Source organism: Neomonachus schauinslandi, chromosome 13 (genome assembly GCF_002201575.2).
Source record: "Neomonachus schauinslandi chromosome 13, ASM220157v2, whole genome shotgun sequence".
Taxonomy (NCBI): Eukaryota; Metazoa; Chordata; class Mammalia; order Carnivora; family Phocidae; genus Neomonachus; species Neomonachus schauinslandi.
Genome location: NC_058415.1, coordinates 59,509,303 through 59,581,391, shown reverse-complemented (window position 1 = coordinate 59,581,391; position 72,089 = coordinate 59,509,303). Strand labels below are relative to the sequence as shown.

At 43.3% G+C, this 72,089-nt stretch overlaps 1 protein-coding gene across 1 annotated transcript; it reads left to right on the top strand.

Annotated features, from left to right (window-relative positions):
• The first annotated feature begins 41,003 nt into the window (after positions 1–41,003).
• Positions 41,004–47,854, top strand: TOMM5 (translocase of outer mitochondrial membrane 5). The gene is made up of 2 exons (XM_021691130.1): positions 41,004–41,228; positions 45,409–47,854. The coding sequence occupies exons 1-2, from the start codon at positions 41,033–41,035 to the stop codon at positions 45,441–45,443; spliced, it is 231 nt and encodes a 76-aa protein (XP_021546805.1). The 5' UTR covers positions 41,004–41,032; the 3' UTR covers positions 45,444–47,854.
• The last annotated feature ends 24,235 nt before the right edge of the window (positions 47,855–72,089 follow it).

Here is a 72,089-nt window from a genome sequence, read left to right as displayed (position 1 = left end):
CTGGGAAAGTATGGGTAAGACACTGTGCTATAATGGGAGTAGGGCCCTAGAAAGTTGAAGAGCTTTGGAGTCACTCAGCACACAGATATATGGACATCCTAGTCCTAATAAGTTCTCACCAAGTGCTAGTTATTATTAGTAAGAGATGCTATGACGAGCCCAGGTGAGTCACACATAGTCCTGACCCTCAAATGCTCTCAAGTTTTTGTTTTTAAGATTTTATTTATTTATTTGAGAGGAAGCAAGAGAGATCACAGAGGGAGAGGGAGAGGGAGAAGCAGACTCCCTGCCGAGTGCGGAGCCTGACGCGGGGCTCGATCCCAGGACCCTGAGACCACTACCTGAGTCACAAGCAGACGACCAACTGACTGAGTCCCGCCCAGGCACCCCTGAAGTTTAAATAAATTATATGATGATCTGAAAAAATAAAACAGTTGAATCCCTATCTTACTTCTTATATCTTACTCTTCATTTTAAAATAAAATCCAAATGAATCAAATATTTTCATGGTGAAACCATAAAAGTACTAGAAGGAAATACAGGCTAATTTAATCTTGGAGCAAGGAAGGTCAAAAACATTAAATAGAAGATGAATAGACATTATTACATAAAAATCAAAAATCCTGCATGGAAGAAACCCATATAAACATAGTCAAAAGATAAATGAAAAGTTAGGAAAAATATTTATGATACAGATGATGAATAAGGGATAATATCATTGTGTATATATATATAAAATATATATATTTATATTTATTTTATATATATATAAAGTTTTTTTTTTAAGATTTTTTATTTATTTATTTGACAGAGAGAGAGACAGCGAGAGAGGGAACACAAGCAGGGGGAGTTGGTAGAGGGAGAAGCAGACTCCCCACGGAGCAGGGAGCCCCACATGGGGCTCGATCCCAGGACCCTGGGATCATGACCTGAGCCGAAGGCAAACGCCCAATGACTGAGCCACCCAGGCGCCCCTATATATAAAGTTTCTAAAAACCAATAATTCACAGACCAACAACCCAGTAGTAAAATGGGCAAAAGATAGGAATAGCTAATTTATGGTAAAGCAATTATAAATGGTTCAGCTACAGAAGTGCTCAACCCCACTCATAAGAGATACGGAAATAAAGGCAACACTGAGATATCATGTGTTACCTATCATAATGGAAAGATCAGAAGTTTCATAATACATGTGTTGTTAAAGATGTTGGAAAACAAACTCATGTTTTGTTGACGGGAGTGTAAATTGGTACATTTTCTGCAAAGGGCAATTTGGCAATATCTATGAAAAACTTTTAAATGTGTACCAATAGCAAAACACTTTAAACAACTAAAATACCCATCATAATTATGGCACATGCATTTAATGAAATGCCATATAACTATAAAAAAAAAGAAAAAGAAAGCTTTTTGACTACTACCCATTAAGAACCATTTTCATGTTATGTTGTTAGATTTTTCAAAGCAAGGCACAAAATTATGAATACTATGTGCTACCATTTGTACTTTTAAAAAGGGAAGGAAATCGTTATTCAAGAATATACGTGAAACTCATAACACTGGTTGACTAGAGGGAAAAGAACTAGAAGGCTGAAGGACAGGAATGAAAGTAAGCCTTTCACATATACCCTTTGTATCTTCCGAATTTTGAACTGCATAATGGTTTTAAATGTTTTTAAATTTTAATATCAAAAAGATCTCTTAACCCAGCAATTTCAATTCTAGGAATTAATTCTACAAATGTATTTGCACATGTGTTCCATACATACAAAGATACTGCAGTGTTTTCTATAATGGCTAGTGACTGGAAGCATCCTAAATGCTCACTAAGAGGAGAGCTTAATAAATTATAATTTAGTCACACAAAGAGTTGCATACATTCATTAAAAAGAAGAAGTTGATAGTACTCTATGGAGTAATAGAGAATAATCTTAAACAGTTTGTTTTTTTTTTAAAGATTTTATTTATTTATTTGACAGAGAGAGTGAGAGAGCACAAGCAGGGGGAACAGTAGAGGGAGAGAGAGAAGCAGGCTTCCCGCCAAGCAGGGAGCCTGATGCGGGGCTCGATCCTGGGACCCTGGAATCAGGACCTGAGCCAAAGGCAGACGCTTAACCATCTGAGCCATCCAGGTGCCCCAACAGTTTTGAATTAAAAAAAGATATATATAGAATAGTCTGCATTGTGTGCTTATAGCATGCTTGTATATAGGCCACATAAGACCATAGACTATTTCTGGAAGAATATACAAGAAACTGCCAGTATTGTTGCCTTGTGGTGGGGAGGGTGGGTAGTTTGGGGGTGTTGGGACTGACATGTGGCTGAGGAACAGACATGGGAAGACAACTTCCTTTTCACTGTATATCCCTTTGTGGCTTTTGAACATTTTACCATGTGCAAGTATTACATAATCAACAAAAAAATTTTAAGCATATTATCTTCAAATATAAGTGTCTGTTTGTATTGAGTCAAAAGTTGTCTCCCTGTGTGATTCAGCTTCTATCCTTAGGGTCACATGTAAAGGAGGTTTCACCCCTCTTATTCTAGACGCTCTTGAGATATTTGAATACTCTGAGGCCTCACTTCTCCGGCCAAGCTCCCTCAGAGTCCCTAATTGTTCTAGGAAAGGTTCTTCCTCATCCTGGTCCCTGTCTTGGACCCTCCCTGATTCTCAGGATTTCTTGGAGAGAGCTCTACCAAAGCTGAGCACGCCTTCCATGCAGTGTGGTGGGCTCCTGTCACCTCTCCATTGCTGCTATGACCTGCTCCCTACTGGGGTTTCTGCGTTGGACTGGGAGATCAAGCCAGTGGGGAATGGCAGGAACACATTATCCCCGGAGGTGCCTGCCTCCAGACCACGGATGTGAGGCTAGCCTGAGCCTTTTCCTTTCTTCTGGGAGGAGGCTCTGGTCTTCCTGCACCTTGTTACCTCTTTCCTTCAGCAGAGTCTGGATTCAGAGGGGCTGAAGGAAGGGGCAGTTTAGAACACAGTGTTCCTGAAACATTCGTGAAACATTGAAGAATGAAAAACGCTAGGGTGGCTTGGTGGCGAGGGACTGCGTTCATGAAAGCAGCCCCAAGTGGTTTTGGGAAAGAGCGAGGTGAATCTGCAACTGGCTAAAGATGTGCTCCTGCCTACTGGACTTCCCGCGTCCACCCGGGCTCTGCATCAAAATAAGGAAGTCTCTGAGCTGCTCTGGGAAGGGCAAGCTGGACCTCTATGGCCTCTGCAAGCACTCCTACCCTAGATACCATCATGAATTTACCTTAGCCCTTGGCCTTTCTTTTCTTTTATATAATGCTTGTTTTTTCTGATTATAAAAATAATACACATCCATGGTATAGAATTTAGAAAATACAGACAATTTTAGAAAAGAACACCCATAATCTTAACCACATACCATCATCTTTTTCTATTTCTGTTTAGTTTGTTTCTTACAAAATTGACCACCTGGTGTACAATTTTGTATTCTACTCTTTTGACTGGATATATGGCCTAACATTTTCCATGTTAGCTAGATTCAAAACCATGATTGGTAATGCTTCAAAATGGTCTTTCATGAAGGCATACTGTAATTTATTTAATCATTCACCTATTTTTAGACATTTTGTTTCCAATTTTCCCCTAAAGAACGCTATGATTGACACCTTTGTACATAAATCAACATCTGCTTCCTTGATTTTGTTTTGGAGTGAATTTCTAAAAGTAGAATTCTTGGGGCGCCTCGTTGGCGCAGTCAGTTCAGCGACTGACTCTTGATTTCGGCTCAGGTCATGAACTCAGGGTCATGATATCGAACCCCACAACAAGCCCTGTGTCCGTCTCCCCGCTCCACAAGGAGTCTGCTTCTCTCCCTCTCTCTCTGTCCCTTTCCCTGCTCATGTGCGCACACTTTCTCTCTCAAATAAATACATCTTTAAAAAATATATAGACAGACAGACAGACAGATAGATAAATGTAGAATTCTTGAGTCAAAGGGCTCTTCGTACGTACTGTTCAGTTGCATTCCGGAAGGTATGTACGGATTCACTGTACACATACAGGCACCCATTTCGCCTCACTTTTGCCAAACTGATTATCATGAAAGAAAAAAAACTTTTTTACTAATTTTAAAGGTAACAAAATGGTAACTCATTACTTTAAAAATCTATTTGCAGGCGCCTGGGTGGCTCAGTCGTTAAGCGTCTGCCTTTGGCTCAGGTCATGATCCCAGGGTCCTGGGATCGAGTCCCACATTGGGCTCCCAGCTCAGCAGGAAGCCTGCTTCTCCCCTCTCCCACTCCCCCTGCTTGTATTCCTGCTCTCGCTGTCTCTCTCTGTCAAATAAATAAATAAAATAAAATAAAAATGTATTTGCATTTACTTGATTACAAGTGAAGCTAAAATATGCTTTCATGTGTTTATTGATATTTATTGATAATTGTATCGGTTTAAGTTTGTGATCTTGGGTCCTCTTTGAATGTTGCTCCAATTTCAGGGGTGTCATATATAAAGCACCTGCCCAATGGTATTGCCGTCAGTACTTAAGCTAAACAGGTAACATTTCATTATTAATATTTTTTATATAAGCACCTTTACACTTGCCTCTCCCATGGAGCAGCATTGAGAAACAAACAAAAGGTGTCTAAACAACGGCATGTATATTTAAAAATACAGATTGAACTGCCCTCCATTATCTTCCATGAGGCTAATTGAGCCTAAAAGGATCCTGATATGAAATATCAGCATTACAGAAAATGAATCCTCATGTTTAGTGGTAAGTGCTCTCTGTAGTAATCAGAATAATTGTATTACACAGTTCTGAAAAGACAAGGAAAGATTCTTTCATTGTGTGTGTGTGGGTGGGGGTGAGATGAGGCTAGGAGGCAAGGGGTATATGCTTGGCCCCGGGCTGGGATCTGGAACGCCTGGATCCTATCCCTAGCTCAAATCTCTGACTCTAGTCTCACTTGTCATGGAACTTGAAATAGGTCTTGGATATTTTGAGGACATCCCCCTCATTTTACAGATGAGGAAACAGAGTTCTGGGGGGCAGAAGTTTTTTAGCCAAGGTTGTGGGTTTCTTTTCCATGGAAACGACTGTCTTGAAAAGGGGAGAGAATGGACTATTCGTCTGTATGACCAGTTAGAGCAGATGGTGTACTGAACAGTGGATATAACTATGCATCATTTGCTCATCCATAGAGGGGCCCACCCAGCTAATCCCTCAGGTTTCTTCCTAGCTCTGCCACTCTGTGAGTCATTGATGGGAAGGTTGTCTTTGCATCCTGGACATAGACCGAGTCCTAGTCTGGATAAGACACTTCACAGGCTATAGTCTCTGGAGGAACTAGCCTCTGGATGGCTGGACACAGCTGCTCGCCATTACCAGAAAAACAAATCAAAGTTTCTACTTGTCTCATGGTGGGCCATCTTCATAGTATATGGTAAGCATTTTTAGTTTGCTCACAAACTGCCCTGCAACTTTAAAATCTGGATCCAAATCAGCACAGGCAGTCTGTCCAGCAAACCCAGAAAACTATGGGGCCTCTCCGTCCCTGGGCCTCCAGCCTCCGCGGGGCTGCAGCAACATCAGCACCCTCAAGTCACGGGGATGTGCCCCAGGACACACGCGAGGCGGCCGTCTCCGGGCCCATGCTCCCAGCAGGTGTGTAACAGGACAGCTTCATACCAGTGGACGCTGCAGATGCCCAGCCACTCTGAGGTGAACACCCGGAGGTGCGCTCTGTTACAGAAAGGTGTTATCGATAGCTACAAGTCCCCCATGGGGATTTGGAGTTCTTGGGGGGGGGGAAATCAGAAATATGAGGGAAGATGATGGCGGTTTTCAATTCTCTGGAGGCCTATGTGGTACAAGACAGATTAGGCGTATTCTATGGGCCTCACAGTGCAGAGCCATGACCAAGCAGCCTGCAGATGGCTGGGAAGAAGAGCTGGAGGCAACAGAGGAAGACTTCAGGAGTAAAGTCAGACGTCTGTGTTAGGGTTCCTCCCCTCCTACACTGGCAAGGGTGGGAATGCCTGACTTTACAACCAACGAGAGCAAAACTAGGCCCTATCAGATGTGGTGCTGGGGGACATGACTCAGTATTATACATAGAGGGGAGCAACTTGATCTGTAGCCAGCTCTAGTCAAACCTGACTCTCCAAAAATCCCTAACTCCTCTATTTCCTTCCCTTACAAGGAAAATTGGTGACATGTGAGGTTCCTTTGGGCCCTACCGTTCTCAGTTTATAATTCTGCATACTTGCATCTACACCATCCAACATCCCCATCTACACACAGACTGCTACTTTGCTCTCATCCAGCTGCATTTCTGAAACGCTTGAACAACACTACTCTGACAAGCTTTGTCCAAAGTATCCAAAGAGTCTCTCGCCTCAAAAATGTTTAATGATGAAATAGAGATCATTGTAAGAGGTGGGGAGAGAGGACATAGGACATTCTGTTTTCCTAAAGCCAGATGGAGAGCTTTGTTCAATTGTGCACTTCTCTATTAGATTTTGACACCGAATTTTCTTCACAACATAAAAATGTGTTTTAGAAAGGTCAGAAAGTTAACACAGAATTTTCATTAAGGAAAAAAGTTTGCTGATTTGTCATTAAATTACTAAGAAGGCAAAGGTATAAATGTTTTTTTTTTTTTTAAGATTTTATTTATTTATTTGACAGAGAGAGAGACAGCAAGAGAGGGAACACAAGTAGGGGGAGAGGGAGGGGAGAAGCAGGCTTCCCACTGAGCAGGGAGCCTGATGCGGGGCCCGATCCCAGGACCCTGGGATCATGACCCGAGCTGAAGGCAGACACCCAATGACTGAGCCACCCAGGTGTCCCTATAAACGTATTTTTGACTATGCTTAGAATTCTTAAATTGCCTTAGCTGTTTTCCAGTCTAACTGCCTACTTTTTCAGATGAAGTCCAAAGAAAAAAAAGGTAAGGTAGCAACAGCGCATTGCCTACCCAGTATCCATCCTGCACCTCCTTCTTAGTAACAGAGCCCTAGGCATTGTGCCCAACTGAAACTTCACATTTCATAGCCTGCACTTCAGATGAAGATGCCCATTAAGATTTAAGAAGTCATGGGAAGAGATTCCCAGGAAAGCTCTTTAATGAAGTGCCCTGCCCCCCTTTTGCCCTTTCCCATTTCTTCCTTCCAGCTGTCTGGGATGTGAATATGATAGCTGGAGCTGGAGCAGCCATTGGGACCATGAGGTGACCTTGAAGATGGAAACCTATGCTAAAGACTGGGGAACAAAAGGCTAAAAGGAGCCTCTGCTGTACTCTCTAGGGTAGCCACTAAAATAGTAATAAAAGAATGTATAATTAAGAAGTTCAGAGAGGGGAAAAGAAATAATAAAAAATAGTTGATCAATCCAAAATAAGGTGAGGAAAACTAGGGAAAAGAATAGAAAACAGGTGAGACAAATGGAAAACAAATAGTAAGATGGTGGCTATAAATTCAAACAAATCACAAGCCTAACTAGCTGCTGGAGCCCCAACTATCATATCCATACACTGGCCAAAGTGGGGACAATCTGAGCCTCAATAAAGATTTAAGAGCACTGGATTAAAACTCACCTAGTATATTTAAATCCATGAATTCCTAATGATATAAAAATCCTATTTGATCATCTTTGGGAAATGTCAGGGAACCAATTCATTATCTTGAAAGCTGGTAAATAAAGGGGAAGAATGGAGTGTTTAACCTGACTTTCCTATATAAACTGTACCCAGTTGTGTGTTGGTGAGTGTTTAACAACTGACTCTCCGGGCGGGTTGGCGGGGGGGGAGCCCTGATTTGCATCATTTGCCAACTTCCATGGTGTAAATTCTCCTACCATGGCCAGTTTCAAGCTACTAATGTGACATCAAGGAACACAGGGTTGGGGAGAGATGTGCACGATTGACTCTCAAGAGCTCCGGCACACTGTTGACAATATCTCTGAGTAAAAATAGTTGATGAAGGGAAACATGTCTTAATTAAAAGTATTCCAACTTATAAGTAAAAGAGAAATGATAGAACATCACCATTTCGCAACTGCAGTGAATTAATGGATCCTGGCCTTGAGCACCAGAGCTGCCAACATCACACCAGGAGATGCGACCGAACATCATGTGCCTCCTGATGAAGGAATGCCACACCACTTAGGGTCTTGCCAACGGGATCACAGCCCACTCGGTAGAGCCCATGGATCCAGCAGCTGGTTTTGCAGGAAATACAAAGAACAGGGGACTACGTCAAACTGTGCCATGATTGTGCACTAAGAATCCAGGCTGTGGGAGATTCCACAGGCCAAATGGTCCAGGTTCTTCAACAGATAAATTGTGAGAAAAAGAAAGGAACGGAAGGGAGGCTGGTAGATTAAAAGAGATTTAAGTGACATAATCAACTTTAATGGGCAAGATATTTTATGGGCAGGATTAAAATATAGTGTCTAGGGATGCAGAGTTAGGTGATGGAACTATAAACAAACTCAAGGAAATGATCATTCTAAAGTCAGGAGAATGATCACTTTTTACTGGAATGGAGTTGAGACTTGCAGCAGGCACCTGGAGGACCCCGGGTTGGCTGCAGGGTTCTATTTCCTGATCTAGGTTATAAGAACTCATTAAACTACATATTTGTAGTTTTCTGTATCTATGTATGAGCTTACTTATTTATTTTTTTAAAAGATTTATTTATTTATTTGAGAGAGAGAGAGCTCACAAGCAAGGGGAGGGGTAGAGGGAGAGGGAGAGAGAGAATCTCAAGCAAACTCTGTGCTGGGTGTGGAGCCTGATGCTGGGCTCCATCTCATGACCCATGAGATCATGACCCGAGCTGAAACCAAGAGTCGGATGCTTGACCAACTGAGTCACCCAGGCGCCCCCATGTATGATTTTACAATAAAAGAAGTTAAAACAGAAGTCAGACGAAAATAGTACATACTAATGATTTCATTTGACAAAGTTCAAAACCAGACGAAACTAATCTGTGTGTATTAGAGGTTAAGATAGTAGTTACCCTTGGGTAGGGCTAGGGTCTGGAAGGAAGCACAAGAGGGCGTCTGAGTAATGTTCTGTTCTTATCTGGTTGCTGGTCACATGGGTGGGCTCACTTTGTGAAAATACACGAGAGAAAATTAATCCTTGTTGTGCTAACGCCACTGTTAGTTTAGATTTCCTGTTACTTGCGGCTGACCTTCATCCAAAGTCTCATGATGAGTTAATTGCAGGGTGTCCTCTTTCCATGCTATCACTGTAATGCTGCCTACCCTGTGGGTCCTTTATGACTGAGCACAGCACCAGTTGCTGGGGTTTGGGTCAGTCTCCTCTCAGGAAGAAGAGGGTCCTGAGCACTGAGCCTCCCACCGCCTCTGAGAGTCACTCAGTCATTCCTCCAGACTTACTGAGCCCTGACTTCTAGAGTTACAGAGATGAGTCACATGGTTACCATCGCCATGGAGTCAAGAGTTAGTATAAAGAAATGTGGAATTATTATTTTAAACTGTGCTGTTCAAAGACCCCAATATGAAGGTGCACATTAGAAATTCCTTACAATTTAGCACTAGGAAAATAATTTATCTCTTTTGACAAACTGACTTGCTTCCTTTTATCACTTAATGAAAGCTATCTAACTCACCACACATTTCTTTCTTTTTTTTTTAAAAGATTTTATTTATTTATTTGAGACAGAGAGAATGAGAGACAGAGAGCATGAGAGGGAGGAGGGTCAGAGGGAGAAGCAGACTCCCCGCCGAGCAGGGAGCCCGATGCGGGACTCGATCCTGGGACTCCAGGATCATGACCTGAGCCGAAGGCAGTCGCTTAACCAACTGAGCCACCCAGGCGCCCCCACACATTTCTTTTTGTCTGGGCTGCCAAGGAAATCAGAGTTACATTTATTGCTAAATGACAAATTTTTCTGGCTGATAGTGACAAATCCCACAGCCTCACAGTCTATCCTGCTGATTTCCAAATCTCTGTTTTCTACTCAATACCCTCTCCTAAATTTCTTCAACTCCTCAGTATGACAGAAGAAACCGTGTGATCTGATGGCAACCAAACCCTCCTGCCTCATCCCTCACCACTCACAGCACCCTCTTTGCTCATCACTTCCCAAATAGACCTCGCACTTGAGGCTCGAAGCACTTTCCTTTAAAAAGGTATTAAAAACAACTTCATTGAGGTATAATTTACATACCCCCAAATTCACCCATTTTAAGTGTATCCTGAGTACATTTAGGAATGCTGTTCTTGACTTCCTTTTCCACTTAGCGATCTCTTATTCTTTTTTAAGAGCCAGGCGCTGTCGCCTCCTCTGTGAAGTCACACCCAACAAACCCACACCGACTCAATTTTTCCCTCCTGTAGAAGTTTCTATTTGCCTCTGTTATGGCATTTAGCATATTACATTATTCCTTGTTGATTTTTATGTTGTGCCCACTACAATGTGAGCTCCTTGATGACAGGTGTGCATCTAACACGTTTTCCACCACTACACTGTCCTCCAGAACATTAATCATTGCCCAAAAGGAGTCAAGCTGCCTAGGGGAAGCTGTTGATCCCCAGCAGTGAATAACCTAAAAGACATCACAATGGTGGGAGCTCTACAAATAACCAAGTAATTCTCTTCTGCTGGAGTTTCTCAAAATGCCTAAACCATGGTGCACCCTGGAACTTTCATTCCAGATACAAGGGTTATACAAGAGTTTTAGATTTCAGGAAAGGATATGGATGAGAGCCTGACGTAGAATGGCTTCTGAGGAACACCAACAATGCCAACAATATGCCATATTTCATTGGACCTAAGGCACCATCAAGTGTAAGATACATCCCAGTCTCAGAGGTAAAAAGAGGAGCTTCTTAGGGGTGTCTGGGTGGCTCAGTCAGTTGAACATCCAGCTCTTGGTTTTGGCTTGGGTTGTGATCTCAGGGTCATGAGATCAAGCCCCGCCACGAGCTCAGCTCAGAGTCTGTTTGGGATTCTCTTCCTCTCCCTCTGCCCCTCCCCCCTGCTCTCACACACTCTCTCTCTCTCTTTAAAATAAAAGAAATAAATAAAGTCTTTTTTTTTTTTTTTTTTAAGAGGAGCTTCTTAAGAGTCTATGAGGTATCGTGAATTACTTACTGCATGCCTTAGGGAAAAGCAAGGAGAAAGGCAGAGCCAGACGGAGAATGTTAATACCCTAACCTTGCAAAGGTTATATAATGCCCATCATGTCCCCATCCCTGCCCTGAGAATTTCAAAATACTTTTTTTTTTTTTTTTGACAGAGAGAGACACAGCAAGAGAGGGAATACAAGCAGGGGGAGTGGGAGAGGGAGAAGCAGGCTTCCCACCGAGCAGGGAGCCCAATGCGGGGCTCGATCCCAGGACCCTGGGATCATGACCTGAGCTGAAGGCAGATGCTTAACCAACTGAGCCACCCAGGCACCCCTCAAAATACTTTTTAAAAGCACTAAGCTATAAACTAAATATAAAAAGGTCTAACAACATTCTGATGTTTCCTATGAGGAATACTTGAATGTTTTTTGGAAAACGTCAAGTATCACATTTTTTCCAAACAAAAATACCATTGGTGGGTGGCCCTGCTTTGCTAGTGTCCTAGACATGCACTTAGTGTGCCTGCTATGGGCTATCTGGCACTGGAGCAAGGGAAGGATGGGAGCTGTGACTCAGCTTTCTCCATGCACAGCAGGTCCACTACTCTCCACAGCCAAGCAGCTGGGTATCAGTGGCCTAGAGCACAGACATCTGCCTCCGTTGCCTCTATCCACTCTGCATGGGCTTCCATGACTTCATTTAGAGAAACACAGAACGACTAGTCCAAAGAGTGTCAAACCTGAGCATGCACCAGAATCACCTGGAGGGATTTTCTGATGCCGTAGGAGTTTTGCATTTCTGGCAAGTTCCCACATGATGCTGATGTTGCTGGTTCAGGGACCGTGCATTTAGAACCACTGACCTAGTCTAAACTACTCATTTTATGGAGAAGAAATAGAGCCCTGAGAAGGGAAGGAGCTTGCCAAAGATTACACACTGAGATTATGGTGAAGCTGAACCAGGAGATCTAAGTCGTGTCTCCTCATGATGCTACACCATGTGGCCTCCTCTTGGCTAGCAACAAGAGTTGCCAACTCAGAGAGGAGTGATAAATGGTCCAATGAGCACTTTGTACATAAAAATTTAAGTTTTATATTTAAATTTTAAGGATAGCGGCTAATGATCAAATGAGACTCCTTGGGTCATTAGGTTTCTTGGTGCCACAGACCCACCCAATCCATATTTCTGTTTGCTTTTTAAGCTGGATTTCTCCTTCCTCACCCTTACTTTTTCTCTGTCCTTTTTTCTCTCAGTCTACATTCTTCAGAGCAATCTGCAGTAAGATTTCCCCAAAGACTAATATGTTTACAAGTTCTTTTTTGTCTTGAGTCCAAGTGTCTCTTCCACATTTTCCAGGAAGATCCATCCTGCCGCTGCCCCAACCATCATCACAGAAGTAGAAGAAAGACAAGTAGGACTGGATGTGTTGGTGCACAGAGCCCTACAACATAAAACACTACCAAAAAGAACTTTCTGCGGAAGCCCATATTCACAGCAATTAGGTGAAAAAAATATATGTAATCAAAGGCCTGTTAGTCTAGAAATTATTTTCTTCATTTAACAAAGATGTTCTTAAGTGTCAACTATGTGCAAAGAAGCACATCTCATTAGTAATTGGGGTCTGCCAGGATTGGGTTTTCTTTTTTGTCTGAGCCTCATCTTGCCATTCTACATCACGGTCCTATTCCTGAACACCTCATACACATCCTCCTCGGTGTGTAGCTGCTCAATAAATGTTAGCTGAACTGAGCTGAACTGAAACCTGGTTGGATCCTGCTGATAACGCTTAGAAGCCTCCCATTCTTCCCATTACCTTACAGCCAGAATAGGCTGTATATTTTCCCAGCCCAAATCTGGCAACTTCACCATAGTGCTTGAGTATGTACCCTCCTGTACCCAGCATCCCAAAACCAAAGAGATGAGTAACCCACTTTAGAGGAAGGCAGGATGAAAAAAAATTGAGTTGCTTAAAATGGAAACCCAACAATGACCAGAGAGGAAAGGGGAGGACGCACAGAGGACAGTGATGTGGGAAGATGCCTGAGATATAAAGAGGAAGAAATAAAATTTTGTCAGGAGAGTTGTTATTTCAGAAATTAAAGAAGGTAGAGAACAAAACAGAAAAACTTAAAAGAGGGGGAGAAAAAAAAAAAAAAGCAAAGAGGTCTCTTGGGATTTCACATGGTCCTTGATCCAAGAAAGAGAAAGACCAGGAAAGTTCTATAACTTGGGGAACTGAGGTAAAGGGATTGGTCTGGAATTCAGAGGAACAGGAAGACTGCTGTTTCAAGCTGGAATTGAAAGAATGAAGAGTGATTCTTTGGGACCATCGGAGCTGACATAAACTACTCTGGGCAAATGTCAGAAAAACTGGATTAGCAAAGGTGGCCTGGAAGACGGAGGAACTGACAGTTGTTCTAGAAGCCCATTCCATGTGAATCTCTGTTACACTAAGGGGAACGAAGACAAATTTACAGTCACCTCTCTGCATATGATTTTACTCTCAAGATCTGCACTCTCTACAGCAGGGCAATATCTGTACTGAAAACCAGTGCTTCTCAAATTTCAAATCCTCTAGGGGCCTTGCTGAAACCCAGCTTTCAGGACCCTGGCACCCAGAGGTTCTGATTCAGTAGGACCACAAGGAGGTGTATAATCTGCCTTTTAGCAGGCTCCCAGGTGTTGCTGACGCTGCTGATGGGCAGACCACACTCTGGGTAGCACCGCTCACACAGCCAACCTAGTAAGGGGGAGCACGCTGGGCACAGAGGGGCAAAGCCATGGACACAAGGAGTTGTCTTCTTTGGAGGAGACCGTCCCCTCCCTCCCCGAGATGGCTGCAGGGTGAAAACCACACCACGCTCCCCACCCTAGTTATCTCCTCTCCAAGCCTTACACCTGCCGTTCCTTCAGCCACTTACGTGTTATATCGACACAGGTCTGTGGCCAGTAGATCCCCTAAAACATTGAAGAACCAATCAAGGTTCAGGAGAGAGAGGCCTTGGTGAGCCTCATTTGTCCGTGCTGTCTGGGACCAAATGAGGAGCCCTCTTGACCATGCAGGAGTCTCCCTAGGCTTGCAGCAACAAGCAAGGCGCAGGACTCCCTCAAATGACTTCCCAGCATGGAGCTCTCTGCCTTCATTTCCTCCAGCATACTTCAGCAGAATCAGAGATCTGAATGCAAAATCATAAGTATTGGAGATGGAACCAGCCGAAGATCTCATTTAGGGCCGGTCCCTGAGGGCCAGACTAAGAAAAGCAATTACAGCACAAGAACCCAGTCTTCCCACCCATGGGATTTCGAGATTCCGTACAGCTTCGAAGGGCTTTTCATCTTTCAAACTGCCACCTCCTCCAAATCTGTGCATGTAGCAGTCTTAAGCTCTGGAAGGCAACTAGTAAATTCAGGGGACGAATCCCATGCTCAGACCTGGGGTACGTGGTCAAAACTAACGATGCCTCACTCTAAGAGCATGTGATGGAACTTCCCTTGATGAAGTGAAGTGTACTATTTCCCTGAAGGGTCTTGTTTTTTTCCCCCGACAAGTTACTGGGGCAGTGGGATACATTAAAGAGGTAAAAAAAAAAAAACCCATAGGAACAGGAAGCTGAATGAAAGAGGTCATGCGTGAATCATGGGAGAAAGGGTATGTGGACAGAACTGAAGTTAATTCGATGCCACAGACAGTGACTGAGCAACCCTCCGGGCCAGAAACTATGCTGGCGGGGGGCAGGGGCGGGCAGGGAGCGCCACAAATAGAAAGGAATGATCCCAGACGACAGTAACGATCCTACACACCTTCTGGTGATTTATGCCAAAAATTCATCTAAAAAACACTTTTATAACCCTTATCTCATTTCCTTCTCATAAGTACCTTACAGGGTGGGTACAGCAGGAATTAATAGCCTCGTTTTATAGACAAACTGAGATTCAGCAGGGAAATTATGTGCCCAAGCCTGGCCCTCACCTTTCATTATTTAGATTTTTATTACTCGTTTTTATTATCAAGTGTGTGATAACTATCAGGTAGAATCAGATCTCATAATGAAACCCCTTGGTTTGAAATCCCTAGGATTTAAGAAGCTCCAAGACATTAAAGATACCTAACATAATGGCACCACTTAGTGCTGTATGTTGGTTATTCTCCATCTGTTCCCCCTTGCCCTCTGCCCTGTATATATTTCTGCCCATGTTCCCCTCTGCTCCGCATCCTGAAAGGCCCACCCCTGTAACTTGTCACCTTTTCAGTAGAGTTTGGCCGATGAGAGGAACCAGCACCCCAAAGGGCTATGACAGAGAGAGGTAAGGGTATTTCTTTTTTTTTTTTTTTAATATTTTATTTATTTATTTGAGAGAGAGAATGAGATAGAGAGAGAGAGCATGAGAGGGGGGAGGGTCAGAGGGAGAAGCAGACTCCCTGCTGAGCAGGGAGCCCGATGCGGGACTCGATCCAGGGACTCCAGGATCATGACCTGAGCCAAAGGCAGTTGCTTAACCAACTGAGCCACCCAGGCACCCCGGTAAGGGTATTTCTTTCCTGCTCTCTTGACTGTCCTTTCTAGACCACGGCATCTCCATGACTCCAATTCTCATTGGAAACTGGTAATACCATTTTCTCCCCTTGCCCCTCAGAGGTGCTAAGTTTTTTCCCCTCTTGGTAATGTCTGGCTCCCTCACCTCCCTTGGTTGGTTTCCTTAATCCCACCCACACCCCTGCAAATTAAAAAAATCCCTTAAAATCTCTTGAACCACCTCAGGTAGATTCTATTTCCCTGCTAGGACCCTGAATCATGCACACCTCTCTCCCACATAGCTCTAACCTGTAAAAATAAATCTAATATCCAGAGGAACAAACACAGTGAGCCTAAAACATCCACAGTCACGAACTCACTGATTTTTCCCTTTTAATAATTAATGTATGTTTCTCCAGGGCTTATTTGCCACAATCTTACCTTGGGCCCTTGTTTATCCCTGGCCTGAACTTTTGTGATGGTCTCCTGAGTGGATTCCCATCTCTAATGCCTCCCCCCTCCAATCAATTCTATCAACGGCCTTCTACTGGATTAAATTTCCTGGTGCACAATTTTGATCCTGTCATTCCTGCTATGGCTCCCAAATGGCTACGGCATAAAGCTCATGCTCCTTAGCCAGCACACAGGGCTCTGACCTGCGTGTCCAGCCTTATCTACAACTCCCCTGTGTGCATCCGTGCTCTCTGTTCCCCAACCCCTCACCAAAATATATGATCATAATTTTATTTACACCGTTCCCTTAGCCTAGAAAGGCCTTAACTTTGAAACTGTACACAGGCTTCCAGGTCCAGTCCAAACGTTGCCTCCTGCCTGAAGATTTTCTGTTTCCTTACAGGGATAAAGAACCACTTTCTCCTAAATTCTCATGGGTCATTTTGCACCTCTTATGGCACTTAGCAAGTTCAACCTCTCAGCATACTTATCTGTGTCCATCCTATCCCACACCCCATTCTAAGCATCCTTCCCAACAGCAGCAGTTTGGTTCATGGTGGTACCCCAAATGACGAGCACAGGGCATAGCACAGAGTAGGTCTCAGCAAGTATCTTTTGGATGAATGGATTCAATATCCCCTCAGCACCTAACATAGTGTCTACTGCGGTTAGACCTTAAAATCATTTGAATAAGCTGAACAAGCTGGGTAATGTATGCTGAATGTCATATATGATATGCTGCATATAAACATATCTGCATATTTGCCTATTTTGTATGACTGTCTCTTTTTTTTTTTAAGATTTTATTTATTTATTTGACAGAGAGAGACACAGCTAGAGAGGGAACACAAGCAGGGAGAGCGGGAGAGGGAGAAGCAGGCTTCCGGCCGAGCGGGGAGCCCGATGCGGGGCTCCATCCCAGGACCCTGGGATCATGACCTGAGCTGAAGGCAGACGCTTAAAGACTGAGCCACCCAGGCACCCCTGTGTGACTGTCTCTTAATATGAATATATACTATTTCATTTTTTAAAGGATCTCTCTTTAAAAAAATCTCTCTTTGGGGCAAGTGGTACCACATACATAGCATCTTAAAAACAACAACAACAACAACCACGAAAAACAAACTAGAGATGCCAAAGCTGAACAAGGTCCTAGAAGAGGTTTCTGAAGGGCAATTGGATGAGTGCAGCTTTGAAATATTCTACTTCTTTCTCATTTCCTATCAGTCAGCCCCATCCTTTCCTTGCATCCAATTTTGTTTAATGAGGCTACTGCAATGTATTTATTTTGGGGTGATTGAATTTAGAAAGACATTCATCTAACACACAATTGCTACCACAAGCTGAATGGCTGAATCATAACAGGGATGATGGCATTAATCCGAGGACAGCTGTTTCCTATCATTTCGAACACACAGAAAAAGCTCAGGCCAGGCGAGAGTTTTTGCTTCAGTTGCAAGATGGGACTGATGGAATATGAAGCAGAAATGCTTCTGGGCAGGTGGAAGTAGACAAGGAGAAAGAAGAAATGCCCTGTGAGGGGCTGGACCTTTGATTTTTAGCACTTTGTCCGTCTGATGTGTGAGAGTTGCTTCTAGTCCTTTGGGATACTAAAAAATTCCAGGTATAAGGAGATACTTTGCTAAGGACCCAGAGGCCTCTGTGTGGGTAACTAACATTTTAAGAAGCACTTACAAGTCTGTCGTCAGGAGTTAGAGCTATTAAGAGTAACAATACTGGCTCATGTCTGCGTGGTACATTATAGTTTACAACAGGCTTTCACATTCACTCTCTCAGGCAAGGGAAGCTGGAGTATGGTATACACCTGGGTAGCTGCCCAGGTGCCCAGAGCTCAGGGGCACATCAAGTATGGTTCCCAAGGAGCTGGGATGCCCCTTCCCAAAGAAACCTCCGTGGACACTGGTCTGCTGCAGACGCCCAAAATCCACCGTAAAGGCATTCCTTCTTTGAGCTCAGGCACTTTTACTGTTAAAGCAAAACTGTCCCTGGAAATAAGCATGTAGCCAATTCTGTAACTCATTTACACCTCAGTCAGAATGCATTCTCAGTACCTTCTCAGCTGAACAGCTGGCCGAGGTATCGAGCAGGTCATGAAAGTACTAAAGGTAACAGGTTAGGGGCCTAACGAATAGACATTGCTGACACTCTGCTTGCTCCAGCTTTTGAGGTTAACAGGAGACAGGCGGAGAGGTATGCATTCCAACATAGGATCTTAATAGAGCTAAGAGCTACAGAATTACCTGCCACTCACAACTGCATACATTCCAAAGGTAATAAAATGTTACAAGAATTCAATTTTTTAAAGGCCTAAATTTGAAATCACAGTGCATCCCAATATGAACAACACTCATATATTCATTCTGCAGCCGGGAAGTTGAACAACCCCACTTATGGGATACAATGAAAACACTTATTTTTCATCGCCTACTGCCTTTTAAACTTACCAGGAGTGGAATGGAGAGAGAGATTCCTCTGCCATAGACAGGAACTCCAGCAGGCCCCTGAGCTTGGGCAGTCCCTCCCAACTAGCCAGAAGTCCTTCCTTCACTTGAAGTCACAATTATAAACACAGTTTCAATTCAGTAAATTAAAATAACCACTCCACATAGTAACAGAGACTTCTAATCTTGTTCAAGGGGCTTTAGGCAGGGGGAAAACTAGGGTCTGAATCTTCTCTTCCCTTCTTTACACTCCCATCTTGCTAACTGGGGTGTTGATGCCCCTCCCAGAGAAAGAGAGGAGGAGAGGGAAGGTGGCAGAAAGCGCTTGTCTGATTGGGACCCTGGTAACGTGGTGTCACCCTCTCCAGGGCTAGCAGTCGTCTAGAATGGACCTTCTCTTGTAGGATATTACTGGGAGTTCCTCCAAGCCCCGCTTCCCACCCCAGGTGATCTCTCACTTGAGGATTGTTTCATTAAGCAAACACAATCCATTCAGGCAAGAGCTCTTGCCCCAGGCCCTAGAAATCAGGCAGTCCTCATCTGGCTTCTCAGCTGGGCTTACCTATGGACTTGGTATTAAACGGATCTCAGGTGCTTCACACCCAGGCCCTCCCCTTCAGGGCCCATATCTGCTCCTGGGAGCATTCTTCCATCTAACAAATTCTGGGAGTGTCAGCCAATCAGGAAGCAGCAGCAACCTCCTTCGCTCTGCTGCCAAAGCAATAGCCAGGCCTGTTCTTTTTTTCTGTCCATTTCCAGGGTGGGATTAAGACCCAGTCCCCTGGGCTTCCGACTGCAGGACACAGCTCAAGCTCTGAGTGGTCCCGTGGAGGCCAGGTGACACCAGGTGGGCATCTACATCCCTTACTCCCTGGGACCAGGAGTGGCACTTAGCACACTCACTGCTCCCTCCAAACAAATGCCCCTCAAAAGCCTCAGCAATGGTATCTTTGACCCTTGATGTGAGTGAGAGCCCAAGAGGTATGTAACCATTTTTCTGCTAAATCCTTTGTGCAGGTTCTTCTGGGTGGTCTGTCCCACCATTTGGCCACCTGGTAGCTATCGTGTCTTGAGTCTCTGTGGGAACTTGTAGTCTAACCCTCTGGTACCACTGATTCCTGTATTTGGCCAACAGTTATTGAAGGTCTACGTTAGTATAGACTGTTCCTATTACCTACCTCTTTTCTCTTCCTCATTTTTCCTACTCTTTACCTTCCTGCTATCAAATGTTATGATGAAAAACCAACTGTTCTCTCTCTCCACAAATTTCCAGCTATCATTGTAGACACGTGTGGAAAAAAAGGTTTTTACTTACTTTTTTTAAAAGATTTTATTTATTTATTTGAGAGAGAGAGAGCTTGAGTTGGGGGGGGAGCAGGCAGAGGGAGAGGCAGACTCCCCACTGAGCAGGGAGCCCAATGCGGGTGGGCTCAATCCTGGGAGGATCATGACCCGAGCCGAAGGCAGACACTTAACCGACTGAGCCACCCAGGAGCCCCAGGTCTTCACTTTCTGTACCAAATAGAGAACAAGCAAACTGAGAAAATATAAAATAAAAAGCTACGGTAAATAATGAAAATATTGGATGTCAAATTATCTTACTAGCATAGTAACTTTTTAAACCCAAAGCATAAAATGTTGTTTATTTGGCTTTGGGTTCCTCAAAGTTCAAGTCGCAAAGTTCTTGCAAAGCTATTGCAGACACAAGTCTTTAAGACATTTTAATACAGGGGGTGCTTTAACATGTGTTCCCAGTACACAGGGTCAAGGGTAGTAGGAAACAAGCTGAGGATAAACAGGAGCGAGTAAGGAATTTAATTATTGTTAAAAGAACATACTTCCTATAGCATATAAACACAGGCACATAGACAGGATAAAATAAAAACAGGAGTTGAAAGGAATACCAAGTACTCTAAAACTGCTCTATCAGACAACTGGAACATCTAACAGGATTTCTGAAATATCATATAACAGCTGTCTACTTCAGTAAGCCCTTGAATCCTTACCCTACATAGTTTTTTTAAATAATCATCATGGGGATCGATAGCTACCATTTACTTAGGGCTTTTTCTACGCTGGGCGCTGGACTAAGTTATTTATGGCATGTGATATTCCCACAACAGTCCTGTGAAAAAGATGCTATTTATTCCCATTTCATAGATGAGGAAAATGAGCCTCAGTGATTAAGGCACTTATCTTGAGTTGTGCGCCTTAAGTGGTGAAAATGTTAGTTATGCTTGGCTCTCAGTCATGCCAGAAGCTCTGCTCCTTCCCCTATGCTTGATGCTCTGACCCGGAGGCAGAGAAAAGTGGGTGTTCTACTCCTAATCTTGCCTATCTGTGTAGAAGCAAGGGAAAAGGAATTTCATCTTCATCTAGAAGCCTTTGATTTTTTTTTTTTTAAAGAGCTACCTTAAGTGGCCATTTGATGGGTCTCTGAGCTTGTGAAATCTCCAGCAATCACAGTGGCCCTCTGTTAACAGAATAGGGATAGAGTGCCACCACCAACTGCCTCCTAATTGTCTTCTATTGAGGGAGGTATCAGCACCAGCTCCAGGACGGGGGTTGGGGGTGAGGGGGGAAGGATCTGGGAATGCAAGGGTTTTTTCTCATTGCTCAGTGTCAGCACCTATGGAAAAGCAGCATGTAACAAGTGAGCACCTTCACTGTATCAAGCTAATCTACCAAGACAACATGGCAGGATCCCCACATAGGACTGTACCTCTGGCTTCAGTTCTCTGTAGCCTTCATCCTGTCCCATCTCTACATGAATAAACCTTCCCTTCCCTCCCTTCCACCCTCTTTTTCCTCCCCTGACAAATATTTGTTGAGCACCTACTAAGTGCCAAGCACTGGATTTGATACAAGGCTATAACAAAGATTAAGGTTTGGTGTCTGCCCGCAGGGATCTCATAGTCTAGGAAATAAATCAGACAAATTAGCATACAATTACAGTACTGGGTTGTGAATACCACAGGGGGTGGGGGGCAAGAACAGGAGGGATGGCAGGCCACAGAGGAAGAGAAATCAGGGAAGGTTTACATGAAAAAACAAAACCTTTTCCAGTCTTTCCTGTTTGGATATATTTCATCCCCGTTCCAACCCGAATTCTGTCCCACCTTAGAGCTCTGTCAGAGAACCCTGTGGCATTTTGGCTCCCAGCAGTCACGTTGGGCTGGGTTTATTTCCTCCATTCCATTCAGTATAATTCACCCCACATGAGTACTGTCCTAGCTACACCGTGGGGGAGGAAAATGACAAAGCCAATCCCAAACCCACTTCCTTGGGGAACACGCAGGAGGAAAACTTTGTGACAGGAGAGAAGGTTAAACCAAGAACAATGTGGGGGTGCCATGGGGATCGATGACATCCCATTAGAGAAGGCCAACATTATGGAATGCTTCAGGAAAGACGTGGCATTGAGGTGAGCTTTGAAAAGTGAGCAAGATCTGTCTAGTCAGAGACGAAAAGGAAGGCACGTTCTGCTTTGGAACAGATTCAGGGCCAGCAGGAAGATGGAGAAAGAATGAAGACAGTGTGCTTGAGGGAATTGTAGCAGACCAGTAAGGCTGTAGGGATCCATGGTGGAGGGAGAACTGCATAAGTAGAGGAAAACCTCGGAAGACTAAATTGGACCAATCTGTGGGGGCTTTAAGTACTGGTGAGGTATTTGCACTTAATGTGTAGGCAGTGGGAAGCCACTCTGAGTGGAGAGTAGGTGACCAAAGTTGTTTTGTAAGATTGTGGTTGAGGAAAGATAAGAGATGGGGGGACCAGTGAGGGGGTGACTGCAATAGTCCAGGTGGGGGTGGTGGTGGTGTAGGTGCTGGTGAGATCTGGCAGTGAAGATGGAGAACTGATACCCTCAAGTCAGGGACCGAGTGTCAGCCATTTGTGTCCCTGTAATGTCCAGCACTCTTCTCTGCCCTAATCAGGTTTTGTAAATATTTCTGAAATTGAACTGCATTAAATATTCCATTTGGATATATGAATTTATGTCTTGCAGGGGGTTTGTTCTTTTTGTTTTAATCTTGTCACCTAAGTCGCCCAGTTCCAAGTCATAGAAGGCTCCTGCCCAAGGCTCTGCTTATCTGGCATTTTGGGGTACCTCAGAGCAGTGATGCCTGGTTCACGGTCCTTAATTAGCTCATGCACCATTTTAATTGGTCTGCAGTTGTCCGGGTGGACAGACCTGGTTTCTTCTCTGGAGTCAGCTGGGGCTGCCCCACCCTTTCCTGCCAGCTCTGGCATCTGGAACATCACTGGCTAAGAAGACTCAGCAAGCCTGCTGAGCTCCAAAGCATGCAAAGAATGGGTTCTCATGGGGAATGCTAAAGACCAGAGGGCTGCTTGGACCCACACTAGGGTAACTCTCCGGTAAACCCACAGTCACATTAGGCAGGCATTTCTAGGAAAGGGAGGAAAGGGTACAGCAGTGGCAAACTGTAGGGACCACCCATGGTGTGACCTTGAATTCTAGATGAGGTCTGATATTTACATCAGTAGGGATCTATTACAATGGCTAGGAGGACCCACCTAGAAAGTAACACACCTCAAGAGATGGCTTAGAATTATGGAATTAATGAGACTGCAGGATCTCCCAAATCCAATGAAGGGGTCAGATTGGACTGAGATCAAGACCTCAATTTAATCAAAAGACAATGGCTAATTTTATTGAGCATTTACTATGTGCTAAATGCTTTTCTAAGCACTATTGTTTTAATGCTCACAATGACTCTATAAAGTGAGTACTATTATTATCCTCATTTTACAAGTGAGGAAACAGACACGGAGAGGGTAAGACTTGCCCCAAGTCGCACAGCCGGCAGGTGGTAGAGTCTGAATTTGAACCCAGGCAGCCCGGCTCTAGCACATACTGAATGCAACACTTTCTGCTTTTCTCTTGTCTCTTGTTCTCATTACTCTGACCAGCAGGAATGGAGGACGTAAGAGGCCTGAACTGTGACATCTCCTTCTGAGACATGAGTGTACTGAGGGTCAGCGTGACACAATGAGAAAAGCTTGAGTTTTGCACCCAAACAGACCTACCTTAGAACCCCACTTCCATCATATGTTAGTGAATGACCCAGGGCAATTTACTTAACCTCTAAGGCTTACAGTTGCTTGGGTGTAGGATAGAGGCAATAGAATCTTCAAGCTTGTTATGAGCAAACTAATGTACCTAGTGTCCAGCCTGGCACAGTGTGGGTGCTCGTTAATAGTCATTAGAGAGGTGGGCTCTGTGAAATCCGGGAAAGCAAAGAGTAAGAATGTATCCTTGTGGAAATATGGAAAGAATGTTTTGATTCTAGAAAGGCTGAGAGAGGCCATTTACCCTATCTTCCCTGCAGCTTGGTGGCAATATCCCTCAGGGATACCGGCCCTCTCTTTTCCAGCTCTGGACTCACTGATGGCCATTCCAGTGTGTGATTTGGTCTTTGCTCCTACAACTCCAACCAGCGCTGCCCGCAGGGGTCTATCTAACCCCATTGTTCTACTTCCTTGAGGTAGGGATGGAATTGGGCATGTCTACTGCTAATCAAGTCCTATTTCTTTTTTATTTATTTATTTATTTATTTATTTATTTATTTATTTATTTGACAGAGAGAGACACAGCGAGAGAGGGAACACAAGCAGGGGGAGTGGGAGAGGGAGAAGCAGGCTTCCCGCGGAGCAGGGAGCCCGATGCGGGGCTCGATCCCAGGACCCTGGGATCATGACCCGAACCGAAGGCAGACGCTTAACGACTGAGCCACCCAGGCGCCCCTCAAGTCCTATTTCTGATACTAAAATCCTCAATTATGGTTTTCATGCTAAGCCTCAACACCTGACTTCTGTGCCTGACCAAGTGAAAAAAACTAAACAAGAGTGTTACTTGATTGTTCTTTTCAATGTAGGTGGAATTTAAAAGAAAACTCTCTTCTCTTTCTTGGTGAAGCAGCAGGATATACGCAAAAGTAATCTGGGGTCTGAGTTCTGTCTCTGCCTCTTACTAACTAGGTGACCATGAGCAACTCCAACCCCTGCCCTAGTTACCTCAAGAGTTCTTAGAATGATTGAATAAAATAACAGATGTGAACATGTGTTTTGATTGCAAAGAAACACATGAATGGAATGGCAGGGGCTATTATCACTGAGGTTATATCTAGTTGGTGAAATTCTGACAATGTTAAATAAGATTTTCTAAGCCATCTGGGGCTTGGGGTGCCCTAGAATCTCAACGCTGGCAAGTGTTGTTAGTATTAAGGGCAACCCTAAGTGATCCTGAAAGAATTAGAAATGAGATTGTCCTCTGAGAGTTTAATGAGGACACCAACACATAATTGATTACAGCAGAGATTTGCCTAGTCACCTTAAAGAAACAGAATGGTTCTCAGACCAGGACAATTCAGTCTCTGGCCAACTATCCTATCTTCAGATAATGCTAGGAACAAATTCACAGACGTTTTTCCTCAGATCCCCCTGTCTTCTAGAAGACAGAAATCAAGGGCTTACTATGTGCCAAGCTCTGCATTAGCCTCTGGGTACTGAAATATGTCAAAAATGTGTCCTAATACAGCCCCTTACTCACAACTAGCCCAAAGTTATGCATCAGGTTTGATACTATTTGAAATAAGAGCACTGTTAGCTGGAGGCTCAAACATCTTTTCTGTTACACATAGATTTTATCATAGTGGGATTTACTCCAAATCCTCTTAGAACTGATACACTTGAGTCACAAAGAGCCCACTAAAATAAGTGTATATATTTAATTTTGTCAATTTCATTGTATTGCAAACACAGAAGACATTTTCAGTGACTCCTTTCATCAAACAAAGAATCTCTTCCAAATCATTTTATAATTTGAATAAATCCCTTCTTTAAATTGGATTTTCAAGAGTGAGGCTTCTTCCAAGCAGTGATTCTTAAGCTTTGGGGAGATTTTGAATCCTTCAGGAATCTGGTAACAAGCCACATGGGTATCCCCCAGAAGAACACACCGATTCACAGATGAACAAAAGATTTCATAAAATTCAGAGTCTGTAAACTAGAGGTAAAGATCAGAAAAGAAGTTTGCCCCTGATGAGACTTGCAAGGTCTTTGATTTCCACTCTGAGTCAGATGGGAAGCTGCTGGAGGGTTTTGAACTTTCATTTTAACAGGAACTCTCTGGCTGCAGTGAGGAGAATAGACTCGAAGTGGGCAAGGGCAGAAGGAGGTCACTGCAGTCATCCAGGTGCCAGGGGGTGGTAGTTTGAACCCAGGAAGTTGCAGTGGAGGCGTAAAAGTGGCCAGATTCTGATATAGTGTGAAGCTGACCAGATTGGATGTGATGTGTGAGCAGAAGAGGTGAGTCAAAGCTGACTCCAAGGGTTTTGGCCTGTGCAACCTGAAGTTGGGAGTTGCCATTATCTGGAATGAGGAAGACTGAAAGGGTAGGAGGTTGTTGGAAGCAGGGCAATAGAGGTGGAATATTAGGAGCCAAGTTTCAGATATTTTAAACTTGAGATGCCTATTAAACATTCAAAGAGAGATGCTGAGTAGACAGTTGGATATCTGGTCCGGAATTCTGGAGGTTGGGCTGTAAAATATTCACATGTGAAACTGGAATAATACTACAATAATGCCTACATAATGGTACTTACTATAGGGAGGATGAAACAAGACAATGCATGTAAAGTTCTCAATATGTCCTAGATACATTTTAGCCATTCTTTTCATGGAAACTTAAACTCTCTCAGTCAGTATTTCTATCATTACTACAAAGTTACAAGTGTGGTTGTTTTTAAGATTGATCACTGTCCCTGGTGTCATTTCTTGGGTCATTTACAGAAGAGTCTTGAGCAATGGCAGTGCCATTGGAATTGGTCTCTAGCTCCCAGAGTTTAACATTTGGAAGGCTTTTGCATGCACTCAACAGTCTTCCTAGTTAGCTTAATGTCACATTCCTTAAAAAAATCCTGTTACTCAATTGACCCAGAATTTATTTCAGGTTTCAGAGAGGGTCTGATGTGGAGAATGAAGCAGTTTATCAGGAGAAACTGAATACCAGCCAGGACCCTGCAGGGAAGACATTCCCAACCCATTCACGTGGCCCCTGTGACACAGGAGGTTTAAGTGGAAGGACACATAAGAACTGACCACCTATCGGGTCTTGACTTCAGCAGCTACAGGTGGAATCATTGGCCACAAGTTCATCTGGCTCCTTTTAAAATTGATTCACAAAGGCCACGACTCATGTCTTCCCGAAATAGCAAGCTTCTTAGAGGAAACTTCCTGGAGAAGCACACCCTTGCTATCTTGTGTTAATTTATTCAGTGATCTTTAGCTGTTTTATGTTGAGAAAGTGGAAACAGAGCTGGTGTGGTTTCATTACACACTTCCAGATCTTTGAAGCAATGAGCTCCTGGCATCAAAACCTAAGCAGTGTCTGAGGTTTCTCATTCCTTTTATATCTCTTCAAATTTTAACTATAAAACCCTTGAACCTGTAATTCTCTTCTACACTGATGACAGAGCTAGTGCTCCGTAATTGTCTGTTAATAATCCACCTAATCTCCATCTGTATCCAAAGGAAAGAGGTGATGAAGCGGTTCAAACAGTCCCAAAATGAGTCCGTAACAAATCGATGGCTAAGGTCACGTACAATCACAGATCTTGTTTGATGGATTTAGCAGCAGCAGTATACCACCACAAATGGGCAGATGCGCTGTTGCAGGGGTGGGGTGGGGGGAAGGACACAAAAGAAAGGCTCTTTCCCTGAGTCCTTGTTTTCTTCCATCTGTAAACGAGGCCACATAAACTGAGTTGATTGCTGCTAATGAGCAGGGTAATGCTCAATTAAACTCCATGAAACACCAATTTCATCCCTTCTGATTCTTTTGCAAGTTTTAATATTTGCTACATTCATTGTGACCAGGCTTCAAGTGGATCTCCGGGGGTGGCTCCACGTGAGAAAATAACTCTTCTCTCTCCTTTCCCCGGGAGTCAGGAGAGGACACCTCGGGGACTAATACCTCGGGGTCCCATAGCCCAGCAGGACACGGGCATTCCCTACAGGCACCCGGCCCCAGCCTCTCTCTGGCTGTGTGCCCCAGAACTCTAGGTGCAGGCAAGCTAAAAGACCCAAGAACTGGTGACTCTAACCTGAGCCAGTCAAGTCGATCTGTGGTAAGAACTTAACGAATTTGTACCCTGTGTCTGTTTTTCTATTTTAAAGGAAATATTGTTTGTTTCCTATTAATTTTTTAAATAAATTTGGGTTTTATATTTTTCCAGCCAAGCTGAGGAGGAAAAGGAGAGTTTGGTCCATTTTCAGGCATGGTGGTGACAGAGGAAAAAGCTTTCTAGGAAGAGGTGTTTATGACCCAGCATCTACTGGGCTTAAAATTCAGAACTCAGCCTCACTAGAACAATACAGGAAAAACAACCTTAGCCCCTATGTCCTTGATCCAGAAAGTTCATCCAGGAGACTGAAAATTATATAACCTGTCTCCTGAATTCAATTCATGGACACTGGGCTGAATATATAAAATCCTACAAAAAGAGACAATAGGATTTAGAATTAATTTTGTCTGGCCCTACAAAACAAGACAGGGATCCGAAGGCAATTTGGGGGTCCTATCAGACAGAGGCAGCCCTTCTCAGTGTCAACGTGGGGCTCCTCCAGAGCACAGAATGTGCACAACCCAACTCTATATCCATAGTGGCCATTGCCCAGCACAGAGGCTTGTGTAGAGCGAGTTCTCAGACATGCTATGGAATGACCCAGCTGCTTCCTCACACCCCTTAGCCCCAGGCTGCTGAGTGCCCATGGTTTTCTTCTCCCTTCCTGTGCAGTAAGGGGGAGTCCTGCCCATAATCCCACAGCAGCTGGCTGGACCAGGCTTCTGCTGCCAGTCCCCAGGTACTGGCTAGCATTCTGCTTTTCTCAGTACTGTGTTGAGCCAAACAGGGCCTCCCCCAGACTCCAGGTGCCAGGTTTGGGCTCAGGCTAGGGCTCTTTGGTTCCGTTCAGTTCGGGAACACTCAACAAAGCCCATTACCTTCTCAGCCTCAGGATGGATGCTGGAGACACAGAATGCGAGTCAAACACAACGTTGACAGGTTATATATGCACCAGGACATGAGTGATTAAAGGCAATGACTGCAGGGAAGCTGTCTGGGTTGTGTTCTGGCTCTATGACTCACCACCTGATTATCCTTGGGTGAATACTTACTCTCTGTACCTGAGGTTTTCATTTAGAAAATGGAAATACAAGCCTGACTCAAAGGGTTGGCATGAGAATTATGACTATAATTCTGATTATGATCATTATGATTTAGAATCATGCTTGGTACAGAGCAAATACTCAATAAATTTAACTCTTACTATTTGTGACTTTTGGCTCCTCTTCCCTGGGAGCCTAAGGCTTGGCCTATTTCCCATTCATCAAATGGGCTTCCTCATCTCTCAGGAGGGGCTTTTCTTTGCTCCTGGCCCATCCCAATGCTGAGGGCCAAGAATGACACATCTCCACCCTGACCTTTGGCTGGTGCCTTATCCACTAGGATTCAAATCCAAAGCCTTTTTTTTAAATTTTATTTTATTATGTTATGTTAATCACCATACACCATTAATTTTTGATGTAGTGTTCCATGATTCATTGTTTACGTATAACACCCAGTGCTCCATTCAATACGTGCCCTCTTTAATACTCATCACCAGGCTAACCCATCCCCCCACTCCCCTCCCCTCTAGAACTCTGTTTGTTTCTCAGAGTCCATAGTCTCTCATGGTTCGTCTCCCCCTCTGATTTGCCCCCCTTTATTTTCCCCTTCCTACTATCTTCTTTTTTGGTTAAGTGATCATCTACCTTCTCTGAACCCAACCGAATCATTATGTAAGTATTTCTCTAAGAAGGAAAGGAAACTCTTGGTCAACACAGAGGAAGGACCAGATTTGAAAGGAGTCACCCGAGCCAGGAGCCTGAGCATACCTTGTGCCCACGTATTTCCAGTTCTCTCAGAGCCAAAGGCTGGAGTTTCCACATGCCTCTCAGAAATTCGGATACCAGTGAATGGTTAGCAAAAAAGAATCTTCCCAGGAATTTTTCTGAATCATAATGTTATTTTCTTCTCTACTCATCCTAAGTTCTCCACTGAATACTAGATCTTCTTAACTAGTAACAGTTGGTTATGATGTATTTGTTCAATTAGGCAAATACATATTATACTTTTCATTGTACTTCCCAAGGAATCTTTAATTATCAAAGCCACTACCATCCATTGAAGACAAATAAACTTCAAAATAAACCGGATTTTATTTTATTTTTTTACTTGGCTAAGGCAATTCTGAATTTCCATGACTTGATCGCCTCACACTCCAAATAATTTCAATTCACCCACTTAACAGTTCTACTCGAAAAGACGCGTTGCTGTCATGCCTGCCCCAGCCATGTTCCTGGTGGTACTCCTTGCATCACCTCTAAACACTTACATTTTAGATATATATATTTTTAATGATTTTATTTATTTATTTGATGCAGAGAGAGGGAGAGAGCACAAGCAGGGGAAGCAGTAGAGGGAGAGGGAGAAGCAGACTCCCTGCTGAACAGGGAGCCCGATGCGGGACTTGATCCCAGGACCCTGGCATCATGACCTGAGCCAAAGGCAGATGCTTAACTGACCACCCAGGCACCCCAACATTTTGGATAATTTCAGCGCAAAGGAAATAATCAAAACTATTGGCCAATAAACATAAAAACTTTCCCCAAATGTGGTCATTTTATTATTAAGCGAAAATCACCACTGCTCCGCCACCCACCTTCACCCACTCTAATCTTTGGAATTGCTTCCTTCTGACAGACTTGAGTTAGATCCTCAAGACACAATGGTGCGCTGTCGTGCCCCAGGGGTCTCTACTTCCAGGATGATTTAGACAAATCTCTGTCCTAGCTTGGTTTCCTTTTGCTGAAGACTGCTGCTGACCTGGAAACAAAGGTTCAGTTGCCCTTAATCTCCTAGTACACACTTACCTGCTTCCTTCCACCCGTGTCCACACCACACACTGATCACAGAATCCCAGAGCACCAGTCCTGGAAGGGACTTTGGAGACCAGTTAATCCAAGCCTTCATTTTACAAACACAGACACTGGAGCCTACAAAGAGGAAGACACTTGGCCAAGGTCACACAGCTCATTAATGAAAGAGCTGGGACTCGAATTGCCAGACTGGAGATTCATCTCCCTGTGGTGTCATTCTTCTTCCAACTGGTTCTTGTGCTCTCTGCCCTAGTTGGCTTTCATGCATTCGCCACACAGTCCGTACCCTCCTGGGATGTGGCAGCAGCCTGGGAGGCTCACCCAGAGTGAACTAACCCAGCTCCTCTGGCCCCGGACTCTTTACCTACAGAGGAATGAATGTTACGTGACTCTCTTGGAAACATCACGCAGTGTGTAGGGACACATGTGATGTTCCAGTGTATCCAGCATGGCATGCCTGCCAAGTTTGTCATGCTGAGAAACAAGCAGAGGCTATGAGTCATTTATAATGTCTGATGCTTTTAAGTCCTTTTTTCTAGGCCTATAATTTCAGATTACCCTACAACAAAAGCTTGGTATTGTCCCTCCCAAAAACAATTTAACAACAAAAATTTACTCAGGAGGTACTTTGTGAACATTTCCCATTTGCTAGGCATTATGCTATCAGGAATAAACAAACAGGAAAGCATGATTCCCATCCGTTTTCAGTGGAGGAGACAGGCACATGGACAGTGGCCAGATATTGTGCTAAGTGCCTTGACTTGAGGGTCGCAGACACAAGTCTTAGAGAAGGCAGAAGCAGCAGCTAAGCAAGCACAGGGGGGTTAGTGGAGACTTTTTTAAATTTTATTTATTTTTTTAGTGGAGACTTTTTACAATGGCATTTTTATTTTAGAATAGTTTTAAGATGTACAGAAAGGTTGCAAAGATAATACAGAGGGTTCCCATGTATCCTTCGCCCCAGCTTCTCATCATGTAAACATCTTCTGTTACTATGAAACATTTCTTACAACTGAGGAGCCAACATTGTGCATGACTTTTAACTAAACTAGTAGAAACTTTTTTTTTTTTTAAAGATTTTATTTATTTGACAGAGAGAGACACAGTGAGAGAGGGAACAGAAGCAGGGGGAGTGGGAGAGGGAGAAGCAGGCTTCCCGCCGAGCAGGGAGGCCGATGCAGGGCTCGATCCCAGGACCCTGGGATCATGACCTGAGCTGAAGGCAGACGCTTAACAACTGAGCCACCCAGGTGCCCCTAGTAGAGACTTTTTGAAGGAGGTGACATCTAAGGTGATTTCTGAATGACGCTAGTAGTTAGCCAGATGAAGAGGTGGGAAAGATCATTTTCATCAGAAAGAAAAGCATGTGCAAAGACCCAGAAGTAAGAGTTTGGTGAGTTCAGGGAACAGCCAGTTGCAGTATGTGGAGGTGGAGGTTGAAAATTGGCGGGGGAAAGAGAAGGCTAGAGGAAGAGTGAAGAAGAGGCACCAGGTACTGGAAGAGGAGTGGAAAGTGTTGAGGTTAGTGAAGAAGATGGGAACAAGATCAATCAAAGGCCTTCTACACAGGGCCAAAGCATTTGTACTTTTTCCTGAGTGCCATGAGGAATAATTAAGGTATTTTATCGAGGAGACTAACAGAATAAACATTATATTTGAAAAGGTTAGTTAGACTGCAGGGCAGAAAACACAGTTGCAGGGAGAAGACAGAAGAAAGGAGACCAGTTGGTCAGTGGCCTGAGCAAAAGGAGTGGTTGGAAGGGATAAAAAGAATATAATGAATTTTAGGGATAATAAGGAGACAGAATTGATAGAACTTGATGGTTAATTAGATATAGAGCCAAGGGGAGAAGGAAGACTCAAGACTGACTCCGAGATTTCTGGCTTTGGCAACTGGAGGGACTGAATGGTGGTATCAGTCATTAGGCAACAGAGCACAGGAGTTAAAGTTGATTAGGAGAAGATGACTGGTTGCACTCTCAACAGTGATGTATGAAGTACCCATGGGACATCCGAGGAAACGGTGAAGTCAATAGGTTGGTTGGATATACGGGTGTGTGTTTCTGGAGAGCATTATGAGTTAGAGACATGTGGTGAATCATTAGCTTAAGGATGGCAATTGAAGCCAGACTAGACTGCCCATGAGAATAGATGAGAAGAGGGTCCAGGAAAGAACCTTAAAGAAAGTGGCCGGGGCGCCTGGGTGGCTCAGTCGTTAAGCATCTGCCTTCAACTCAGGTCATGATCCCAGGGTCCTGGGATCGAGCCCCACGTCATTGGGCTCCCTGCTTAGCAGGAAACCTGCTTCTCCCTCTCCACCCTGCTTGTGCTCTCTCTCACTATCTCTGTTGCTATCTCTGTCTCTCTCAAATAAGTAAATAAAAATCTTTTTAAAAAAAGAAAGAAAGAAAGGGGCCGTTTAGGAGTTGACCTTAGGAAGAACTGTGGAAGGAGGATGTGGAGCATCTAGAGGAAAACCAGAAGAATGTGGTATCCGTGAAGCTAGGAGGGGAGAGCTTTCCTGAAAGGGTCATGTGGCCAATAGTGTCAAATTCTGCAGGCGGGTAGAGGCCACAAGGGTCCCCTGGATTTGGCAATAAGGACTTCCCTTAAAGGAAGCAGTTTCAGAGAATCAGTGGGGCCAGAAGCCCAATCCGTCCTCGGGCTGCAAAATGAGTAGGAGGTAAGGACAAGAGAACTAGGAGTATGGGTCATAATTTTACAAAGATTTACTGTGAATCGGAGGCCGGAGAGAACTGAAATGAAGCTGACAAATGATAGTAGGTACTGTGGCAGTAAAAAATTACTTGTTCCATTTAGAGTGCTGCCGAAGCCATAATTTTTGTCTAGAACTTACGATTAGTAGTGGCTACCATTTAAAGAATGCCCACCATGGACGAGGCACTTTAAGGACATTATCTTATTTAGCTTTTTAAAACAACACTTTGAAGTAGATATTAGATATCTCTGTCACAGATGAAGAAACAAAAGGGCCGAAGGGTTCATGGCACAAAGTCTCAAAACAATTTCATGGAGAAGAGCTGGAAGTTAACCTTTGCTCCAAAGTCCGTATTTTTCCTACTGTAACCCCAATACCTCTCCTGAGCACTCTGTACAGCTGGCCTTCATTTTATAATGCAAATGCCAGGAGCTAAAATGCATGGCCCAGGAATTCCATCCACTGCTGTGAGGGCCCTGAGGGAAGAGACAGATGACCCAGACACACACTCCTTGTCCAAGGATAATCTCTGAGTAAGGAATAAAGAGTCTCTGGTTTTGAATCCCGTAAGTCCTTGCCAGGCATTCAATATGTCCCCTTGGTTGGGGAAAGGGGCAGGGAAGCAGTTCGTGGGGAGGGTGTGAGGCCAGATAGCTCAGAGTAAATCAGTCTGTCATGGCTAACTAGAAAAGTTAAGGTTGTCGATAAGGGAAAACTGGAAAATTCTAAGAGAATTCTGCAAAAATTATTTTTAGCCTGGAGAAAACAAGCATGAAGGAAGACCCAGGCTGCCTTGACAGAACCATAAGGAAGAATGATCAGACTTGCTGCGGACACTCTGGAAGACATGACTAAAACCAGGAGGACTATGGTAGAGAGAGGCAGATTTTGGCTCTAAGGAAAAGAGCTGCCTATCCGCAGGTGGATGGAACCACCCAGTAAAGTGTGAGCTCCCTGCCACTGCTGATGCTCAAGTAGAAGCAGGGATGTTGGAGGTAGGGCCACGCATCAGAGAAGGACTTTGAGAGACCCTCTGGAGAAGATGGGTAGGGTAAGTTTTCACATAATAAGGTCTGGCCTTTATTCTCCCAAACTGAAGTCTAAACATTACGTGATGGGAAGATTAGCATGTTCCTTCATTCACAATTTGTACACTGCATAGCAATTCCACTTTAATATGCAAGAACAAAATGTAATCCTACCTTTAGCAAGCTCTGTGCTTCTTTCTAAGATGAGAAAATACACTTGTGGGTATCCACTCATTGGCTTTGATCAGGCAGGTCTGTCATCCAGACAATGTCAGGGACAGGGTGTGGAGAATGGATACTGATAGGCTTACCTTGGTTTCCTGTGGAGGCTGGATACAAAGAGCTCACTTCTTGCTTTCTCAAAGGGCTCCTGACATGGGGTGAGAACTCACCTATCAGTGTAGGACTGGACCTGTAATCATTGAATCAATAAAAAATTATTTCTTTCCCTTTCTTTCACTTTATAAATATTAATAGAGCACCTATTATTAAGAAACAAGCACTTTTTATTGAAAGTCAAGAAACTATACCCAGGGGCGCCTGGGTGGCTCAGTCGTTAAGCCTCTGCCTTCGGCTCAGGTCATGGTCCCAGGATCCTGGGATTGAGCCCCGCATCGGGCTCCCTGCTCAGCGGGAAGCCTGCTTCTCCCTCTCCCACTCCCCCCTGCTTGTGTTCCCTCTCTCGCTGTCAATCTCTGTCAAATAAATAAATAAAATCTTAAAAAAAAAAAGACACTATACCCAGCTGTATGAACACATTTCCATAGCATATATATGTGTTTTGTGTAATAGGGGTGGAAGGGAGTAGTGACAAAATCAGCTCTCTAATCTCCACAGGGAGGTGTCTGGTAATTATTATGTGTTCTAAATAATGTCAATGCAGGGGCGCCTGGGTGGCTCAGTCGTTAAGCGTCTGCCTTCGGCTCAGGTCATGATACCAGGGTCTTGGGATCAAGCCCCGCATCTGGCTACCTGCTCAGCAGGAAGTCTGCTTCTCCTTCTCCCACTCCCCCCTGCTTGTGTTCCCTCTCTCTCTGTGTCTGTCTCTGTGAAATAAATAAATAAAATCTTTAAAAAAAATTTTTTTTATGTGTGCACAAAGGTAGCGTTACAATCATATTCCCTTGAATTTATTTATAGAAAAAATAATGAAAGCACATTAAATGCCCAAAGTTAGAAGATTAGTTAAATAAATTTTGGTACATCCATATAGTGGAATACCATACAGCCACCATTAATGATGCTTAGAAGACTATTTAAAGATATAGGAAGATAGTCAATGTAACTTAAATGAAAAATGCAAGTTAAAATAGCATATACTATATGCCCATTTTTGTAAAAAATACATATATACGTGGTGTGTAGATATATATATATACACACACACGCCCAAAGAAAGAGAGAGAGAGAGCGCTACATGAGTATACTATAGAAGAAGAAGCGTTGATAGAATGATCACCAATATGTCCATAGTGGTTGTGGGATTATGGGGGACTGTTCTTTTCTTCTTTTTCCCTTAGTTATGTATTTTCTAAGGGTGCCTGCGTGGCGCAGTCGGTTGGACATCTGACTCTTGATTTCAGCTCAGGTCATGATCTCAGGGTCGTGAGATTGAGTCCCACCTTGGGCTCCGCACTGAGCGGGGAGTCTGCTTGAGATTCTTTCTCCCTCTCCCTCTACCCCTCCCACTTGTGCTCTCTCTCTCTCTCAAATAAATAATAAAAATAAATCTTTAAAAAAAGTATTTATTTTTGGGGCGCCTGGGTGGCTTAGTTAGTTAAGTGTCTGCCTTCGGCTCAGGTCATGATCCCAGGATCCTGGGATCAAGCCCTGCATCGGGCTCCCTGCTCAACAGGAAGCCTGCTTCTCCCTCTCCCACTCCCCCTGCTTGTGTTTCCTCTCTCGCTGTCTCTCTCTCTCTGTCAAATAAATAAATGAAATCTTTAAAAAATAAATAAATGATTTATTTTCTAAATTATATACAAATAAACATGTACTTTTGTGACAAAAGTTATTAAAAGTATAATATGGTTATAATAGATATTATAATTTGTATTATGTTATATGTGTGGTTTCATGTAATTACATTGCTATAAATAAAGCAAGTAAATTTTAAAGTTCTTTAATTTTGCCTATGATATGTAAAAATTATTTAACATTTTAAAATCATTATTTAATGATTTTTATTTAGGCAAACAAAGACAAGTTGTACAAAAACAGGGAAAAATAAATCACTACATAAAAATATTATGTAGGATTTGGGGCAAATTTCTTTGGAGGACAATTTCCTTTCAACGTGATATGAAAAGCTACCAATTCTTTAATTCTAAAGGTTAGCAGATATGAAGTTCATCCGTTCATCCACTCAGGGGGTACTTTCTGAGTTTTTACAGTGTATAAATACCTATCCCGTTGTTTGGAGGATTAAAGTGTGTGTTTCCTTTTTTTTTTTTTTTTTTTAATGTGGGAAGTGTTGAGGATGACAGCGAGAGAGGGAACACAAGCAGGGGGAGTGGGAGAGGGAGAAGCAGGCTTCCCGTGGAGCAGGGAGCCCGATGCGGGGCTCGATCCCAGGAAAAGTGTGTGTTTCTTGTACTTGAGGTGCTTCCAGTCTACTATGAAAGATCAAACACTCATGAATCATCCAGACAACAAAGCCCTAAAAATTAGAACAGGGAATAGGGTATTATAGAAAGCAAATGCCAGTGAAGTGAAGGTTATCAAAATTCTACTCACCTTTTAAAGTCCAAAAGGACTTACTCTTGGTGGGCAGTAATTTCTAGAAGGAAGCTATCCCATCTGATCGGTGAGGACTCTGGTTAACATCTATCACAGAGCAGTCCTTCCCTTATCCCTAACCTTTGTTTCACTCATGGTGGGTCCTGAAGGGACTTCAAAACGAAGCTGATTTTGGGAACACCAGACCATGTTCATCTCCTGAAGAAATGAGGAAGAAGACACGTGGAGTTGTCTAATAACACCGTCCAGATTAATTACTGCTGATGGGGGTGGAAACATGGAAAGAAGGACTGCCATCAGCCTCTTGATGAGTAGCAGCCACCCTCTATCCTGTCCCTCCCAAGCTGAGGTTAAACAACACCCCATTCTTCCAATCCTACCTCTGAGGGGAGGATCATCAATGAGAATAATCACAAAGTATTGAAATCTGCAAGATCATGGTGGGAAAGTGCTGGACTGGGAGCCCAGAGACCTACCTTAGTCCCAACTAGCTATACCTCTAGATTCCCTCTGTTCTTCATCTGTCAAGTGAAGGGGTTGAACTGTTCAATACCCAAAGCCTAAGCTCCCAATACATTAAAAACCACAAGGTTCCTGTGATTATATGTCAGAATTATTCCCCAATCATGAATCATCTGTCAATCTCTGACCCTGTAAATACAAATTCCTCCTCAATGATGGGATTAAAACAATTAATTCTCTTATGGGTAAATTGTGCTCACTGAACGTTTGTGTGCAATACTGTCCGGGAAATCGAGGCAAAGGAAATAGCTCCTAAATCCCTCCTGGGATCAAAATGGAAAACAAGACAGGCTATGACATCAGCTACCATTTCCTCTATGATCAGACTACAAATATCAATATTAAATTATGTGTGCATACTTTTCATTTTTGTCTTTCATGGCACAACCATAGGGAATCCTTTGCGTTTAGCCTTTTAGCAAAGTGATGAAGGAAGAACAGGAAAGATGAACACATATTTTCAACATTTTTGAGCTGCAAGTCATTTTAAAGATTAGACCCAACCCCTTCATCATTCCAATGAGGAAAAAAATAGAGTCCACGCTGCGGCACAGCTCACTCCAGTGCTAATTTCCGGAAGCGTGTGAGCTCCCTTTGCCGCGCCTAAACGGAGGGTCACTGGGCAATACCACCACCTACAGGCCATAAAAGGAGGGGCACCCAAAAAGGACAAAGGAGCCTAAGCTCTTTTAATGAGTTTCCTCCATTACAGGTGGAGGAGCCAGGCAAGGGGAGGATAGAGTTGATCAGAATGAACATTTCTGAAACAGAAACAGTTCACCCTCCCAGATTGTATCCAGAACCAGTTCCTCACTACCTTCCTGTCTCTCTACAGGTAGGCTGGCAAGCACCACACCTTTCTAAGATAACTGTTATGAGAATCATGTTGCCCTTTAACAGGTCAGTTATCTGCCACCACATCACCTGTCCAATCAACAGGTGCTGCTTTATACAGCACTGGATGAATAAAATTCAAATGCTAAAAATTGGATCTTTTTACCAAGATACATGATTTTTTCCCTAATCTCTCCCCTCTTTGGTTCCCTGTGAATCCAGGCAAGTTACTCAAAAGCATCTCAGTAAAGAAAATGTGGTAGTTTTATATGAGAACTGTTTATCTAAACTTAGCCTCAGGGATCTTAGTTACTGAAATCACATAAGAACTCATTCCTTGCCAGCTCATTTTGCCTCACTATTCAGATGGATGAGATGTGCCTTATTGTTACATTCTTCCTACTGCTGGCTACACACTGTTTGTTTTGATGTCTGACCACATTTGATCATATTTTGACATCCATACACTCCAGACCAGAATGCCCTAGATGACACGATTAGAATTCAAAATGCTTAGACTGTTAGAATTGAACAGGACTCTCAGGAGCATTTAATCATATCTTCTCCCTTTACAACTAAAGAAATGGAGTTGCATGAAACAGAGATGTGTCCCTGGTCACATGGCTCGACAGTGGCAGTGCTAAATCTGGAGGCCATGTCTCCAGGCTTCCCGTCCAGATTCTTTCCACAGCCCCTGCTGCTTTCCAGCATCAGTGCAAGCTTTCTAAACACTCTCAAAGTGTTGGATGGAGGATGCTCCTTGGGAGCAGCCCCTTTCATTCCAGAGCTGCCTCTACTATTCCACTGCATGAATTGTAGATAGAAGAGGTTATCAAAGCCTGAATACGCAGATGAGTTCTCTTTCTTGCCCCAATGTCCTACATTCTGTCAATCAAGAAGGTGGGCAGCAATGCTTTAGTTATCAGTTATTGCAGTAAATTACTGCTCTAACTTATCCAAAATCCACTGTTGCTAAGCAATGTGCAGTCAAGAAGGCACATTCTGGGTTTTGCTTCTTATTTTTTAGAGAGGGGGAGAGAGGGGGAGGGGTAGAGGAGAAGGGAGAGAGAGAGAATCCCAACCAGGCTCCATGCCCAGCGCGGAGCTCAAGGCAGAGCTCCATCTAACAACCTTGAAATCATGATCTGAGCCAAAATCAACAGTTGGACATTTAACTGACTGAGCCACCCAGACACCCAGGCACATTCTGGTTTTGAATTATGTGAGCAATTCAGTCATCTGGTTTGTGTCTAAAAATTAAATATGGCTAGTTGGCATGCAAAATTTGGGGCTGCACTGTTTTGATGATTTTGTGACAGGAAATCTGATTGCACTAAACCTCTATCTCCTGCCTCCAGTGATGCCCACCCAGGCAGGCACTAATAGTTAAAGACTAACAGAGGAGCAGTGGGGTGCAGGGAAAAGAGAGTGCAACTTGGCATTATAATCTGCATTAGAACCCTGCCTCTGCCCATCACTAGCAGAATGACTGTAAGCAGTGCACTTTGTTTCTCAGCCCCCCTCCTCACCTGTAAAATGTTGAAAGGAGCTGAATTTGTTTTTGTTTGTTTGTTTGTTTGTTTTTAAAGATTTTATTTATTTATTTGAGAGAGAGAGAATGAGAGAGAGCACATGAGAGGGGGGAGGGTCAGAGGGAGAAGCAGACTCCCTGCCGAGCAGGGAGCCCGATGCGGGACTCGATCCAGGGACTCCAGGATCATGACCTGAGCCGAAGGCAGTTGCTTAACCAACTGAGCCACCCAGGCGCCCCTGAATTTGTTTTTATATGCTGTATTACTGGGCCAATCTGTATGGATCAGTTAATGCCAGAAATGAGAATACAGTAATAATATGGAGTTAAAAACTTTTGGCTGGGTCCCACAAATCTAAATACAAAACCCTACTGCAGAGGTGCCTGCCTGGCTCAGTACAGCATGTGACTCTTGATCTCAGGGTCCTGAGTTCAAGCCCCAGGTAGGGCATAGAGCTTATTTAAATATATGTATATAATATACAAATATATTTTATATATAATAAAAAATATTTTTATATATAATAAAATATATTTGTATATTTAAAATAAAATGGGGATGACAATAACATTTTTAAAAAAAACCTACTGCATTTACTAGTTGTGTAAACACAAGCAAGTTTCATCATCTTCATCTTTTTGTTTTAACTTATGAAAATATTCAAACATGCTCAAAATAGAAAGACTAGAATAATTAAAATGATATATTAATCACCAGTTTAAGCAATTTTCAACATTTTGCTAATACCGTTTCATCTCCCTTCCTCAACACTTTTTCCCCCTAAGGTACTTTAAAGTATATTTGGGCAAGTTGTTTTAAAGCTCTCTGTGCTTCAGTTTTCTCACCTAGGAAATGAAGGTTTTAATATCTAATTCATGGCGTAGAACTGTAGCTGTTGTTATTTATGGTGGTATCTACGTGCATTGTCCCCTCTGAGGCATAAAAGCATTTTGCAGCGCAGCGCGCCCGGCTCAAGACAGAGCTTCCTGAACAGCCGGGGGGGAACCGGAGTCCTGCGTGGCTGAGACTACGACGCCCTCTTCAGGCAGCCCCCTGCAGAACCCCTCGGGCCGGATGAGGATTGTCCCTTGCAGCCCCCGTCGCCGCGCGCGAGAACGAGGGGCGGGAACAGGAAATGGGATGGGGCCGAGTTCCGGGCGCCGGGCGGCTTCTGAAGAGCAGAGCGTGGCAGCTGGAAGCCGGGGAGGCAAAGCCATGTTCCGGATCGAGGGCCTTGCGCCGAAGCTGGACCCGGAGGAGATGAAACGGAAGATGCGCGAGGATGTGATCTCGTCCATACGGAACTTCCTCATCTACGTGGCCCTGCTGCGAGTCAGTGAGTGTCCTTCCAGGCTGCGGCCATGAGACCCGCGGGGAGCTCGCGGACACCACCCACCCAACTCTGGTTCTCTGGGGGCCTGCGAGCTGAGCTAGCTGAGTGGTCGCGGGGAGGGTGGGACATGTGGGTCGAGATCAGCGGGCGCAGGCGCGGCTTAGGGTCTGCGGGTCGGGGTCAGAAGTACACGCGGTGGCCCGGAGTGCGAGGGTGATCATCCCGCGTCGCCCTGCCTTAAGAGCGTTTTAATTGAAAGAGCCTCGAGGGTTTATTCCCCCTCCCCTCCGCTCCCCTACCGAGCAGCTCCCTTGTTTTGCCGACAGAAACTTAGAGAGTAGAGAAATGGCTGGCTCAAGGTCACTCAGCGATTCAGTGCATGATCTTGATCTAGAATCCAGAGCTCTTAATATCAAGTTTCCTTCCTTCGGTGCTGATCTCTAAAATACAAAAAGGTTTGCTTCTTTTGCTTATTTGTACAGAAGGTGAAGTAAAGAATTGGTGTTTTTTTTTTGAAGGAAGGAGAAGAAAAGAGTAGGAGTCTATAGGATTAATAATAACACCTGAAGGTTTATTTGAATTTACGTTTGGCAGAAGCTTATTTGCGTTAGCTGTCTTGACAGTAGCGCTTTGAGGGAGGCCGGGCTTAACATTCTGTATATCCCTTTTGCAAATGAGAACTCACCTTTCAAAGGGGGTCTTAACACAAAATATCAGAGTTAAAGACACACTGAATGTTAGAGATGGGTGCAGCTTTGTAGATCACTTCTCTAGTTTTACTGATGTGAATCTCAGAAGTGATTTGTCCCCACCCTCCAATTCTCAGTTCAGTACTCTTTTCATTGCACCTTGCTGTGTATTGCTGACAGGTCTGGGTGGAGAGGCAGGAATGATTAAAATAAATGAAGGCCATACCAAGGTTATCCTGTAGAAGGCTCAGATTGGGCCTAGGCCAGAGCTCACTGAAGCCTGGTACCCCATCACTGACTATGGTATTACCCTGCTTCCCCAGGAGAGGGAGCCCTACTGAACAGAAACACAAATCCTGCTCCTTCAACAGCTTTTTGCAACTCCCAGCTTATTTTATCCTCTTACCTTTTTTGTTGACTTAGCTGCCAGTAAAATATTTGCTTCTTTTCAGTGACCTTTGTATCTGATATGAATTGGTTTCCTTAAAAAAACACAGAATACTGTTCCACATTACCACTTTTAAAATGGAGATACAATTCGCATAGTATACAGTTCACCCATTTAAAGTATATGGTTCAACCTAAGTGTCTATTGATAAATGGACAAAGAAGATGTGTGTATATACAATGGAATATTACTTAGACGTAAAAATCTTGGCCATTTGCAACAACATGGATGGACCTATAGGCTATTAGGCTAAGTGAAATAAGTCAGAGAGAGATGAATACCATATGATTCCACTTATATGTTGAATCTTTAAAAACAAAACAGAAACGGACTGATAAATACAGACAACAGACTGTTGATTGCCAGTGGGGAGTAGAGTAGGGGTAGATGAAATAGGGGAAGGGGCTTAAAAGGTACAGACTTCCAGTTACAAAAGAAATAAGTCATAAGGGTGCAGTGTACAGCATAGAGAATATAGACAATACTGTAGTAACTTTATATGGTAGCTAGACTTATTGTGGGGATCATTTCATGATATATAAAAATACTGAATCACTATGACCATACACCTGAAACTAGTGGGATACTGTATGTCAATTATACTTTATTTAAGAAAAACTTGGGGCGCCTGGGTGTCTCAGTCATTAAGCGTCTGTCTTTGGCTCAGGTCATGATCCCAGGGTCCTGGGATCGAGCCCCACATCGGGCTCCCTGCTCAGCGGGAAGCCTGCTTCTCCCTCTCCCACTCCCCCTGCTTGTGTTCCCTCTCTCGCTGTGTCTCTCTCTGTCAAATAAATAAATAAAATCTGTAAAAAATAAAGTTAAAAAAAACTTTAAAAAATGAAGGTTATGTAATTTAGTGGTTCTTAACATAGAGTTATGCATTTTAGAACATTTTCTTTACCTCTAAAGTGGACACCATGCCCATTAGCTGTCATTCCCCATTTTACCCCTTCATGTTCCCTTGGCAACCACTAATCTACTTTTTCTTTATGGATTTGCCTATTCTGGACATTTCATATAAATGGAATTATAGAATATATGACCTTTTGTGTCTAGCTTATTTCACTTTCCATAGTGTTTTCAAGGTTCGTATTATAGCATGTGTTAGTATTTCCTTTTTATTTTTTTTTTTAAGATTTTATTTATTTATTTGACAGAGAGAGACAGTGAGAGCAGGAACACAAGCAGGGGGAGTGGGAGAGGGAGAAGCAGGCTTCCCGCTGAGCAGGGAGCCTGATGCGGGGCTCAATCCCAGGATCCTGGGATCATGACCTGAGCCGAAGGCAGACGCTTAACCGACTGAGCCACCCAGGCGCCCCTTTCCTTCCTTTTTATTGCCAGGTAACATTCCATTGTGTGGATATGCCACATTTTGTTTATCCATTCATTCGATGGATGTTACTTACCTTTTTTAATCTGATAAGAATTAGAAATATCTGGACATACTGCCGACTTCATCAGCTTTCAACAGATCTCAGTATCTTCAGCTTAATGTTAACAATATGTTCTGTTACTTTAGTATGGGTATTGAGAAAGAAGATCCTTCTGGCAGCTTTTTTGCTCACAGCCCCTTTTATTTTCTAATTTTTTAAATTGTGGTAAAATACATACAACAATTTATCTTAACTATTTTTAAGTGTACAGTTTAGCGGTATTAAATACACTCATAATGTTGTACAACCATCACCACCATCCATCTCCAGAACTCTTTATCTTGTAAAACTGAAACTTTCTCTATGATTTTGACATCTCTTAAGGCTCTCATATAATTGGAACCATACAGTATTTGTCTTTTTGTAACTGGCTTATTTCAGTTTGCATAGGGTCCTAAGGTTCATCCATGGCATAGCATATGTCAGAATCTCCTTCCCTTTTAAGGCCGAATAATATTCCATCGTATACCACATTTTGCTTATCCATTCATCCATCTTTGGTTCTGGATTGCTTCTACATTTTAGCTACTGTGAATAATGCTGCTATAACATGGATATGCAGGTATCTCTATTTTGTATATTTTGAGGACCCACCATACTGTGATCCATAGCAGGTGTACCATTTTACATTCCCACCCACAGTACACAAGGGTTCCAATTTTTCCACATCCTTCCCAACAGTTTGATAGTAGCTATCCTAATGGGTGTTAGGTGGTATCTCATTATAGTTTTAATTTGCATTGTCCTAGTGATTAGTAATGTTAAACATCTTTTCATGTGCTTATTTTGACCACAGCGCTTTTACACAGGACAGTAGTAACACTTTGTTTAATCCCTGTGACAATATTTTTGTTTTCTAGCTATTTCTATTCGTACCCTCCTACCAGACCCTCATAAGAACTGAAATAGGACTACATTATATGTGATTTGGATTACATAAGTGATATATAGCTAATCAGTGGGAGAACCAAAATCTGCGTCTAGCTCTTCTGCTTCCCCAGTGCAGTGTTGTTTTCTCCCACCCTCTGCCTTTTTTCAAATGTTTTATTTTTTTATTATTTATTTGAGAGACAGTGGGGGGAGGGGGCAGAAGGAGAGGGAGAGAGAGAATCCCAAGCAGACTCTGCTGAGCAGGGAGCATGATGCAGGGCTTGATCTTATGACCCTGAGATCATGACCTGAGCTCAAGAGTTGGATGCTCTACCAACTGAGCCACCCAGGTGCCCCTCAAATATGTTTTAAAGGGTGAAAAATGCTAATTTGTTTCTCCTAGCATTTTGTTCCTTTGACAATTAAAACACCCAAGGTAAAAAGATGGTCTTTTGAAGGAGGATTGAATTTACTCTTTATGGTCCTAAGAGAACTACCTGGAGAAAAGATTTTATATGGTGTAAGAATGAACCTTAGAATAGTCAGAGCTTCATGACACTGGAAAGACAGTGAGTCTCTTTTGCTAGGTTATGCAGGCAGGGGCTTGGCCATTATTTGGAGTCATTTAAAAAATGTAGTGAACTAAATCTGTAAGATTTTTCCCCCAGTCTTATAAATTCCGTAATGTAACTTGTGGGCTAATAGATCTGAAATTCTGGGTTTGTTTATTTTTCTTTCAGCACCTTTTATCCTAAAGAAATTGGACAGCATATGAAGATGGGCATCACATGTGAATGCATGATATGAGGAACCCAGTTACAATTTCTACTCCTATCTGCAAATGAACAGGCCCAGAAAGATGTAAGAGACTCTTTGATTGAATGGACATAAAAATTCTACTTGTTAAGAACAAGTTTGGCTCTGGTAACTGACCTTAATAGCTAAAATTTAAAACTACTTGGGAAGTAAAGACATCTTGGGTGATAATACACCCATATGCCTGTAATGTTCAGCCTCTGTGAATGTTGATATAATTGTAAGTAATGTCAAACTCCCATTTTCTGGCAGGTATTAATTATAAGGGAATTATGTCTACAATAGCACTGTCTTGTTAGTCATTTCTGTTTACCTTTCACTTTGGTCCGGAGTATATATGTTGAAGAGTTCCTTGTGATTAGTTAGTTTTACAGAAGCCAGCACACAGCCACGACAACACTTAAGCACAGGACGTTCAGTCTGTATTTTTAAAGTAGCAACTAAGAAAAAAATCGGGATTTTATTTCTCTTAACCTACTTTTTGCTGCAGACCTCTGTAATATTGTAATTATTATAAACTACATTAAATTGAGTTCCTCTTGTTTTGGACTGAAGGATTTGCTGATGCTGATAAAGTGACATCATTTTATTAAGTAGTCTTTGTGAAAGGCAACATTACTGTTTGATGCTGGGAATCTATAAATGCTATTTGTTTTCTTTTCCTAGGCTTCGTTTTCTGTAAACTTACCACGAAATCAACTAGACTCTTGGCCATATATCTAAATTGATCACAATGTTCAGTTTCACTAGGCATGCTGTTTCATCTTCCAAATAAGTCTTTCCTGGAGCTTTCGGACCTGTCCCAGTCTGGACTGTGGTCTGCTGTGCCTGATACAGGGCTGTATTCTGGGATCTCCCTTCACTGCAATCCTGGGAATTCCTTTTCCTCTTCTCTCATGTTGGATATCTTTTTTTTTTCCCCCCTGTATCTTGTTTTCTTTATCTCATGACCAGTATGCATTTGAGTCTCTGTATTGAGTACAGTCCCTCTGCCCATAACTGCCTAGCATCCCACAATCCAGAGAACCCTCTATTTTACCCTTTTTAGAAAATAAACTTATAATTTGGGGAAGGAGCTGGGCAATAGAGGCTGCTTAGCTACGTAGGGTTGCAGAGAGCATTCTGAATACTTAAACCTTCAACCAGTCCTTATTTTAGTGTCTACCCCTTCACTCCTACTTCCAAAGGTAGAGGAAAGCACCAGCTCCTGAACCTTTTAGGGATTCTCTGATGTAAGTTGGGTTGTTTGTTTTGCTTTTCTACTGCTGACTCAGGATTCAATTTTCTCCGGGGCTACCATGTTATTTACTACTTGTCCATCGGCTTTCCAACTTCTAGCTTTTTGCTGCTATTGTCTCCTCTCTTCCCATTCTTTTAGATTTATGCCTTAAAATGAAAATCTTTGCTGTCGTTCAGTGGAATTTCAGGAGGCAGTGGAAGTAGCTGCATGTGCTCCATGTACCATCTTTACCCAAAGAGCATGTATTTTTACCCTGTGATGCTGTGTTTCATGTTGGTAATTTATATGCATTCCTGACCTACGGAGGTGTGGTATACAGCACCACAGTCACGATCACTGGCTCTGAAGACAAGCAGACTTGATTTTGTATCCTGATTCCAACACGTAGAAGATGGATGACTTTTAGCAACTGAACCTCTGTATCTCATTTTTTCACCTGTAAAATTAGCATAGTGGGAGCATCTGTCTGCTTCAAAGTGTGTAAGGATAAAGTAAGAGAATGCAAGTGGAGCCACGAGCACAGTGTCTGACATTTGGTAAATGCTATTTATTGTTAATGGTTGGTGTTTGGTATAAGGTGATTAGAAGTGATTTGTACTAGCAGCCCCTGCATTAGTAGGTTTCATTCTTATTTTCAGATATTGTGAGATAGCATGTTTATATTCTAATTGTATACAAACTTCAACATTAGCAAACATTTAAATTCACTGTCTAATAACTGTTAATTTTACAGATGAGTTTGAGACTCTGGAAGATCCGGTAGCTAATAAATAGTAGCTGTCCAAGGTTTAGGGGCTTTTAACGTTTATTTATTGTATCCTATCCTTAAGTGCTTTCCTTGGAATGTATGGTTGTCACCCTGGATTCCAGCATATGTTCGGGCTAGAATAAGGGAAAATGTGATGGTGCGGTTTTTATTGCTGACTTTTTAAATTTCAGGCCATAAACTCCGGTGGGGGGGGTGGTGTCTAATACTTGTAATAAACAGTTTGGACACAGTACATCAGAAAACATTTGGCCACGTGTATATATTTGGTTTGAATGTGTAATGTGAAATAGTAAAGAACCATAGCACACTTGAGTTTTATAAACTTAAAATGGAGGGGTGCCTGGGTGGCTCAGTCGTTAAGTGTCTGCCTTCGGCTCAGGTCGTGATCCCAGGGTCCTGGGATTGGGCCCCGCATTGGGCTCCCTGCTCAGTGGGAAGCCTGCTTCTCCCTCTCCCTCTCCCACTCCCCCTGCTTGTGTTCCCTCTCTTTCTGTGTCTCTCTGTGTCAAATAAATAAATAAAATGTTTAAAAAAAAAACTTAAAATGGATCATAGAAAGAAATGTGGATAATTGAGAAAATGTTGATCCACACACAGGTTTTGTAGAGGGATACGATCTTAGAATTTTGCTCCTCAATTAGGGTAGTGTTCTTCCTGCTACTGCTGAGTTTCATTTTTAAACTGCTTAATCATTGCTCTTTGAAGTTCTTCTGAGGAATAAGTTAGCATTTCAGTTACAGTGTGTTCAGTAGTTTACAGGTGGGTAAACTTGGGCCTAGATTTGGAAGGAAGAACGAGTGTAGGAATGTGAACTTTTAGGGATGCTTGGGTGGCTCAGTCAGTTGGGTGTCTGCCTTCAGCTCAGGTCATGATCCCAGGGTCCTGGGATCGAGCCCTGCATCAGGCTCCTTGGTCGGCAGGGAGCCTGCTTCTCCCTCTACTTGCTCTGCCTGCCGCTCCCTCTGCTTGTGCTCTCTCTCCCTGACAAATAAATAAATAAAATGTTTAAAAAAAAAAAAAAGGAATGTGAACTTCCCCCCCCCTCCTTTGTTTGACTAAGCATATCTCTTTACCTATAAGATCAGGCATCAGAGAGTGTTGGAGATAGGACAGAAAGGAAATCAGCTAGACCTTTTAACCTTCTGTTAAAGGTCAAATGGTAAATATTTTAGACATTGTGAGCTCTGTGCTCTGTCAGCTCTTCTTGCAGTGTGAAGGCAGCCATAGACAGTATGTAAACCAGTGCAGCTTTGCGCTGTTAGCAGCCAAAACTCACAGCTGCTGGGGGAATGAGGACCTTGGTCCTAAAGTTGAGATCTGGGTCGTTCACTGCAACATCCACCATAGTCCTCTTGAATCCTCACCCCTCCCCATTTACCAAGCCATTTGTCTTCCATCTTTCATAGTTAAATGCCTCAATAAAATGGTTTATTTTCATTTCCTTTCTCTGGTGATCTCTTGAACCCACTCCAGTTAGGTTCACATCCCCAGTGATCCTCTGAAACTGCTCTTGTCAAGGTTAACACTGACCTGTCCCACCCCATCTGCAGCACTCAACACACTTTCATTATTGTAACCACCTTGCAGACCTTCCAGAACACTAATTTCCTAATTTTCCTTCTCTCCACCCTTTCTATTCCACTTATCCTCTCTTCTTGAGATTCTTTTATAGGTCTTCTTTATTTGTAACCTGAAACTTGCAGTCCACTAGACTTCAGTCCTCAGACCTCTTTTTTTTAGTTACTGCATCTCCTGCTTAAAATTCTCCAATGGCTTCCTGTCTTGCTCAGAGTAAAAGCCATAGTCCTTCTGGTTGCCCACAAGGTTCTATACAGTCTGGTCCTCATTACATCTCTGATCTCGTCTTTTATGACTCTTCCCTCCTTCACTGCATTCCAGCTACACTGGCCTCCTTGCTTCCTCAAACAAACTAGACATGCTGCCTCAGGGCCTTTGCACTGTCTGTTTCCTCTGGAATGCTCTTCCCTTAGATTTTCAAGTGTCTCACTCCCTCTCCTTCAGGTCTCTGCTTAATGGCAGCTGTTTGTTTTTTTTTTTTTAGAAATTCATTTCTTTTTTTTTTTTTTAAGATTTTATTTATTTGACAGAGAGAGAGACTGCGAGAGAGGGAACACAAGCAGGGGGAGTGGGAGAGGGAGAAGCAGGCTCTCCGCTGAGCAGGGAGCCCGATGCGGGGCTCGATCCCAGGACCCTGGGATCATGACCTGAGCCGAAGGCAGACGCCTAACGACTGAGCCACCCAGGTGCCCCTTAATGGCAGTTTTTTCAGTGAGAACTTTCCCAGCTCCTTTATAAATTATAGGATGTTTCAACTTGTGAAAATCCACCAAGTTGTATACTTAAGATATGTGACTTTTTTCCGTAGTTACATTACATTTCAAAAACTTTTTAGGGGTGCCTGGGTGGCTCAGTCGTTAAGCATCTGCCTTTGGCTCAGGTCATGATCCCAGGGTCTTGGGATTGAGCCCTGCATTGGGCTCCCTGCTCAACGGGAAGCCTGCTTCTCCCTCTCCCACTCCCCCTGCTTGTGTTCCATCTTTCGCTGTGTCTCTCTCTGTCAAATAAATAAATAAAATCTTTAAAAAAAAAAAAAAAAACTTTTTAAAAATTATAACCTCTCCAGCACTCCATAACCCCCCCTTTTTTTTAATGGCACTTAATATATTTTTCCTTTTTTATTTGTTAATTATCTGTCTCCTTTTAGTATATGCTTGGTGGGGATAGGGATTTCATCTATTATGTTCACTGTAGTATCTTAGTACCTAAAAGACTGCCTGGTACCTCATAGGCACTCAGTGTTCATTAAATAATAGAATTAGAGTGGAGAAGTTTTTAACTATTATGGGAAGTGTAATAGCAAGCTAACGAGAAAAAGCTAAGCTTGTCAGATGAGATTAGTACCCCAATTAAGATATGGGATTATTGGGGCACCTGGGTGCCTCAGTCAGTTAAGCAGCTGCCTTCGGCTCAGGTCATGATCCCAGGGTCCTGGGATCGAGCCCCACGTTGGGCTCCCTGCTGAGTGGAGAGCCTACTTCTCCCTCTCCCTCTGCCTGCCTCTGCCTACTTGTGCTCTCTTTCTCTGTCAAATAAATAAATAAAATCTTAAAAAAAAAAAAAAGATAGGGGATTAGGAATTTGGGCTTTTTCTCTAGCATTGCTCTGTTGTCCAAAGGCAAGCTCAGAGAAGGTGGAGAGGTGGGTTCATCCAGGGCTGGGGCTTGCCACATGGCTGAGGTGAAATGACAGGGTCAGGGAGGGCTTGAAATAATGCATGAGGCATCTAAGCTGGATCAGGAGGAAAAGGCAGGAAAGAGCTGATGGAGAGAAGAAAATAGAGGGGTCAGTGCTCCTGAGGTCAACTGCAAGAGTGGGGGCAGCAGAGCAGTAGCCCTGAAGACCTTTGTATGCCCCAAATATCTTGCCTCCACTTTCCATGTAGATAAAGGTCCTGTTCTGCAAAATACAGTCCATTCATTTTGTTTGTTTTCTGAAGAGAGAAGTTATCACCAATGTGTGGCCTTTCGGGCTGTTAGCACAAGAGATGTTCTATTAGAGTTTGTTGAGGACCACATCTGACCTACTACCACAACTTACTCTCCTCCAATTTATATGTTCATTTAGGAGGAAAGAAAATCGCTAAGTGCAGATATGTTCATGATACCAGGAGACTGAATACTAATTTTTATGGGACAGTGCAGAAACATCATGGAGACTACTGCTGCATGTGATACACCAATGGGAGTTTATAAGATGCTTTTCTTCCCAAAATTCAAATTGTATTGCCTCTGATTATTTGAGCTGGTGGGAGAGAAGCAATACATAGATAATTTAATAAAAATGTTGCAAAAAAACAGCTTTAAGAAATGTGGTAGATAAGAATTAGAACAATGAAATGTAGGAAATGATCAAATGAATTGCTCATCTTAATATTAGTAAAATTCAGCTTTAATATAACTTGAGTGTACTTCTGAGTAAAATTTAATAGGCTTACTATTGCATCTTTACATCAACTAAAATTTTATACTCTATTTTCATAATAACCATTGTTTTCATTGGTCTCAAGCAAATGACAAAGAATCTTTACTGAATGTGAAGGTAAAAGTACAAATAAGATCTTAAGCCTACAAAATCCAAAAAAATTATTAATAAAATATTGCCACTAGCTTAGTGAAACAATGATTGCTATTAAAGTGTTGAGGGGAAAGGCATTGAGTTTAACATCTTATTTTTCCTCTTTAAGCTAACCTTCACTTCTGTTAGCAAGCACTCTACTAAAGTTTGTGCTAGATAACACAAATCAAAATATCATTTATTTCCTTCTTCCTGATTCATGTCTAAAAAGATGGTAAAGTAGCATTTTTTTTTTTTAAAGATTTGATTTATTTATTTGACAGAGACACAGCGAGAGAGGGAACACAAGCAGGGGGAGCGGGAGAGAGAGAAGCAGGCTTCCCGCGGAGCAGGGAACCTGATGCGGGGCTCGATCCCAGGACGCTGGGATCATGACCTGAGCTGAAGGCAGACGCTTAACGACTGAGCCACCCAGGCGCCCCAATAGCATATTTTTAATACTTGTGTGTTGGGACTCTAAGATAAATGTGTCTTCATGTTTATGAGGAACTGGTGTTCTGTTCACATACAATTTTAAGAGGAAATGGGTGCCGGATATCAGATACCTAGGAATCAAAGAATGCATACTATTAACGTTTGGAAGGATTTTCATACACAGGTACCTCTTGGTGGTGGGCTCCCTGCCACAGGAGAGGTTCAAGTATAACAGGGGAAAGAACACTGGTAATGAGTATGTTCTGTAAGGCAGTGCCAGGCATCATGTACAGAGGTGCTTTCCAAAACAAGCTCCGTACCAAATCACATGGGAAGCTTTTAAACAAAAAATCTACTGAATTAGAATTGTTGTGGATGGAGCCCAGGAATCTATTTTTTAAAAGCATTCAGGTGATTTCATTGGTCCAGGATCTGCTTTGGGTAACCAGTAAATGAGTTTACCTTAAGGTCCCTTCCAGTTCTGAAATTCTGTACTGATTTAGGAATAAGAGTCAGAACTGAAAACGAAAGCAATTGTAGGTTGCATTTGTAAAATGACAACTTAAGGTCTCCAGATCTGACAGAAACTTCAAGAGTTGCCAACTTGGGGCACCTGGGTGGCTCAGTCATTAAGCGTCTGCCTTCGGCTCAGGTCATGATCCCAGGGTTCTGGGATTGAGCCCCGCATTGGGCTCCCTGCTCTGCAGGAAGCCTCCTTCTCCGCCGCATCCTCCCTCTCCCACTCCCCCTGCTTGTGTTCCCTCTCGCTATGTCTCTGTCAAATAAATAAAATCTTAAAAAAAAAAAAAAGTTGCCAACTTGCCAGAGTTGAGTTTGGTAGAGTACTGGAAGTGACTGGAAAGCCTGCTACGAGAGAAATGATTGAAAGAATTAGAGGTATTTAGCCTTGAGAAGACTTAACAGTGGGAATCTGAGTGCTGTTCTTAAAAACTAAAAGTATATTGTCAAAGAATTGTCTAGGCAGACAGATTAGGATAAAGGTTTGGAAGCTAAGAAAGATTCTCTTGAACTCACTCACAGCTACTGTGACCAAGGTGGGCTGGGTCACAGACTGGACTCTTTATTGGAAACGAGTAAGACTCTGAACATGGGTACTCTATAGCAGGAATTGCCACTGTGGGGAAACAAGGTTTCTATCTTCTATCATTGTCTTTTTCTCTCTTCCTGAAAGACTACTTGAATACAAGTGCTATCTCACACTTTTTTCTGTCCCACATAGAATCTTTACAAAGAAGGGGCTGAATAAATGACTGCTGAATTGGAGGTGGAAAAATTCTTGACTTTCTGGACAATACCTGTTGTATAGGCCTCAGAAAAGTAATTCCCATTCTGTTTGGTGGAGGTGTGCACAGTCACAGATATTCAGTGACTACAGAGGAGCAGGCACTGGTAGCTGAGTGATACAGAAGGGAATTCAGGCATGGTACATATCCTTAAGAGGCTTAAAATCTAGCAGGGGAGGCATTGCCTAATTTCATCAATAATTACATATTATATAAACTGCTGTGGGGTTAAGTGCAGGAAGCTGTGAAAACTTGAAATAGGGGAGCCCTGACCTGTTGGGCTGGGGAGGAAGCAGGGAGGGCTCCCTGAGGAAGTGATGCATCAAGTAAAATTGGATGAAAAGCAATTGGCCAGGTAAAAGAATGGGGAGACTTCAAAAAAGTGTTAAAGCATATCTGTTTAAGGAAGAAAGAAGGCCAGCGTGACCCAAGTATGTTGCGCACAGAAGAGCAAGAGAACCTTCAGTCCTTTTCAGAAACTCCTGTTTATTTTATTCTCACTTTAGTCTTAAGAAGGAGATCACATCCTGACATCTGCTGGCTAATGTATATACTGCAGTTGCAAATTACACAAGAACAACCATCATTAACCTATTTTCTTGAAGTCTACAGTAAGAAATTAAAATAAAGCACCAGGTCTTTGCCCTGCCCTGCATTATGGACATCACACAGGAGACGGAACAGTTGTGACTTACAGGCTACCTGTGTGAACTCTGTTACTGATACACATAGGTGGTGCCACTTGCCTACTTCTGTACAAGTTCACAAACACATAGGAATCATGTATATAAAAGTTGAATAGACTTGTTACTGAGATGTGAAAACATTACAAAATCACTTTGTCTTTTAAACACAGTATCTGATGAAATGTTTTATGAAACATTCCCAAACTTCACAAATAAAACACAGCTGGCTTTAATGCAGTAAGCATTCTAAGGCTAAAGATGTGCTTTAAGCACGTCTGATAGTTTTCATCTTTTCCTCAGCCACGTTAGTAATAGTATCTTCATTTTCCACTTACGTCTATAAAGGACAAAAATGCAAAAAAATAATATCACATAAGCAGCTGTACTGACAATGAGACCAAACTTGCACTGGCAGCTGCCTTGCCATGCAGTCGTTTGAAATGTTCATTAATCAGCTGACATTAGAAGGATGAACTTGGTGAACAAAGGGTGATTTAGAGACATCAATATGTAACGTAAAAAAATGGGTTGTTGAAGAGTAAAGATTCATGTGTTAGGAAAGAGCAGCAGCATCAGTAGTTAAAAGTCCTAGGTTGTAGCTTCAGTTCTGCTCTTAATTATGTGACTATATGAGTCAGATTTTTTTTTTTACTTGAAACACCCAAATCCAGTTTGGGTAGATTTACAGAGAAAAATAACTCATTGAAAGGATTGTAGATCATTTAGTATCCCAGGAGGCCTGGAGAATCAGGCTCAGAGACTAGGCATCTGGAACATCACCCTTTGTTACTTGGTCACTCCATACAACCTGGTGCAGTGAAGATACCATCTCTGCTGAGGATTAGATGCCACCACTTAACAAAGCCACAGGCTCAGAACCCTGCACTCTCACGACAGCCAGTGTTGCTCTAAGAACTTCATCTTGCTGTGTTTGCCATGGTAACCAAAGAGAATTATGCCAGGTCTGCGCTTTGCTATCTCTGGCTCCCAATTCATAGTCCAGAGAATATTTAATTTGTAGTGGCAGGGTCATGTGGAGAAGCAGAGAAAATATCTAGGTCTCAGCTTTTATAGTGAAAGGCATGCTCTGATTCCCACCCAACAAGCTCGAAGATGGGGAATTCCCAAATGTAGGAAGGGAGTTCAGATAACTGGGGCAAAAACGAGGGCATGTGTATTATGTCAACTCTGGACGAATCACAGCCTTACTTCTCTGTAAAGTAAGGTAAGTAAAGTTCACATGGCTGAGGAGATGGTGTGTTTACTTAATCGTTTTACAATAAATACCAACTATGCCAGGCTGCAAAGGTGAGCAAGTCCTCTCTAGTCTAATGGAGGAGAGAAGTCAGTAGACCAGCAAGTGGTAGGACAGAGGCATACACGAAAGAGGTGCAAGCAGAAAGAAGAGAGAGCCCAACTGCAGTTTACAAATGATGTTCTTTTATTTAAGTCAATTTTCATGGTACAAGTGAGACTTGCGCCATTAATGGGAAAGAGCATGCTCTTGTAGAGAGCTGCTGTTGCACTCTTTTGAAGGACTTAACTGTTCTATAGAAACACCAAAACAATGTTGGCTGGCGCAAATCCAGAAAGTCGGGCTTTTGATTGCTTACTGACCTATATCTAGACTGCTGGTTTCATACAATGGGACACTTTTCAAAGGATTAAACATGCCATAGCTTTGCCAGTCATCAATAAGATAAATCATCCAGCTCATTGTAGTGTGAACCCCCCCCCTATTCTGATCTGACCTAAGTCAGAGTGGTCTTTCTACTATATCTGGCTACTGTGTGTACAGCTTTGTGTCTTTGCTCAAAAGAAATTGTTGGCTTTAGGCTCAGGGTGTTTTTTGTTTTGTTTCAATTTATAAAGGAAAGCAGCTGCGTGGTAACTTGGACCTCATCCAGAATCTGTGATACCAAATTCATCATGTAATAACAGATGTAATAACAATTATAGAATACGTTCTATAGAACCAAGACAGAGGTCAATGGGACCACAAGAGTCAGCCACTACAAACCTCGATCCAGTGTAAAAATTTTGTTTTCACAGCATTCTCAAGTTAGTGTTCTATAGCTGACATTCTCCTCTAAAACCCAAGGGTCTATTGGGCGCCTGGGTGGCTCAGTCCGTTAAGCGTTTGACTCTTGGTGTCAGCTCAGGTCTTGATCTCAGGGTCATCAGTTCAAGCCCTGCATTAAAAAATTAATCAATTAAAATCCAACTGCCTTTTTGATCACTTCATTTGGGTGACCCAGGTATCTTAAAATTTAACAAGTCCAAAATTGATGATCTCCCACCTCCAAATATGTTCCCTTTACAATAGTTAACCATTTCAATAAATAGCACCTCCATGGGCCCCATCAGTGAACTAAGCTAGACTAGGAATCCCCCTAATGACTCATATCAAACCAGTTTGCCTCTACCTCAAAAAAAGTATCTCAAATCCAATTCTCTTTGTCTTCACTACCAATACCCCAGTCCAAGTCTTAACCAATCTCCCTGCTTCCACTCTTACTTTTTTTTTATTTAAGATTTTATTTATTTGACAGAGAGAGACACAGTGAGAGAGGGAACACAAGCAGGGGGAGTCGGAGAGGGAGAAGCAGGCTTCCCGCTGTGCGGGGAGCCCGATGCGGGGCTCGATCCCAGGACCCTGGGACCGAGACCTGAGCCGAAGGCAGACACTTAAGAACTGAGACACCCAGGCGCCCCCCACTCTTGCTTTTTTGTCTATTATCCACACAGTAGCTGGCATAGTTTTTACAAAAGGTATCAAACCACCCTCCACCACTTCAATGACTTCCTTTTACATAAAATTTAAAAATCCTTATCATTGCCTACTAAGTGCTGCATGATCTGGCACCTACCTACCTCTCTAACTTCACTTACATTGTTCTCTCTTAATACAATAAGCTTCAGACAAACTGGACATCTTCAGTTTACCCAAAGAACAATCTTCTCTCCTCTGCCATGCCTTGCCTCACCCATCCCACCCAAAAGCCTTCACTCAGGCTTTCCCTGCCTCTCTTCTATCTGGCTTACTCCTTACCTTCCTCTGAGAAATCTTTCCTGACCACCCTCACCTTGCCCCATAATTTAAAATCGGGGTTCCTTCGGTGAACTTACCATGATTTTAAATACAAACTTATTTAAATGATATGTGATTAATGACTACTCTACCCACTCAAGAATTAACTTTAGGACAGGAACCATATAAGTTTTGTTCATTCCTGTGCCTGTAACACCGGCAGTAACAGCTAACACCGATGCAACATTTACTGTGTGCCAGGCGTTGTGTTAAACACTATACATATAATAATTTAATATATACTCCCAATATATCGCCTGGCCCATAGCCAGTGGTCAGTTTGCTGAGTGTGTTCCCACCTGCACACCCACAAGTTGGTCACCACCTCCTGGAGCATCCCATTACCCTGACAGATAACTCCGGTGATTGAAAGAATCTTCCTGGTATTGACCCCAGCATACCTCCCTGCAATTTCCGCCCACTGATTCTATTTCTGCCCTTCTGGGGCCACGCACTAGAAGCCGTAATCGTCCTTCCACCGGCTCGACTTGGCAGCATCCGAAGCGTCTCCCTGGCGTCGCCCTCTCGCTCCCCTCCCCGACCCCTCCCAGCAGAGACTCCGGGCTCCTTTTCCTCTGCGGTGGTCTGGGAGCGTCACCCCGGCCGCCGGCCCGGCTCCCGGCATCCCCCGCCTCGCGCGTCACGTGACGGCGCCCGCCCGCAAGAGCCCGCAACTGTCCGCCCCCGGGCGGGGCTCGCCGCGCCTCCGCCCGCCCCCTGGCCGCGCTGCAGTCCTCGCGCCTCCGCTCGGCTTGGCTCCGCTCGGCTGCGCCTCGGCTCCGGTTCCCGCGGCCCGCACTGCTGTGGGCGACGTCCCGGAAAGCCCCCGGAGAGGTAAGAGGCGGGCGGCTCGCGGAGGCTGAGGGCGAAGTTATTCCGCTCGCGTCCCCGGGATGCCCGGGGCCCCGAGGAGGGGGCGGCCCGGGCGCCTGGAGGCTGCCTCTCGGGGACCTGGGGCGCTTCCCGAGGTGACCCGCAGAGGAGGCGCCTCTCGGTCCTGGCGGAGGCTGAGCACCTGGCCCTGGCGGGACCGGGACGGGGTGCCCTCAGGCCGCCCGCGGCCCGGCGCTCCCGCACTCTGCTGGCACCTGGAGGCTCTGCCGCGCGGGAGGAGAGCTGTGCCTCGTTTTCCCAGCCGGTAAAACGACCCGGCGGGGAAAGTGGATCTCCGCGGTTGCCTTCAGCCTTGAGGTTTTACGAGTGTGTAATTGAAGTCGAAGAGGAAGAAGCAGATTCCTGGGGTGAGAAGAGCCCCCACCCAGGGGCGTCAGGGGCTGGGCACCTACTATCAAGTGTCCTCTGTATTCTGTGCAAAGCGCAAGTCTCTCAGAGTCTGTTTCTCCCTCTTTAAAGTAAAGGTGGTAACACCTGCCCTGCCTCGCTCTTAGGACTACCGTGGAGAACAGGTGGGAAAGCCATTTGAAGAGCCGGAACTCTGGAATCAGACCTGGGTTCAAGTCCTAGTTCTGCCACTTACCAGCTCTGTGATCTTGAGCCAGACAAAACCCTCATCAGTTCAAAGTAGATAATAATAGTACTTAGCTCATGAGGTTGCTGTGCGGGCTTACCTGTGCAAAGGGCTTAGCACAGTTTCCGGCACCGAAGTGTTCAATTATTAATATAAATACTGTTCAATTAATTTAGTAAACTAAAGAGTGCTTCACATGAGGGGTGTTTAGAATAATCACACTTCAGTTTGTATGTATTTAGTCCTAAAAGAGTACTGTTTTGGTTCCCTAAGAGGCCAAGTGGGATCCTTTCCCCTTTTCTCTTTCTGGGCCCCCTTTGCCTTCTCATTTACAACTGGCATGTGAACCTGTTGTTCCTACCAAATGAGTCAGGCAGGATGGGAACATTCATGTACTGGAGCAGATGGGTATCAGATTCCCTTTGAGGGGAAAGAAAAGTGCCAGGCATGTGCTGCCACCAAAAAAAGCACAGTACAGTGATTGACTGTTAGAGTAGGAAGATGCCTGGGAAACTGTCTAATCCAGCTGTCTCCTTTTGCACATGGAGAAACTGGACCCAGAACGAGGACAGGACTTTCATTCTCAGTACCCGACAGAATGTTGGCACTGGGTGGTAGAAAGAACACATACTGTTAACCAGACCCTGTGTTTTCCCTGAGTTTTAAGTTAATTCATTTACTCAACAAGGATTTATGGAGACCTACTGTGTGCTTGTACACCTACTAGGAGCTAGGGGAGAAATCTGTCTCCCTCTGCCGGTTCTCAGTACATTTTATAATGATAATAAGTTCTGTCTCCCAGCAAGCTTTCCTCTTAGCAGCTGGCCCCAAGGGACAGAAGCACACAGGTCTGAATTATTTCATGGTAAGTCACAGTGGTCCCTGAGCCCTCGTTGAAGCCTCTAGAAACTGAAGAAAATGCTGCTTTGTCAGGGCTTTTAGGAAAGGATTTCCTTCTGGTCTGGAGCACTTGGAGTTCTTTGTCTTTCTGGTTTCAGGCTTCTTATTGTTTTTAGATTTCTGAAAAGAGCCACCCTCGCCACAGTGCCTTCATTTTGGTTTCCATGGTTATCAGATGAATTGTTTTTATGATAGCACGAGTAGCTGTTAAGTAATACATGGTCAAGCAGTCCCCAGTTCACTGTGGGTTTCTGTTCCTGGTGGTGGTCCTCTGGTTTTGTTTTTTTTTTTTCAGTGCAGTGCATTCATACTATTCCTTCCTCCCTTTTTCCTCCTTCATTCTTTCCTTTAACAAACATGTATTGGTGCCAGGGCCAAGAGGAGTGGGAATAAGTAGAAACAGAGATAAAAATAAAGATAGACCCTGGTTTGGGGAACTCGGAATCTTTGGGGGGATAGTCTGAGGGTATTACCACATGCAAGGGCAGATCTGGGCCTCTGATAAAGGTGTAGATTAGGAGCCAGGGAGAGCTCTCAGAGGTGGGAGGGAGGGTCCTGGGCAACCAAGAAGACATCACATAGTAGGGGTGCCTGGGTGGCTCAGTCAGTTAATGTCTGATTCTTGATTTCCCCTCAGGTCTTGATCTCACGATCATAAGTTCAAACCCCACATTGGGCTCCGTGCTGGGCATGGAGAATACTTTTAAAAAAAAGAGAGAGAAAAAAAAAAAAAAAAAAAAGAGAGAGAGAAGATATCACATATTAAGATGCTCTTCAAGGAAGATGTAAAAGAAACAAGTTCCTTTTACATGTCTCAGTCACATAATAGTAATAGATGGTACAAGAAACTTGTTCTTTCAGTTTGCCTTAATGAATGAACCTTCTCTTAAGTCACCTATCATGGGCTTTGTTTGAAATGCCTGCTAATTTCTCTTATTACCATCATTCTGTTAGTTTAGTGATGTATTACTTTCCTACTCATACATATAGTATTGTGTGTATAAAGGTAGATAATAGAGACATTTGATTAAGATTTTGTCTATTTCAGATATTTAACCTGTGTGTCTCATTTCACCAGTTGGGTTCTAATGCAGTCAAAAATTTCTTTACTTTTCCAAGTAATCTCCCAAGTCCTTTAATGCCCTCATTGGTGAGAATTCTGATGTCTCCCACTTCCAAGCTCCCCGGGGGCTTAAACAATCCAAAGAAGTCAGTCTTATTTCCACTCTCCAGAGGAAAGAGAACTCCAGAGTCTGAGCAGTCCACCCACATTGTTATTTCTGACACAGCTATATGGTATCACTATTGAAGAGCTGTCCTGCATGCTCCAAGGATGTGTGGTCACTGCTGCTCAACGCCCTTATTGGACCAGGTTCCTGCCAGCTTGATCCCATGCTTGGATTCCAAGGTTAGAGCTTTTTTAGTTTGTGCTCACATGCTTTGCCATTTTCCCCTAAAGCATTGCACTCTGGGCAGTGTGTTGAGCGTGTCACCAGGCTGGTTTCCCCCAGTCCTCTAGTGAGTTCTCTTTGGGGGGATACGGGGCCCTTTTGTGCTAGCAGCCTTGGTCAGGGTCACCACAGACCACTCAGGAGATTACCCTATTTTCAAATCTTTTGTCAGGGTTTGGAGGCTCAATGCGTTCCTAAGCTTAACCCAAGGTATTTTGGCAAATTGGTTCTACTTCCTCTCAAGGATTCTGCCTACCAAGAATTCTCAAATGGCATATAGCTACCCTACGACTTTGGGTGCCTACTCAACTTTTCATGTAGAAGAGGGGTCCTCTGGTCACTCTTGGCAAAGCACATATCTGTTCCCAGGAGACTGTTTCTCCACCTGAATTCCCAAGAAAAGTAGGCATTGTTGCAAATTTAAATGGCGTGTACTCTGTTAAGGATTTAGGGGCAAAGTTTTAATTTAAAAATGCAGTTCCCTCAACTTTTCTAAGAATCAGACAGTAATCAGTATGTTTATTTCGATGTCTTTATTTACTTGACTTTATTAGAGAGAGCGCGCGAAAGCTCGAGAACGCGCCCCCTCACAAGTGAGGAGAGGGGCGGAGGGAGAAGTAGACTTCCCCCTGAGCAGGGAAGCCCGACACAGGGCTGATCCCAGGACACAGGGCTGATCCTAGGACCCCGGAATCATGACCTGAGCTGAAGGCAGACGCTAAACCAACTGGGCCACCCAGGCGCCCCTCATTGTCTTTATTTTAAACTTTAAAAATATGAGATAGAAAAATGCATGCAAGGAAACCCCGCAAATGTATGCATAGTTTAACAATTTTAAGGGAATTATGGAACCACCACCCATGTCAAGAAGTGGAACGTTGCCAGTACTCAGTAGCATCCCTTCCAAATCATAACCTCCTTCCCAGAAGCCCCTGCCTTGACTTATGTGATAATCATTTGTTTCTCTTTGTTTCGTCACCTATATTTCCATCCCTAAATAGTATAATTTTACTAGTTTTTTAACTTCATACATAGAATCATACTGTGTGCGTTCTGTTTTGGCTTCTTTTGCTTTGTTTGTGTGCTGCATCCATGAGGTTACCACGCTTATTTTCATTGCTAACAGTGTTTCATGATATATGTCACAATATATTTATTCGTCCTCTAGTTTACAGATACTTGTGTTGCTTATAGCTTCTGACTACCAAGAACAGTGCAGCGGAGAACATCGTTAGACATTTTCTGTTGTGTTTGTGAAGCTTCTGTAGGTAATGTGTCAGAGTGGAATTGCTTTGCTAGATAATGCCAGTTTTGTTTGTTTGTTTTGTTTTTTCCAAAGATTTTATTTTATTTTTTTTTGACAGAGAGAGCACAAGTAGGCAGAGTGGCAGGCAGATGGAGAGGGAGAAGCAGGCTCTCCACTGAGCAGGGAGCTGGAAGTGGGTCTCGATCCCAAGACCCCAGGATCATGACCTGAGCCGAAGGCAGCCACTTAACAGACTGAGCCACTCAGGCACCCCGATAATGCCAGTTTTCTAAGTGATTGTACCCATTTACTTTCCTACCAGCAGTATGTCAGAGTTCCAGTTGCTTTACACCCTTGCAAATACTCAGTATTGTCTGTTTAAAATTTTTAAACTCTTCTCATGGGTCTATAATAATATCTTTTGTGGTTTTACTTTTCCTTGGTTACTACTAATGTTGAGCACTTTTTAATTAATTAATTGGATAGCCTCTTTCTGAATTGCCTATTCAAGTTTTTTGCCTGTTTTTCAGTTTTTCTTATTGATTTGTTGGAGTTCTTTATATATTTTGGTTAGTAGTCCCTTGTTGGTTATATGTTTTAAGAATATCTTCTCCTACTCTGTGACTCTCTTTTCACCCTCCTAAATAGTGATATCTTAGATCCTATTCTGTAGAGGCAGGGCCTGAAATGGGGATTCTTGTTCAAGTGGTATATTGGGAAACATGGTCAGGAAAAGGAGAATGAGGGAAGCAGGATGGGGGAGGAGGGGAAGACTGCTATAACCAGGTGAGGTGGCAGTTTTCCAGAGAAGGGACATTTGTGCGTTGTTATCAGCTGACACTCCTATCAGGAGGATGGGTGTACTGGCTAGTAGAGACCCTGGTTAGTTTACTAATAGTATTCTCTACACTCCATTGAGATACATTATTTTCTTTCTTCCTTTTTTTTTCTTTAAGATTTTATTTATTTATTTGACAGAGAGAGGCACAGCGAGAGAGGGAACACAAGCAGGGGGAGTGGGAGAGGGAGAAGCAGGCTTCCCGCCGAGCAGGGAGTCCGATGCGGGGCTCGATCCCAGGACCCTGGGATCATGACCTGAGCTGAAGGCAGATGCCTAAAGACTGAGCCATCCAGGCGCCCCGAGATACCTTCTTTTCTTTTGTTAAGTTCACTTCACCCAGATACAGCTCCAGGATTCTGGTTGGTTACAATTTCTGGGAACATTTACAAGAGGAAGGTTAGTGGAGCATGCTACAATCCCTGCTTCCACAGTCAGTGCAAAAATATAAGTAATGCCCGTTACCTTCCTCAGCTACCATGCATTCTAGTTTCCTCTCCTTTGTCCCTTGAATGCTTGGAGAATTCAGTGACGGAACCATCTGGTTCTGGAAGTTTGTTGTCTTTTGTTTTATTTTTGACCACAGATTCAGTGTTTTTAATCTAACATAATTTAAAATTTTTCTTCTTAGTTTTATTAAGTGATATTTTTCCAGGAATTGGTCCCCTTAAAGGTTTCAAATTTATTTATATAAAATTGTTTATATTTCCTTGTTATTTTAATGTCTGCAACATCCGTAGAGATGTGCCCCCTTTCGTCCCAGTTTCATTTTTACGTTTTCTCCCCTTTACTCTTCCTTAGCCTCAGCAGAGTTTCCTTTCAAAGAACCAACTTTTGTCTTCATTGATATTCTCCACAGTAAGTTGGTTTGCTGTTTCATTAAGTTCTGCTCTTTTATTTTTTTCATTCTACTTTCCTTGGAAATATTTTGGGGTGTTTTTTTTCCCCAAACTTCTTGAGATTGATGCTTAGTTCATTTGTATCCTTTTTTTTAAGATTTTAATTTATTTACTTGAGAGAGAGTGAGCGAGAGGGAAAGCATGAGCCCAGGGAATGGCAGAGGCAGATGGAGAAGCAGCCCACCCCACCCCCCACTGAGCAGGAAGCCCATTGTGGGGCTCCATCCCAATACCACGGGATCATGACCTGAGCTGAAGACAGACGCTTAACTGACTGATTCCTTTTGATTCTTTCCATTTAAGGCCACACATTTTCCTCTAAATATTGCTTAGTAGATACTCGCAAGTTTTGATATGTGGTATTTTAGCCATTTACTACTAAATATTTTTTAATTTCCATTGTGATTTCCCCTTTGACTCATAGGTATCTTAGAAATGTGTTTCTTGGGGCGCCTGGGTGGCTCAGTCATTAAGCATCTGCCTTCGGCTCAGGTCATGATCCCAGGGTCCTGGGATCGAGCCCGGCATCAGGCTTCTTGCTCAGCAGAGAGCCTGCTTCTCCCTCTCCCTCGGCCTGCCTGCCTGCCGCTCCCCCTGCTTGTGCTCTCTCTCTCTCTCTCTGTGTCAAATAAATAAATAAAATCTTTAAAAAAAAAAAATGTGTTTCTTAATTTTCAAACATATGAGTATTTTCTGGTTATCTTTTATTAATTGATTATGGTCCATGAGCTTGTTCTGTATAATTTTAATCCTTTGAAATTTGTTGAAATTTTTTTTAGGGTTCTGTTTATGGTCTGTTTTTATAAATGTTACACGCGTGCTTGAAAGTAATGTGGCTTCTGCAGTTACTGGATTCAGTGTTGTATATTCCATTAGGTCAGTTTTATTAATTCAAATCTTCTTTATCCCTTCTGGTTTATTTTTGCCTATTCTAGCTATTAAAAAGAGAAATGTGTTAAAATATCCAACTGTGATTATGAATTTGCTTATTTCACCTTTTAGGTTTTTGCTGTCTTTGAGCTGTATTATCAAGTGTGTACAAATATAAACTTATTATATCTTCCTGGTGAATTAACCTTTTATCATTATAAGATTGCCCTTTTTATCTCTAGTTAAAGGAATGGTGGGTTTTTTGTTTGGTTGGTTGGCTTGGGGGTTGGGGGGGGGAACTTAAACTCTCTTTTATCTGATACCAGTGTAGCTACACCATCTGTTTTTGGTTAGTCTCTGCAAGGTGTATCTTCTCCCATCCTTTTAGTTTCATTCTTTCTGTGCTGTGTGTTTTAGATATGTCTTTTATAAGTAGCATGTGGGTTTTGTTTTTTTATTACCTGTTTTGTCTCTTAATTTGAAAATTTAGTCCATATTTATTTAATATGACCACTGATGTCCTGAGGGTTAAGTCTGTCTTAATATTTTATGCTTTTAATGTATTTGTCCTGCTAGTACTCCATTTTGTTTTAGCTCTTCCCTCCTTTTGGTATATTTTTAGTCATTTGCTCTTTTTCCTCCTAGTTTGGACATTATGCAGTTGCTCTTTTTAATGGTTACCCTTGAAATTTTAATTTAACCAAAGTTGATAAATTTGGGGAGGTGATAAATATCCCTACTCTTCTTTTGGACAGTACAGGGACCTTAGACCACTTGATCTCTTATTTATCCCATCCTGCTTAGTGGTAGACTAGTTGTAACACAGTGTGTCAGCTTTGATTAGAGTCGTTTAAGGACCCACAGACAGAACAAATGTGATGAGGGAGGAAAAAGATGAGAGAGCAAAGAATTTGAGAAGACGATATGATTTTGTCAGGACTCTTGGTTGCAGGTGATCAACTTATTAGACTCTCTGAACTTTAAAAAGAAAATCTGTTCACTACTGCATAGCTGGATCCAGGAGTTCAAAAAATCTTTTTAGGACTATCTCCCTCTCCATCTCTCTCAGTCGTTCGGCCTTGCGTGTCTTAATTCGGCTTCATTCCTGAAGTGAACTTTTCCAAGTTGTCCCCCTCGCTGGCAGGAGTGATGGGATCTTCTGATTCTACTTTGGGTCAAGTATGAGAGGGTTGAGGCACTATGAATGACAGCCCCACCTCTAAATGGACTAAATGGAGTGGGAGCAGCGTTCCTCTGAGGAACCAGAAGAGGGGAGGTATGCTGGGCAGACAAAAGTTATAGCTACCACAGTCCACCATGCCGAGTAGTGACTTGGAAGAGTAACACACAAAAAGAAGAGGGTGTGATTGGAATTAATTCAGTTAATCTGTACAAGAAGAAGGGAGAAGACATCACCTCTTCATGAGCCCATTGACAGGGAAGGAGGAATCTGGTCAAACGGTTCCTTCACCCACCAACCAATGCCAATGACAGTGTAGGTGGTCCACAGCAGCAGAGATGAGGAAGAGCGAGTGTGGGGCTCTCTAGTATGTGGAGATGTATTCAACATGTCATCTGTGGTGCTTGCTATTCCCATGGCCCTTTCTAAGAGAAACTTCTTCATCCACAACTCCTGTTCATGTCAGGAGTTCATGTTCAGAACCATGTTCTCTACCATAAAAACTTGCTCTATTCCTACTCCCTAGTCAGAAATTCCTGGGCCAGAGCTGAATGTCAGACCCAAGAACAGCCAATTCATAGGCTCACCAAGGACCTGTGATATGACCTACTGGGAAAAAGATGTGTGTTCTTAGAAATTTGAACTGGGGATTATGGAAGAGCACTTATCTACAGAAATTGAAGCTAAAATGGCATGTAGAGAGAAGCCATGAGGTAGAGTCAGGCCTTTGAAGAGTCCTGGCTAGCTGGTATTATGGGGAAGCAGAAGCACTGAGATAGAGAAAAGTGTGTATAGACTCCAGGTGAAAGGAGAATGGTATCAACCCATGAGGAATGGCTGAGTCATGTGATGAGCCCCCACAGGCTAGCTGCTGAATTTGTTACTGCCAATGACTGCTCTGAAAAGAAATCTCAGTGTCCTTGTCACTGGATGGTCAGCAGCTACAAAACATGTTGGCTCGGTGACAGTAAAGAATACACCCACTGCTTGGCCCTGGGTCGATGTCTGCATTGTTGGCCAGGGAGCAGGGCATTGGGTTCGGCAGTGAGCTCCACTCGCTCTGTGCTCTCTTTGTTCCCTACCTCACAACAGAAAACCCTCAATTATTGCCTATAATTAATTTTTTTCTAAATATTGAAGGGTTGGTTCAAATGCATTACAATGAAAGAAAGGAATTTAGGGACCGGAAAAGGTCCTAGGAGAGAAGGAATTCATTGCCATTTATCGTGTGTTTACTATGTGTCAGGCACGATGTTAAGTGATTTCCATCCATTCTCTCATTTCAGCCTCACAACAACTCCCTAAGGTATTATTATCCCCACTTTTATAGATAAGCTGAGACACAGGATGATCTGACTCCACTGAATATGTAATTTTGGGTGTAAAGTAACAATCACTTGGTGTGGAATTGCCTCAAGCTGAGAGCGATTAAGGAGAAATGTGGGAGCCATGTGTGGTCGCGTGGGAGGCAGGAGGTAGTGAGAAAGGCTCTGATTAGGTGTTCCCGCCATAGACCATGCCTGGGAGGAGGCCCAGTACTCTCATGCTCTAATGCATAATAATTGCAGGATTAAATTCATCCTTATTTCATGATCTGTGAGTTTCTGTGTCTGTATGGGGAGGTTAGAAGGTCCTCCTCCATCATTTCACAAGTTCAGGAACCCTAGGAGCTCAGGAAGGGAACTAGGAGGCAAGCTGTTGCAGCAGAAAGAGCAGAGGCTCCAGACTCAGTCCAGGTTAGGAACCACAGCTGTCCCACTTACTAACTAAATAAAAAGCAGAGTAACTTTATTCCTGGAATTGGGGATAAGAAGACCACTGCCTCTCAAGTTGTTGTAATTGCTCATTGAGATGACATATAAAAGTCACCTGGCATTTAGTAAGCCCTCAGCACACCGTTCCTTGCCCCCTCAAGGTCACCCAGTTGATTAGAATCAGGACTAAAACCCAGGTTTTCGGATTCCCAACCCAGTGCACTCTGTAGGTGGGCCGCCATGAATGGGCTCGGCATTGAAGGAGGGAGAGAGGGCCCTCACTGCTCCCGACCACACTCCGCCAAACGTGCATCAGAACACAGCCTTCCGGTCTATGCCATCAAATTTCAAAGCTAAAATAAGAAACAGCTGGTTATTTTTCAGGCTGAAGAGAGCTGAGGCTTGAAGAAATGATGAAAAGCCCAGCTGAGATTTTTGTCATCTTCAAAGTTTTAAATTTTGTCTCATTTCCAGTAGTCTGTGTGTAGGTATGTATACAGACTCCCTAGAGCTGCTGCCAGACTGAGCTTCTTACTGTGTCCTCAGCCTGGCTAGAGGTTTCTTACCCTGCGGCTTTGCTGACACTCTTTTCTCTGCCTGCAGTCCCTTTTCTGGATTCTCTGGATGCCCCAGCCCTACCTGTATCTCAGAGTGCGGCTCAGAGGCCAGCTCTTCCATGAAGCTTAGCTTAATGGTTAAAAACCTAGTCTTTGGGGTCAGACCTGGTTCACAGGGGGATTCTGCTGCTCTTTGGGGGAAGTCATTTGTCACATTAGTTTCTTCCAGATTTAGTTTCTTCATTTGTAGAATGAAGACTGTGATACTTTAGATCCCTGATCCCTGGTGATCTTGTTAAAATGCCAATTCTGATCCAGTATGTATGGGGTGGTGCCCAAGAGTTGGCGTTTCTAACCAGCTCCTAGGTCCTAGGAACAGCATTCTGAGTTGCAAAGTTTTGGAGGGATTTTGAGAGAATGGAATGAAGTAATGCATGAAAAGTGCTCAATACGGTGTCTTTCAAATATTCGTGCTGGGTAAGTGGTAGCTGTTCTGGTCTTGTTGCCTTTTGTTATTACTGGCTAATTTCCCTACCTTGAGGTCACATTTATATTCTTTAGACAAAAGCTTTCCCTCTTAAGGCACTGAGTGCACTTTTTCACTTATACTGGTTTTGTGGTTTGGGGTGGGTTTGGAGGGTAGAGATATCTTTGTCTCCCAGCAGACTTGAGGATAGGGTCTTTATCTTATTCCTGATTCCCTCACAGTGCTTTACCACACAGTCTCATATGTAGTAAGTGTGGACTACATACTTAGGTTTCATTTACTTCTTGTTTTATTCCACAGGGATCTGTGTCACAGTAGGAATTCAGTGACTAATGGTTTAAATAGTCTCAGCTATTCTAATATGCCAGATAATGATGGTGATGATTTTTCATTCATTTGGTAAATGTTTATTGAGCATCTACCATGGACAAGGCAGAGTTCTAGGCATAATACAAAGCAATGATAGGAAGTTTCTGCTTTACAGGACTTGCTCAGGGGAGGGAGACAATAGATAAAGAAAAGCATATTATGTATAAAAAGATAAGCTCCTTGAGGGCAGAGAATGTGTATAATTCACCACAGTGAATTTCCTCATAGTGGGTGTTCAGACACTCTATCATCTGGTCACTCTACATCTGCATACCCTGTCTCACTTTTCACATGGGTAGTCCCTCATGTCCCTCCCACCTGCCCCACAAATCCACTCATGCAAACCTAAGTGAACTATATAGATGTCACTAGAGGTTTTAGTCCTGACCCCACCTTGCCTGCCCATCATGATGCTCAGCAAACTGGCCAGCAGACCCATTCTCTCAAAAGCAGTGGGAGTCTACTAGAGAGCAAAACAAGAGCAAAGCTTCACTTCCAGTGCCTCACATTGACCAGGGTCTGCACAGTTCTCTAAGGGTATTCACTCCCGATTTCTCCTTTGCAGAGTCCTTTTCCAGTTCATGTCCTTTATTTATTTATTTATTTATTTTCAGTTCATGCCCTTTAGATGTTAGCCTGGCAAGGACTTGGTCATCAGACTTCTCTCTCTTTCTCTCTAGTGATCTCATCCCATCCCATGACTTCAAATGTCATTCAGGTCTCTGTTCAAATGTCACTTCCTCAGAGGCCTTCCTTGATGACCCTATCTAAAATGGCACACATGGGGCGCCTGGGTGGCTCAGTTGGTTAAGCGACTGCCTTTGGCTCAGGTCATGATCCCAGGGTCCTGGAATCGAGTCCCACATCGGGCTCCCGGCTCGGCGGGGAGCCTGCTTCTCCCTCTGACTCTCTCCTCTCTCGTGCTGTTTCTCTCTCACTTGCTCTCTAATAAATAAATAAAATCTTAAAAAAAAATAAAAATAAAAATAAAAATAAAATGGCACACACACATGCATACCCCTTAGCCTGCTTTATTTTCTCCTCGTAGCATTTGTTACTGTTTTTTAAATTTATTGTCTGTCTCTAAAGGTAGGACTTTGTCTTGTTCAGTGCTTGTCAGTACTTAGAACAATGCCTAGTGCGATAGTAAGCAATATATGAATCTTTGTTGAATAAATGATTATTTTTCTTTGGAAATTCTCAAAATCCTCAGGAAGTATATAACAGGACGGCCATCATGAGCCCGTTTATAGATGAGGAAATAGGTTCAGAGAGGTTAAAGGATTTGCTCAAGTCACAAGGCTGGGAAGCAGTAGAGCTTGCTTGTTGAGAGCCAAGTCTTATGGGGTGCATGTCCCAAGGGGGTGGCCTATGCCCCACCCACTGAGGCTGGGGACACCCAGTGGCCCAGAGGGTTAGGAGAGTGCCACACAGAAGCCCTGAGTTCTCACTCTTGGGAACACACGAAGGGAACAGCTTGAGGCCTACGTCAGGACCTGCTCCCTCCCATCCCAGACAAGTTCCCACTGTTGTTTCTCCAGCTCTTTACAGGCTCACACTCCAGGTGCACAAGCCCTAGGGGACATTTGTTACTTTTTTTTTTTTAAGATTTTATTTATTTATTTGACAGAGACAGCGAGAGAAGGAACACAAGCAGGGGGAGAGGGAGAGGGAGAAGCAGACTCCCCGCCGAGCAGGGAGCCCGATGCGGGGCTCGATCCCAGGACCCTGGGATCATGACCTGAGCCGAAGGCAGACGCTTAATGACTGAGCCACCCAGGCGCCCTTACATTCGTTACTTTTAATTCCATAGCTCAGAGGCCCCATTGGCAAAAAGGAAGGGCAAAACTTGAATACATTTTTTTTTTTTTTTGGTGTTACCTGGTTATAGAAATCCCTGTTGCTGCATGGATCCCCATGGATTAGTGTAAAGATAATAAAGCCAATGGAACAACAGGGAGTGTGACAGCTGAATAAAAGGAAATCCTCTTTAAGTTCAGAGGGGTCCTGAGGGTAGAATTGTCAGCCTCATTCTAGATTCAGCCCGTGGGGTGTTGCTAGAGTCAGGGACGTGGCCAAATTTGGAGGAAGGCAAGTGCTCAAGGGTGGAAAATCCTCTGCTGGCATATCTTCCTTCCCTTGACAGGCCTGCCACAAGACCCTTAGCTTTCCACTGTGGGGTGGGCTTCTTGGAATCCTAAGAAAACTGAAGCTCCAGTAGTTTCTGTGCCAGGCACCTTTGCCCCTAAATCCTCTGGAAGTCCTCACATAATCCTGAGGGAAAGAAACTGTCATTTAATATTTGCTAAGTTGTGAGTTTCTGCTCTCACTGTTTTACCCAACCTACCTCTCATGGATGGATCTCCTTGAACTAGAGCTCTGATCAGGCCACTCCCCTCCTGAGGAACAGTAGATGGTAGACAGAGTACAAACTCCCAGGTTTGGCATCCAACATGCAACATGTATAAGAGAGCAGAACTCCAGTGGTTCCAGGGGAACAGAACTGAGATCAACAGAAGAAGTAACTAAGAGCTAGATTTTGGCTCAGTTTTGGGAAGTACACTAAAGTTGGCTGCAGACAAACCATGGAATGGGCATCTCAGGGTGTCCGGGAGCTTCCTACTAGTGCCCTTTAGAGTTTCACATGCTCTATCGGTCAGGAAGGACTGGGTTATACTGTAGTTAACAGTTCCTAAATTCTTAGTGCCTTAACCCAAAACAAAGGATTATGTTTTATGTATGATGTGCATCTGTTTCGGGTTAGCAGGGGCCTCTGCTTGTCCTCCCAGAGTAGCCATGGTCTCATATGTTGCCAGTTGCTATGCCAGAGAAAAACAGAGCTCTGGATGATCTTGCAGAGGCAGTTAGCTAGTCCAGAAGTAGCACACACCTCTTCTGCTCAAAACTCATTGATTAATACTAACCAT

Excerpts from the sequence above, each read along its gene's own strand:
- TOMM5 (XM_021691130.1), top strand. The coding sequence starts at position 41,033 with ATGGGGCCGAGTTCCGGGCGCCGGGCGGCTTCTGAAGAGCAGAGCGTG. Across the intron at positions 41,229-45,408 it reads CGTGGCCCTGCTGCGAGTCA|CACCTTTTATCCTAAAGAAA; the intron begins GTGAGTGTCCTT and ends TTTTTCTTTCAG.